The 72089-nt window shown below is 44.8% G+C and overlaps 2 protein-coding genes across 2 annotated transcripts; one reads left to right on the top strand and one right to left on the bottom strand.

Moving 5' to 3' along the window:
* Window positions 1-37678: 37678 nt before the first annotated feature.
* Window positions 37679-42265, top strand: LOC542704 (opaque2 heterodimerizing protein 1). Its single transcript, NM_001112217.1, is given in 6 exon segments — window positions 37679-38168; window positions 38928-39021; window positions 39495-39693; window positions 41233-41308; window positions 41418-41543; window positions 41732-42265. Coding segments are annotated over 6 exon segments (1218 nt in total). The 5' UTR covers window positions 37679-37808; the 3' UTR covers window positions 42095-42265.
* A 384-nt stretch (window positions 42266-42649) lies between these two features.
* Window positions 42650-46956, bottom strand: LOC109939199 (uncharacterized). Its single transcript, XM_008667378.3, has 10 exons — window positions 46921-46956; window positions 46781-46841; window positions 46131-46190; window positions 46021-46040; window positions 45863-45928; window positions 45196-45363; window positions 44852-45109; window positions 44413-44625; window positions 43293-43564; window positions 42650-43056 (listed from the first exon to the last, which is right to left on the bottom strand). The coding sequence occupies exons 1-10, from the start codon at window positions 46939-46941 to the stop codon at window positions 42912-42914; spliced, it is 1284 nt and encodes a 427-aa protein (XP_008665600.1). The 5' UTR covers window positions 46942-46956; the 3' UTR covers window positions 42650-42911.
* Window positions 46957-72089: the final 25133 nt, after the last annotated feature.

The following is a 72089-nucleotide window of genomic DNA, read 5'->3' as shown; positions in this document are numbered from 1 at the left end:
ATGGTGGGACACTTTCAGTGAAGCCGTCAGAGATGCTACCTGGGTAGAATTCGAAGCAGCTTTCCGTGAACACCACGTACCCCAGGGGATAGTTCAACTCAAGGAGGATGAATTCCAGGAGTTAACTCAAGGCGGAAGGACAGTCAGTGAGTATGTGCACAAGTTCACAGAGCTGGCCCGCTACGCGCCCGAGGATGTCAGCACCGAGGCCAAAAAAATGGCCCGTTTTCTGAAAGGATTAAGACCCGAGCTTAAGACCATCCTCGCCAGCCAAGACTTCCACAACTTCTCTCACCTCTCCAACAAAGCTATCCAAGTGGAAAGGGCAAAAGAGGAAGAAAAAGGGCACATCAAGAGGAAATTCCAAGTCCTCCGAGCGCAACAGCAAGAACGTCACCAGAGAGCTCGACCCTTTGGGCTTCCACCCAGGGGACCAAGCTTCAATAAACCATCTGGACCCACTCCATCACGCTACAGTCAACAGAGTCAGAGCTCCCTTCAGGCACCTTCCGTTGCAAGCAACCAGCCACCAGCAAACGCCTGTTGGCACTGCGGAGACCCCAGTCACTTCAAGAACAACTGCCCTCAGTTGAAGGCACCCGGACCAACCTACTCCAATTCGGTGAATGGCCCCAAGATTCCATCGGCACCTACCTCCAAGGCACTTCCTTCAAACAGCCAGCAGAGCAGGACTCAGTATCAGGGCAGAGCCTGGGTCAACCACGTCGACGCTCAAGAAGCTCAGCAAGCCCCGGGAGTAGTGCTCGGTGAGTTCCTTGTTGAATTTACTCCCGCTACTGTGCTTTTTGATTCGGGAGCATCCCATTCTTTTATAGCCGCCAAGTTTGTGGAAAATCATGACATCCCCTCTACACCCCTGGCTATCCCTTTGGTCACCCGGACCCCGGGATCAGACCTCCTGTGCAAACTCAGGTGCTCCCAAGTCAGAATTCTCTTAAGTGGGGTAGTGTTCCTGGCAGACTTAACCATCTTGCCATCCCAAGGAATTGATGTAATCCTAGGGATGGACTGGCTAGCTAAGCACAAGGGTATCATCAGTTGCGCAAGCAAGACTGTCCTCCTCACAGATCACCAAGGAAAGGCAGTTTCCTGTCAAGCCCAACCGCCCGCAAACGATCCAATGATGTTTAATCTAACAGCAGAGAGCATGTCTGTAATCAAGGAGTTTGAGGATGTATTTCCGGAAGAGTTGCCCGGGATGCCACCAGAAAGAGGAGTAGAGTTCTATATAGATCTCATTCCCGGCACTGCGCCCATCGCAAAGAGACCATACCGCATGACCCCCACTGAATTGGCAGAATTGAAACTTCAGATTTCAGAACTACAGCAAAAAGGGTACATCCGTCCCAGTTCGTCTCCCTGGGGAGCACCCGTTCTTTTCGTTACCAAAAAGGATGGAAGTATGAGGATGTGTATTGATTATCGATCCTTGAACGAAGTTACAATCAAGAATAAGTACCCTCTCCCTCGAATCGATGACCTCTTCGACCAACTACAGGGAGCCAAATACTTCTCCAAGATAGACCTCAGGTCAGGGTATCACCAACTAAGGATTAAGGAAGCAGACATTCAGAAAACTGCATTCGTCACCAGATACGGGCAATATGAATTCACAGTGATGTCATTTGGGCTAACGAACGCACCCGCCTTTTTCATGAACCTCATGAATAAGGTATTTATGGAAGAATTGGATAAGTTTGTCGTGGTCTTTATCGACGACATCCTCATATATTCCAAGAGTCGCAAGGACCATGAGCATCACCTTCAAATCGTCCTCGGAAGACTCAGAGCACATCAACTTTATGCTAAACTCAGCAAGTGTGAGTTCTGGTTAGAGAAGATAGCTTTCCTGGGGCATATCTTGACTGCAGAAGGGATAGAAGTGGACCCATCCAAGGTAGAAGCTGTTTCAAATTGGAAGCAACCATCCAACGTCAGTGAAGTACGAAGCTTTCTGGGAATGGCAGGGTATTATCGCCGCTTTATCAAGGGATTCTCCAGCATAGCAAAACCCATGACCGAACTTCTCAAAAAGGACAATAAGTTTGTGTGGACCCCCAAATGTGAGGAAAGTTTCCAAATCATCAAGGAGAAGCTTACAACCGCACCAGTTCTGACTCTGCCAGATATACACCAGGATTTTGTCATCTTCTGTGATGCTTCCAAGCAAGGCTTAGGGTGTGTCTTAATGCAAAATGAGAAAGTCATTGCTTATGCATCCCACTTACTCAAGCCGCACGAGCAGAACTACCCTACCCACAATCTGGAATTGGCAGCCATAGTGCACGCCCTAAAAATATGGAGGCATTATCTGATCGGGAACAAATGCCACATCTTCACTGATCACAAGAGTCTAAAGTATATCTTCACGCAACCGGACCTCAACCTCCGTCAAAGAAGGTGGCTTGAATTGATCAAGGATTATGACCTCGAAATCCACTACCACCCCGGAAAGGCCAACGTGGTAGCAGACGCCCTCAGCCGAAAACCTTTCGGGGTTAAAGGAACAAACTTTCTGGAAGATTGGAAGAAAGAATCAGCTCAGCTGAATGCATGTCTGGGAGACAACGATAGCCTGGAAGTCAAGCCAAATCTAGAAGATCTCATATGCAAGGCTCAACGCCTGGACGCAGAGACAGCCAGGCTTATGGGAAGAGCTCGCAAGGAGCAACTCCCGGACCTTAGGACAGACGAGCAAGGAGTCCTCTGGTTCAAGAACCGCTTGTGTGTGCCAGTGGGAGAGGCACGAGAAACCCTGCTCAATGAAGCCCACAGCTCAGCTTACTCTATCCACCCAGGGACCACCAAAATGTACCTAGACCTCAAGGCCACATACTGGTGGAAAGGGATGAAGAAGGAAATAGCACAGTATGTGGCCCGATGTGACACCTGTCAGCGAACAAAGGCCGAACATCAGAAGCCTGCAGGCCTACTTCAACCCCTCCCAATACCCGAATGGAAGTGGGAAGAAATAGGCATGGATTTCGTAACCGGACTGCCCAGATCACAGAAAGGAAATGATTCCATATGGGTAATAATCGATCGTTTCACCAAGGTGGCCCACTTCGTTCCAGTAAAGACCACTTTTGGAGGAGCCGCCCTTGCCCGAATATACCTTAAAGAGATAGTCAGGCTACATGGCATTCCACGGAAGATAGTATCAGATAGAGGAACGCAGTTCACTTCAAAATTTTGGAAGGGCCTTCAGCAAGCAATGGGCACCAAGCTAGATTTCAGCACCGCTTATCATCCCCAGTCAGATGGTCAAACCGAAAGAGTCAACAAGGTCCTCGAAGATTTACTCAGAGCCTGCGTGTTAACTTTCGACAGAGATTGGGAGTCCAGTTTGCCGTACGCCGAATTCTCGTACAACAACAGCCATCAGGCCAGCATCAAGATGTCACCATTCGAAGCACTGTACGGAAGAAAATGCCAGACTCCCCTAATGTGGTCCAATGTGGGGGAAAGGACGCTAGAAGGACCCGACTTTGTTAAAGAGGCCAAAGAGAAAGTCGCTTTAATCCACATGAGGCTACTTGAAGCTCAGAGTCGACAGAAGAGTTACGTAGACAATAGACGAAGGGAACTCAGATTTGAGGAAGGAGATTTCGTTTATCTCAAGGTCTCCCCGATGCGTGGTGTCAAAAGGTTCCAAATGAAAGGAAAACTGGCACCACGTTTCGTCGGTCCCTACCCCGTCATTTCCCGAATAGGGCCCGCGACATACCGTCTTGAGCTACCAGAATCCATGTCAGATATTCACAATGTGTTCCATATGTCTCAACTCCGGAAATGCCTAAAGGTACCAGAAACCCGCATCGAGGCAGATGCAATTCAGATTCAAAAGGATCTCCAGTACCGGGAAAAGCCAGTAAAGATTCTCGACTCAGCAGTCAGAAGGACCCGCAACTCAGAAGTGAAACTCTGTAAGGTTCAGTGGAGCAGAGATGGAGAAGAGGAAGCCACCTGGGAAAGTGAGGACTCTCTGAGGAAGGAATACCCTTACCTTTTCTCGAGCCCCATCTGAATCCTGAGGGCGAGATTCCTTTAAGTGGGGTAGGTTTGTAGCATCCCAAAAATCCTAACCCAGGTTTGAAACCCTAATCTACCCTTTCCCCTCTTTTCATCCTCTAATTCCAAGAACTCCCCTAGATTTTCTTTCATCATATGCATACACTTTGTTTGATCACAAGCACCTCACTTAGATTCTATTTTCTAACACCTAGACTATCTACAAAATAAATTGTTCAAAAGAAAAAGATGCAAAAAAGGGAAATAGGAATTAGAAAGTAAAAAGAAAAAGAGAAAACCCCTCCCCTCCCCCTGCTGGGCCGACTCCCGGCCCAAACCCGCGGCCTCTCCCCCCTCGCGCCCGCACTCCCCCTCTCTTGGCCCATCTCCGGCCTGCCTCCGCGCGCGCGCCAGCCCGCTCCGCACCCCGCCTCCCTCTCTCTGGCAAAGCGTCCCCACCCGTCAGCCGCCCTCTCTCTCGCGCGCTCGCTCCCTCTGGCAGAGTGGCCCCGCTTGTCAGCTGCTTCGTCGTCCTTCCGCCGTCCCTTCACCGCAGTCACCTCCGGCCATCGCCTCCGTCCTCCCCTCCGTCTTCTCGCCGCACAGGGAAGTTTGGCACCGCTCCGTCCCCCCCTCCCCTTGACCAGCGTCCTCGCCGGTACCGCCCCACCGTGGTGTCCCCTCGGCGGCGCTGTGCGGCATTTATGGGCGGCACTGTGTAGCTCGCCGGAGCCAAGAAGCTCCATCGCCCCCCCTTCCCTCGCGCGCCTATATAAGGCTCGCCCCGAGCTCCTTCTTCCTCGCACCAGCCTCGGCCATCCCTCTCCTCCCCTCCCCCGAGCACAATTCGCGAAGCGCCGTCGTCGTCCTCCTCTCCGGTGAGTCCTTTCCCCCTCCTCCCTCTCCCTCTCCGTTGGTCCAGCGAGAAATTAAGTGAGCCGAGCAGCTCCCTCACGAGGCCACGAACCCGAAGCACCACTTCCCAGCCCCCGTCCCCCACCCAGAGCCCACCGGCGGCGATCCCCGCCGCGGAACTCCGCCCCCTCCCCGTGGGCAGCCCCCTCCCAACCCTCTCCGGCCGAATTGAGCCTACCCTTAGAATCGCCAGCCTCCGCCCGTGCTAAACCACCCTCCCTTGGACCGAGAACCGGGCCACCGGCGGCAAGCCGCTGTCAAGCTCACCGGCGACCGACCCTTCTCCCTCGCTCGGCCGGTTCGCCACGCCGTCTGGCCGCAACGCCGTCCCCCCCCCCCCCCCGCTCTCGCTGGCAAGTGGGCCCGCAGCGACGTCGTCACCCTCGCGCGTAGCGCCGTCTCCCCCTCGCTCTTGGGCCGCCGCTGGGCCGTAAGCGCTCGCGCCCGGGGTGGGCCAAAAACCTTGTCCCCAGCCCAGGAAAGGAGAAATCCCTTTTCTTTTTCCTTTTCCACCCTTTTTCCCATTTAAGTAGTTTTCTCAATATTTTATGCACCAAAAATTATCAAAAAGGATTTCCAAGGTTACATACAATAATGATGCTAGAAAATGACACACTATAATTGGTAAACCACTGTTGATGTATTGTTTTATTGCCTGTTTCCTAGAAGAAGCGGGGACCGCAGATCCGGATCCCGTAGCTCCGGAAGAAGGGCCGGAGCCCGAACTTCCGGAAGTAGATCTTCTGTGCCAGGAGAGCTTCAACGAAGGCAAGTCCATCCTTCCCTTGATGCATAAATTACGTATTCTCTCTACCACTGCCTAGGCCGGGAACTATGGGGGAATATTGCATTGTGAGTGAGAGATGGCCCGCATTAACATATACATTCTGGATACGAAATATGGATTGGGAAGAAGGGCAATGTGTTTCTCCAAATAAAGTCTCTTTTTGAAAAGTTTTGCGATGAAGGGTACTCACCCTCATCACCCTGGGAGTGGGATGATCAGGGACTCCCTGGTTTAGGGGAGGGCCTAAGGTGTTGGCTCAGCTGGTTTAGGCGTGAGCAGAAGGATTGTCCCCTCATATAAGGACCGGCTTGTCATTTTCACTACCTTTACTCCTTTATCGTACAACCACTCGAGACTGTGTGGGCAGTCACTCAATCCGAACTCGTGCGGTCCAACCCTAGGGTTAAGAAGGCTGGGGAGCACCGGGAGGATAAGGAGGGGGAAAGTTTTGTCCGGTTTGGACATGGTGGTGGCCTGACTCCTTCCGGATAACCGTTAAGGTTAGGACGTACGAGTAAGGAAAGAGATCCGGCATTCGGGTCTCGCGACGGTGAGATCGCAGAAACCGGGCTAGTGGGTAAAGTATACCCCTCTGCGCAGAGTTGAAACCTATTCGAATAGTCCGTGTCCACTGGTATGGACGAGTCTGGTATGGTATGGCAATTAGAACTTTTTCTATGAGTTTCATGAAAAGGGGAATGTGTGAATAAATAGGTGTTAAGAAAGAAACTGAGGCCATGGGAGCGGGAAGCTCAGTGGCGGTTGAGTTTTTGGTTATTTTTAAGACTATGGGAAAAACCTTCAAGTAACTGTCTTTCTCTAAGAAAATGATGAGTGACCACAACTCCACCGAATTGAGCATGTATATCATAGGTCTCTTTCTCTCTACGGGAGCGGGCTGGGCTTGCGGAATACCTAGTGTATTCACCCAGATTTATTTATGTTTTTCAGCAGCCGAGGACTTCTTTACTGCTATGCTTGATTAAGAGGGCTGTGTCTGCACCCAGTTCTGTCTGTGGCTTGGGCTAGTATATTTTCCTACTGTGTTTCTTAATTTGGCTCTCTCGAGCTTGTACCCCGGTATTGTAATAATTTTTATCTAAACTCTGTGCTATTTGAAGTAAGGAATGTGTTTACTAGCCTCCTGGGACTAGTAATTGTATCACATTTGAGTCCCAAAGGATCGGGACGCTTCACTAGTTTGGTGGTTGGGGCTATAAATACCCCAACCACCCCCACATTCAAGTAATCTAAGTTTCCACCCTCCAACTACTTACAAGAGCTCTAGCATTCAATACAAGACACACCAAAGAGATCAAATCCTCTCCCAACTCCACACAAAACTTTAGTGATTAGAGAGTGATTTGTCGTGTTCATTTGAGCTCTTGCGCTTGAATCGCTTCTTTTCTTTCTCATTCTTTCTTGAGATCAAACTCACTTGTAATTGAGGCAAGAGACAACAATCTTGTGGTGGTCCTTGCGGGAACTTCGTGTTCCATTTGTTTGAGAAGAAGAAGCTCACTTGGTCCGAGGGACCGTTTGAGAGAGGGAAAGGGTTGAAAGAGACCCGGTCTTTGTGACCACCTCAACGGGGAGTATGTTTGCAAGAACCGAACCTCGGTAAAACAAATCCGTGTGTCACACTCTTTATTCATTTGCGATTTGTTTTACACCCTCTTTCTTGGACTCGGTTATATTTCTAACGCTAACCCGGCTTGTAGTTGTGATTAACTTTGTAAATTTCAGTTTCGCCCTATTCACCCCCCCCTCTAGGCGACTTTCAATTGGTATCAGAGCCCGGTGCTTCATTAGAGCCTAACCGCTCGAAGTGATGTCGGGAGATCACGCCAAGAAGGAGATGGAGACCGGCGACAAGCCCACTACAAGCCACGGGAAGGCTTCATCGGAAGAGTCCCGCAACAAAAAGAAAGGGAAGGAAAAGAAATCCTCTTCCCACAAATCGCATCGGAGCGACGACAAGAAAAAGAAGATGAGGAAGGTGGTCTACTACGAGACCGATACTTCATCGCTTTCCACCTCCGGCTCCGACGCGCCGTCCGTTACTTCTAAGTGCCATGAGCGCAAGAAGTTTAGTAAGATCCCCTTACACTATCCTCGCATTCCTAAACATACACCTTTACTTTCCGTCCCATTAGGCAAACCATCAACTTTTGATGGTGAAGATTATGCTAGGTGGAGTGATATGATGCGATATCACCTAACCTCACTCCACAAAAGTATATGGGATATTGTTGAGTTTGGTGTACAGGTACCATCCGTAGGGGATGAAGATTATGATGAGGATGAAGTGGCCCAAATCCAACACTTCAATTCCCAAGCCACAACTATACTCCTCGCCTCTCTAAGTCGAGAGGAGTATAATAAGGTGCAAGGGTTGAAGAGTGCTAAGGAGATTTGGGACGTGCTAAAGACCGCGCACGAAGGAGACGAGGTGACCAAGATCACCAAGCGGGAAACAATCGAGTGGGAGCTCGATCGCTTCCGTCTTCGCCAAGGGGAGGAGCCACAAGATATGTACAACCGGCTCAAAACCTTGGTGAACCAAGTGCGCAACCTCGGGAGCAAGAAGTGGGATGACCACGAAGTGGTTAAGGTTATTCTTAGATCACTTGTTTTCCTTAACCCTACTCAAGTTCAATTAATTTGTGGCAATCCTAGATATACACTAATGACTCCCGAGGAAGTAATTGGGAATTTTGTGAGCTTTGAATTGATGATCAAAGGCTCAAAGAAGATCAACGAGCTCGATGGCCCCTCCACGCCCGAAGCACAACCGGTTGCATTCAAGGCAACAGAGGAGAAGAAGGAGGAGTCTACATCAAGTAAACAACCAATCGATGCCTCCAAGCTCGACAATGAGGAGATGGCTTTAATCATCAAAAGCTTTCGCCAAATCCTCAAGCAACGGAAGGGGAAGGACTACAAATCCCGTTCCAAGAAGGTTTGCTACAAGTGTGGTAAGCCCGGTCACTTTATAGCTAAATGTCCATTATCAAGTGATAGTGACAGGGACAACGACAAGAAGGGGAGAATAAAGGAGAAGAAGAGATACTACAAGAAGAAGGGCGGCGATGCCCATGTTTGCCGGGAGTGGGACTCCGACGAGAGCTCCACCGACTCCTCCTCCAACGAGAACGCCGCCAACATCGCCTTCATTAAGGGACTCCTCTTCCCCAACGTCGGCCACAAGTGCCTCATGGCAAAGGACGGCAAAAAGAAGAAGGTTAAATCCAAATCCTCCACTAAATATGAGTCCTCTAGCGATGATAATGCTAGTGATGAGGAAGATAATTTGCGTACTCTTTTTGCCAACCTAAACATGCAACAAAAGAAGAAATTAAATGAATTAATTAGTGCTATTCATGAGAAGGATGATCTCTTGGACACCCAAGAGGACTTCCTTATTAAAGAAAACAAAAAGCATGTTAAGGTTAAAAATGCTTATGCTCTAGAAGTAGAAAAATGTGAAAAATTATCTAGTGAGCTAAGTACTTGCCATGAGACTATTGACAACCTTAGAAATGAGAATGCTAATTTGTTAGCTAAGGTTGATTCAAATGTTTATGATGTTTCAATTCCCGATCTTAGAAATGATAATAATGATTTGCTTGCTAAGATTGAAGAATTAAACATTTCTCTTGCTAGCCTTAGGATTGAGAATGAAAAATTGCTTGCTAAGGCTAAAGAACTTGATGTTTGCAATGTTACAATTTCCGATCTTAGAGATAAAAATGATATATTGCGTGCTAAGATTATTGAACTTAATTCTTGCAAACCCTCTACATCTACCACTGAGCATGTCACTATTTGCACTAGATGTAGAGATGTTGATATTGATGCTATTCATGATCATATGGTATTAATTAAGCAACAAAATGATCATGTAGCAAAATTAGATGCTAAAATTGCCGAGCATGAACTTGAAAATGAAAATTTTAAATTTGCTCGTAGTATGCTTTATAGTGGGAGACGCCCTAGCATTAAGGATGGCATTGGCTTCCAAAAGGGGGACAATGTCAAAATTAATGCCCCTTCTAAAAGATTGTCTAATTTTGTTAAGGGCAAGGCTCCCATGCCTCAGGATAACGAGGGTTACATTTTATACCCTGCCGATTATCCTGAGAGCAAAATTAGGAGAATTCATTCTAGGAAGTCTCACTCTGGCCCTAACCATGCTTTTATGTATAAGGGTGAGACATCTAGCTCTAGGCAACAAACCCATGCTAAGTTGCCTAAAAAGAAAACTCCCAATGCATCAAATGAACATAGCATCTCTTTTAAAACTTTTGATGCATCTTATGTGTTAACTAACAAATCCGGCAAGGTAGTTGCCAAATATGTTGGGGGCAAGCACAAGGGGTCAAAGACTTGTGTTTGGGTACCCAAAGTTCTTGTGTCTAATGCCAAAGGACCCAAAACCATTTGGGTACCTAAAGTCAAGAACTAAAATTGTTTTGTAGGTTTATGCATCCGGGGGCTCAAGTTGGATCATCGATAGCGGGTGCACAAACCATATGACTGGGGAGAAGAAAATGTTCTCCTCCTACGAGAAAAACCAAGATCGTCAACGAGCTATCACATTCGGGGAAGGAAATCAAGGTTTGGTCAAAGGATTGGGTAAAATTGCTATATCTCCTAACCATTCTATTTCCAATGTTTTTCTTGTAGACTCTTTAGATTACAATTTGCTTTCCGTTTCTCAATTATGTCAAATGGGCTACAACTGTCTATTTACTGATGTAGGTGTCACTGTCTTTAGAAGAAGTGATGATTCAATAGCATTTAAGGGAGTGTTAGAGGGTCAGCTATACTTGGTAGATTTTGATAGAGCTGAACTCGACACTTGCTTAATTGCTAAGACTAACATGGGTTGGCTCTGGCACCGCCGACTAGCCCATGTTGGGATGAAGAATCTTCATAAGCTTCTAAAGGGAGAGCACATTTTAGGATTAACAAATGTTCATTTTGAGAAAGACATGATTTGTAGCGCATGCCAAGCAGGGAAGCAAGTTGGTGCTCATCATCCACAAAAGAACATCATGACGACTGACAGGCCGCTGGAGCTCCTACACATGGACCTATTCGGCCTGATTGCTTACATAAGCATCGGCGGGAGTAAGTACTGTCTAGTTATTGTGGATGATTATTCTCGCTTCACTTAGGTGTTCTTTTTGCAGGAAAAATCTCATACCCAAGAGACCTTAAAGGGATTCTTGAGACGGGCTCAAAATGAGTTCGGCTTAAGGATCAAGAAAATAAGAAGCGACAACGGGATGGAGTTCAAGAACTCTCAAATTGAAGGCTTCCTTGAGGAGGAGGGCATCAAGCATGAGTTCTCTTCTCCCTACACCCCACAACAAAATGGTGTAGTGGAGAGGAAGAATGGAACTCTATTGGACATGGCAAGAACCATGCTTGATGAGTACAAGACTTCAGATAGGTTTTGGGCCGAGACGGTCAACACCGCCTGCTACGCCATCAACCGGTTGTATCTACACCGAATCCTCAAGAAGACATCATACGAACTCCTAACCGGTAAAAAGCCCAATATTTCATATTTTAGAGTCTTTGGTAGCAAATGCTTTATTCTTGTTAAAAGAGGTAGAAAATCTAAATTTGCTCCTAAGACTGTAGAAGGCTTTTTACTAGGATATGATTCAAACACAAGGGCATATAGAGTCTTTAACAAGTCCACTGGACAAGTTGAAGTTTCTTGTGACGTTGTGTTTGATGAAACTAACGGCTCTCAAGTAGAGCAAGTTGATCTTGATGAGATAGGTGATGAAGAGGCTTCGTGCATCGCGCTAAGGAACATGTCCATTGGGGATGTGTGTCCTAAGGAATCCGAAGAGCCTCCAAATGCACAAGATCAACCATCCTCCTCAACGCAAGCATCTCCACCAACTCAAAATAAGGATGAGGCTCAAGTTGATGAAGAAGAAGATCAAAGAGATGAGCCACCTCAAGATGACGGTAATGATCAAGGGGGAGATGCAAATGATCAAGACAAGGAGGATGAAGAACCAAGGCCGCCACACCCAAGAGTCCACCAAGCAATCCAACGAGATCACCCCGCCGACACCATCCTCGACGACATTCATAAGGGGGTAACCACTAGATCTCGTGTTGCACATTTTTGTGAGCATTACTCTTTTATTTCCTCTATTGAGCCACACAGGGTAGAGGAAGCACTACAGGATTCGGATTGGGTGGTGGCGATGCAAGAGGAGCTCAACAACTTCACTAGGAACGAGGTATGGCATTTAGTTCCACGTCCTAATCAAAATGTTGTAGGAACCAAGTGGGTCTTCCGCAACAAGCAAGACGAGCATGGTGTGGTGACAAGGAACAAAGCCCGACTTGTGGCCAAGGGATATTCACAAGTCGAAGGTTTGGATTTCGGTGAAACCTATGCACCTGTAGCTAGGATTGAGTCAATTCGTATATTATTAGCCTATGCTACTTACCATGACTTCAAGCTTTATCAAATGGACGTGAAGAGTGTCTTCCTCAATGGACCAATCAAGGAAGAGGTCTATGTTGAGCAACCTCCCGGCTTTGAAGACAGTGAGTATCCTAACCATGTTTATAAGCTCTCTATGGCGCTTTATGGGCTCAAGCAAGCCCCAAGAGCATGGTATGAATGCCTTAGAGATTTCCTTATCACTAATGGATTCAAAGTCGGAAAAGCCGATCCTACTCTATTTACTAAAACTCTTGACAATGATTTGTTTGTATGCCAAATTTATGTTGATGACATTATCTTTGGGTCTACTAACGAATCTACGTGTGAGGAATTTAGTAGGATCATGACACAAAAATTCGAGATGTCGATGATGGGGGAGTTGAAGTACTTCTTGGGATTTCAAGTGAAGCAACTCCAAGAGGGCACCTTCATTAGCCAAACGAAGTATACTCAAGACATTCTAAGCAAGTTTGGAATGAAGGATGCCAAGCCCATCAAGACACCCATGGGAACCAATGGGCATCTCGACCTCGACACGAAAGGTAAATCCATAGATCAAAAGGTATACCGGTCGATGATAGGTTCACTACTCTATTTATGTGCATCTCGACCAGGACATTATGCTTTCCGTATGCATGTGTGCAAGATTCCAAGCCGACCCTAAGGAAGCTCACCTTACGGCTGTAAAACGAATCTTGAGATATTTGGCTTATACTCCTAAGTTTGGTCTTTGGTATCCTAGGGGATCCACTTTTGATTTAATTGGTTATTCAGATGCCGATTGGGCGGGGTGTAAGATTAATAGAAAGAGCACATCGGGGCTTGCCAGTTCTTGGGAAGATCCTTGGTGTCTTGGGCTTCAAAGAAGCAAAATTCCGTCGCTCTTTCTACCGCCGAAGCCGAGTATATTGCCGCAGGTCATTGTTGCGCGCAATTACTTTGGATGAGGCAAACCCTTAGGGACTATGGTTACAAATTAACCAAAGTTCCTCTTCTATGTGATAATGAGAGTGCAATCCGCATGGCGGATAATCCCGTTGAGCATAGCCGCACTAAACACATAGCCATTCAGTATCATTTTCTACGGGATCACCAACAAAAGGGAGATATCGAGATTGCATATATTAACACTAAAGATCAATTAGCTGATATCTTTACCAGGCCACTAGATGAACAAACGTTTAACAAACTTAGGCATGAGCTAAATATTCTTGATTCTAGGAATTTCTTTTAATATCTTGCATACATAGCTCATAAATATACCTTTTATCATGTCTTTCATGTGTTATGCCTAATGTGTTTTCAAGTGAATTTCAAAACAAGTCATAGGTATATTGAAAGGGAATTGGAGTCTTCGGCGAAGACAAAGGCTTCCACTCCACTCCATAACTCATCCTTCGCCATCGCTCCGAGCAACTCTCCGCATTTGGTATAATCTTCACTCATATGTCTTTTACCAAAGGGGAGAAAGTAATTCAAGAGGGCTCTAATGACTCCGTTTTTGGCGATTTATGCCAAAGGGGGAGAGAGCATGAGCCCAAAGCAAAAGGACCGCACCACCACCAATTTCAAAATTTTAGTCTTTCAATTTGGTTTTAAAGAAGGATTTTCAAATTGGTATCTTATTTGTGATGTAATTTCAAATTGGTATACCCTCTTCAAAGTTAACATCAAAACCCTCTTGAACACTAAGAGGAGGATTTCATTAAGGGGGAGTTTTGTTTAGTCAAAGAAAAAGCATTTGAAACAGGGGGAGAAAATTTTCAAATCTTGTAAATGCCTCTCAAGAGCCTTATTCATTTAGCTTTGACTCTTTGCAAAAGACTTTGAAAAGAATTTACAAAACCTTTGCAAAAACAAAATATGTGGTGCAAACGTGGTCCAAAATGTTAAAATTAAAGAAACAATCCATGCGTATCTTATAAGTATTTATATTGGCTCAATTCTAAGTAACCTTTGCACTTACTTTATGCAAACTAGTTCAATTATGCACTTCTATATTTGTTTTGGTTTGTGTTGGCATCAATCACCAAAAAGGGGGAGATTGAAAGGGAATTAGGATTACACCTATTTCCTAAATGATTTTGGTGGTTGAAGTGCCCAACACAAATAATTGGACTAACTAGTTTGCTCTAGTCTATAAGTTCTACAGGTGCCAAAGGTTCACAAAAAGCCAATAAAAGGGTTCAATAAAAAGAGCAAGGGATAACCGAAGTGTGCCCTGGTCTGGCGCACCGGACTGTCCGGTGTGCCACCGGACAGTGTCCGGTGCACCAGGGGACTCCAAGCCCAACTCATCACCTTCGGGAATTCTCAGAGGCGCTTCGCTATAATTCACCGGACTGTCCGGTGCTACACCGGACAGTGTCCGGTGCCCCAGAGGAGAGCGACTCTGAACTCGCCAGCTTCGGATTTCCGCTCCGCTAAAATTCACCGGACATGTCCGGTGAGCCAGCGGAGCAACGGCTACTTCGTGCGCAACGGTCGACTGCAACGCATTAAATGCGCGCCTGTGCGCGCAGAGGTCAGAGCACGCGCGGGTGGCACACCGGACAGTCTACAGGACTTGTCCGGTGCGCCACCGGACAGCCAGGCGGGCCCACAAGACAGAGCTCCAACGGTCGAACCCTAACGGCCGGGTGACAGTGTCCGGTGCGCCATGCGACAGCAGCCTCCACCAAACGGCTAGTTTGGTGGTTGGGGCTATAAATACCCCAACCACCCCCACATTCAAGTAATCCAAGTTTCCACCCTCCAACTACTTACAAGAGCTCTAGCATTCAATACAAGACACACCAAAGAGATCAAATCCTCTCCCAACTCCACACAAAGCTTTAGTGATTAGAGAGAGTGATTTGTCGTGTTCATTTGAGCTCTTGCGCTTGAATCGCTTCTTTTCTTTCTCATTCTTTCTTGAGATCAAACTCACTTGTAATTGAGGCAAGAGACACCAATCGTGTGGTGGTCCTTGCGGGAACTTCGTGTTCCATTTGTTTGAGAAGAAGAAGCTCACTCGGTCCGAGGGACCGTTTGAGAGAGGAAAAGGGTTGAAAGAGACCCGGTCTTTGTGACCACCTCAACGGGGAGTAGGTTTGCAAGAACCGAACCTCGGTAAAACAAATCCGCGTGTCACACTCTTTATTCGTTTGCGATTTGTTTTACACCCTCTTTCTTGGACTCGGTTATATTTCTAACGCTAACCCGGCTTGTAGTTGTGATTAACTTTGTAAATTTCAGTTTCGCCCTATTCACCCCCTCTAGGCGACTTTCACTAAACATACACCGGCTAATTGTTAGCCACTAGCAAACAATTAACAGGAGGATCCAAACATAGCGTTAGAATGAAGCACATTCGAAACCTATGCTTCCAATTAAATATGAATATGAAGCGTCCCGAATCCTCTGGGACTCAAATGTGATACAATTACTAGTCCCAGGAGGCTAGTAAACACATTTATACATCAGATGATACCAAATCTGCTTAAACGAGACAAACCTACAAAGGTGGCGAACAACTTTAAGAGTTGGTCCACAACTCGGGACATATCATCAGAGTGGGGCTGAAGCAGCCCGATATACGCAGCGAAGCAATTCAGCGGTCCAACAGCCACAGGCAAGGTTGGGAACAGTCGTAACTCTTACCCGATCTCCTTTTTCTGAAAAAACAACAAATAAGCAAGGGTGAGTACAAACGTACTCAGCAGCCCACCTTCACCCGCGGAATGGGGAAATCAGATATAATGCATGGAATATGTAGAGCTCAGGATATTTGCAGAAACAACAATATTTTATGCAGGGTTGTTTTGAAAAACATTTTGTATTTTGCAAAGTGCATCCTCTCCAAAAGGAGCAGGAAGTTTTTCAGTATTATAACAAAATCCCCTAGACTAAACCATCCAGGTATCTCAGCAGTTTCCCACTGGTTTTCATTTTCAAAAACAGCTATTGGACTTCCCGTCCACCATAGCTCATGGCTCAACCGCCGGTCCTTTTAAAAACCACTTTTCTCAAACACACCCTTTTTTTGGAAAAACCAAACACTAATTGCCATACCACACCAGACTCATCCATTCCTGTGGACACAGACTATTCGAATAGGTTCTCAAACTCTGCGCAGAGGTGTACACTTTACCCACTAGTCCGGCTCTGCGATCTCATGGCCGATGAGATCTGAATCCGAATCTCTTTCTTTCCTCGCATGTCCTAACCTTAACAGTTATACCGGAAGGAGTCAGGCCACCGCCATGTCCAAACCGGACAAAACTTTCCCCCTCCTTATCCTCCCGGTGCTCCCCAGCCTTCATAACCCTGGGGTTGGACCGTACGAGTTCAGATTGAGTGACTGCCCACACAGTCTCGAGTGGTTGTACTTATCATGAGTACAGGTAGTGAAAGATGACAAACCGGTCCTTATAAGAGGGGACAATCCTTCTGCTCACGCCTAAACCAGCTGAGCCATCACCTTAGGCCCTCCCCTAAACCAGGGAGTCCTTGATCATCCCTACTCAAAGGTGATAAGGGTGAAAACCCTTCATCAAACACATTTTGAAAAGCATTTTCTTTTGAAAACTCACACCTTTCCTCAAATCATTTGTAACAATTATATCAGGGATTGATTGCGGCAAGCGGCTGGGTGGCCATAATAACTTGTCTCAAAATCATATTATGCATAAAATAACAGGCTGAGGGTTGTGGTTGTAAAACATAGGTAATTTATGCATCAAAGGGATCCAGTGAGCTTGCCGTGCTTATTCGGCGAAGGGGGAAGGGGAGCTCGCGGAACTGGCTTCTGGCTCCACCGCCTAGCGTAGACTTGCAGATCTGGCCTCCACGAGACGACACGAACGCTTCGATAACTATGCAACATGAACAAGCAAACATACAAACCAGCAAGTATACCAACAAATATTTAGTATAGTGGTCAGAATAGCGATATATGGATGGGTAGAGTCTTGAGTAGAATCTGTGTCATGTGGTGTTGTGATATTACTGGTGGTGGAGCGGAGGTGCTTACCAGGAGGGTGGACTGGAGGCGAAGCGACACTATGTGTGTAGCCGGCAGAGCAGAGTAACTGAGTGGGTGGGGTGTTTGCCTTGGCTGAGGGTGTTGAGTGTGTGTGGAGAGGGTAGCTGGGTGTATTTATAGCTGGGTGTATGTGGTGTAGCACAGTGAAGTTCACTGTTGGTGAGAATAGTGACGAATGAATCGTCTGACTTAGTATGAACAGGAGAGTTATAGGCAGAATATGGGACAAGAGTATTTTGGGAGTTTTCTGGAATATGGACCATGCTTAAGGGATGACATGGTTGGGTAGGGAATAGTTTGATAAGAATTTAGAAACGAGAATTATTGGAATCTGAGTTTGGGAGCCTGGTTCGAAGGATTCTCAAAGTTAAGCGTGCTCAACTTGGAGAAACCTAGGATGGGTGACCAGATGGGAAGTTCCCTACTGGAAGAAAAATCACAGTCACCGGAGTTCGTATGACTGGAATATGGGTCTGGCTGGTCTTAGGTGGACTGGACAACATGATGTACGAGTAGTTGAAATTTGGGATGACTAGATGACCGATGAATAGTAACGATGATCAGTAACGATGAATAGTGGCGATGGAAAAGAAATTATAGATATCATCGATGAATAGTAACGATGATGAATAGTAATGATAAATAGTAACGATGATGAATAGTGTATGTGAATAGTAACGATGAATAGTAATAGTGAATAGTAATGGTGAATAGTAATGGTGAATAGTGATAGTAAATAGTTCGTATGAACGAACGATGAACGATGAATATGAACTATGAACGAACGGACGAACGATCGAATGATCGGACGAACGAACGATCGGAATTTCGGCAGCATAACGGCAGGACAAAGATTATCTGGAAGAACGATGAATAGGGACTATGAACGAACGATGAACGATGAATAGGAACTATGAACGAACGATGAACGATCGAATGATCGAACGAACGAACGATCGGAATTTCGGCAGCATAACGGTAGGAAAAAGATTATTTGGACGAACGAACGGACGAACGATCGAACGATCGAACGAACGGACGAACGAACCATGAACGATCGGACGAACGATCGAACGATCGGACGAACGAACGAACAAACTAAGAACAGGGGGACGAACGATCGAAGAACGATCGAACGATCCTTGTGCTAGTGTGTGCTTGTGTGGAACATGGAGTGGGTGTGTGTGTGGGGGGGAGAGAGTTGCCATGAAATGGCTTGGGGTGGGATGAGAGGAGGCCCTTGCCCCTCTATTTATAGCCATGGTGGGGGGATTAGGGGGAGGGATGAGAGGATTAGTGGGAGGATGAGAGGATTAGTGGGAGATTAGCATGTATTTGTCTTGTATAAGTGAGATTTGCTTGTAGAGCTCACCGTATGACACTTGAGGCATACGTATACGTATGAGCATGAGGAAAGTTATAAAGAAAATATTTATAGGGACTTGAAAAATGATTCTGAAGGTATTTCTCAGGAGGAAAATATCTGGAGATATATCGGTGGAATATTTGGGCAGTATTTCTGGAAAGAACTTGAAGAGGATCACTAGGGAAATATCTGGGCAGTATTTCTGTAAACAATTTGAGGGGGATCACTGAGGAAATATTTGTAGGGTATTTTGAGGAGGATTTTAGAGAGAATATAGACCACTATACTTTATTTGTTGATATCAACTCGCAAACAAACATTTTGAAATGAAATTTGAAATTCATTTTGAATTTAGGGCGAGTTTGAGAAAATTTCAGAATTTGAATTTTTGGGATGCTACAAATCTACCCCACTTAAAAGGAATCTCGTCCTCGAGATTCGGTTTAGAAGGGTTATGGGTATAGCTTTACTTCAGCTACATATCTTCACTTTGCAACTCTTCGAGGAGATGAAACTTCAACAAAGTCTGGCCTTTGAGGAACATCTGGTTGCTGATTGAAAACACTGATTCTGGCTACTCAAAGATCATCTTCAGGCTTCTAGCTTTCGCTTGGCAGCTTGCTTATTGAAGGAGCATAGATGCCAACACACAAACCTTTCTCTTGCAAACTCCCACATGGATTCCTTCCTTGATTGTTCTTCTGGTGCTTCATCAACGGAACTTGGGTGACCACTTCTCATACAGAAACTTATAAGCTTTGGTGATCTGGTCCTCCACAAGCTTGCTACATGCCTTCTTATTTTTCTCCATGACAGGAACCTTATTGGAACACTACCCCACTTAAAATGAATGAGGGTAGATCTCTTGAATCTTGGGGATTTGAACTCCTTGAAGTACCTCATAACAAAGGTGTTACGGGGCCTTCTTCTCCTGTTGCTGCTTGAGCAGGCTGCGGAGAAATGACTGACACAGAGTTGATTCTGGGACAACCTTCTTCTCATCTTCTCTTCACTATCTTCTTTTCTCTTCTCACTTTTCACTTTTCACTGCCTCTTTCTTTCTCTTTGCTCTTCCCACTCGAGGATTCTATCAAAGAGTATTACCATCATACAGAGGAGGAAACCGAAGATGTTGAACCATATACAACAGTCTTCAACCCAAGAATCACCAAGCATTGTGATCTTAGGGGCGAGGGAGTGGAAAAATGGAGTTGCTTGCGATTTGGCAGAGGGGATTTATCTGGAGTGTGCTTTTGCTTTGAGCGAGATGGGAGTTGAGGGAGATGGTGGGGGGGTTTTATAGGCGAGCGGGGGTGTTCGGTTGCGGAGCAGTGGTGATGGAGTAGGTGCTACGCGACAGCGGGTGCGATAAGGGGAGGGGGCCTGGTGTTGCCGGCGATGATGGTGGCGGTGGGTGCGCTACAAAGGTGGCGTGGGCGGCGGTAGTGCGCTGCAAAGGGGGGCGTGGGGCGGTGGTAGTGCGCATGGAGGCGGGCACGCGTGGGGGGGGCACGGGTGAGTGGTGGGGTCGATGACCCTGATGTTTGTGGTCTCTGGTTCCAAGAATCTTTGCCTCTGTGTATGGTAATAACTCCTTCTGTCCTCTTTTCCTGTTTACTTTGACTCAGTGGCAGTGCTTTGATTCTCACGGTCGGTCCTTTTGACTGAGCGGCTGGACTGGCTTCTTCTGTAGCTTGTTCCAGGCTTCAAGGGTAAGCTTCCCGGTATCTTCTTGGGTAAGGCACTTTTCTCTTGAGATGGGTTAAGATGAGAATGGAAGCATAAGGTGAGGATTAGATCTAATTTGTGATCTATGTTTTTTTAGAGAAAACCTTTCTTAAAAAAAACACACAAGCTCAGCAATGATAAGCACAAACAAATCGAATGTTTTGAATAAGGGAAGAATAGAGTTTTTCCAAAGCACGGACTACTCAGATTCGGGGGCTAAGCATAACTACTATTGCTTGGCTCCTGAATTGAGAACTATGCTAAATGCAACTTATGAGCACTAACGTTAAAGCATCACATATGCACTCAAAAGGGAGGAAAACATCAAGCGAAATTCATTTTGAAATGCCCTAGAGGGCAACACAAATAGAGTTTTTCAAAGCACGGGACTACACGATTAACTCTCATACATGCAGGGCTCTAGCCAAAGTGAAGAAAAACTTCACTACCCAATGCATGCAGAGGACTGGGCATACTAACTTCAGACCAGACAACTTCTCTTCTGGCAGGGCTGGCACACAACTTCAATCTGAGACATCTCCTGGATGGGTCAAGAGGGAGCTGACGTTGATGACTTCTTCTGGCGGCGACTGAGATGGCAGGACAGGGTCGAACTCTTCTTCAAGCGGGACTGGCTCTTGTAGCTCCTCTGAGGGCGGCGGTGCTGGCGGGGTGCTTGCAGCTTCTTCCTTGACCTCAAGGGATGGTGCTGGAATCTTCTTCATGGTGAGGGGCTCACACAACTCCGGCGGGGGATCTTGGGAGGATTCAGGGTGCTCTTGCTTATCCATAGCCTGAGGGGAGACTGGAATTCCTTCCAAGACTATGGCTCCTTCCGGGAGTTCCCAAGCCTTCTTTTCTCCTCTGATAGAGACCGGGTGACCTTCAAGAATCTAGGGGTCTTCAGCTCTCCTGGGTTGAACTGGGTTGGATGGAGCAGGCTCTTGGATCCGCAGGGCTCTACGTTGGTTATGGGTTACCAAGTAGGCCTCCATCAACTTCTGGATGTGCTCATCCTTGGCTTGCTTCAGGTCTTCAACAGCAATGACTTCACGACTTTCCAAGGCAGCTACACGGGCTTGAGCTGTGGTGAGATCCACATGGAGCTTACGGTTGAGCTTCTCTGCATCTTCTGCTCGAGCAATCATCTGACGGTGGTGCCGAGCCAAGAAATCATATTGTGCATCCAGGGTGAGCAGGTATGCAGTGAGGTACACGACTGTGGGGTCATCCTCAAGCAGCTGCTGCCCTTCCAATGCACGCATCCTGGCCATCCAAGCGGGACGGTTTCTCTGAAAGGGCGGAAAGAATCTGAGCGGAGTGTCAGCCACTTCTTCTTCATAGATCTGACACAGGGCCCTCAATGCCTTGCGAGCGACGACTTGGCAGGTGTCTTTGAATCTGTGCCCACCAGCAGTGACACTCCATTCCACATGGTGTGGACTGGATCCAATGTATACAGTCACGACACACTTCTCTGTGCCATGCTCGACGAACTCACGACCATCATACTCTGGCTGGCTCCTGATTCCGAGGCGGACTGTGCATGCTCTCAGCAACTTGGGGAAACCATCTTCATTCTGGCAGAAGCTGGTTTGGCACTGAACCTCCATCTGACTTCTGAGAGAAGGAAAGGGGGAAAACATTTTTGAAATGAAGGGATGCGAGCAAGAATTTTTTTAAGAAAATAGTTTGGACTCAAAAACTTTTGGATCAGGCTAAGGGTTACGTCCTGCGGCCAACCTAACAGCTCTGATACCACCTGAAGCGTCCCGAATCCTCTGGGACTCAAATGTGATACAATTACTAGTCCCAGGAGGCTAGTAAACACATTTATACATCAGATGATACCAAATCTGCTTAAACGAGACAAACCTACAAAGGTGGCGAACAACTTTAAGAGTTGGTCCACAACTCGGGACATATCATCAGAGTGGGGCTGAAGCAGCCCGATATACGCAGCGAAGCAATTCAGCGGTCCAACAGCCACAGGCAAGGTTGGGAACAGTCGTAACTCTTACCCGATCTCCTTTTTCTGAAAAAACAACAAATAAGCAAGGGTGAGTACAAACGTACTCAGCAGCCCACCTTCACCCGCGGAATGGGGAAATCAGATATAATGCATGGAATATGTAGAGCTCAGGATATTTGCAGAAACAACAATATTTTATGCAGGGTTGTTTTGAAAAACATTTTGTATTTTGCAAAGTGCATCCTCTCCAAAAGGAGCAAGAAGTTTTTCAGTATTATAACAAAATCCCCTAGACTAAACCATCCAGGTATCTCAGCAGTTTCCCACTGGTTTTCATTTTCAAAAACAGCTATTGGACTTCCCGTCCACCATAGCTCACGGCTCAACCGCCGGTCCTTTTAAAAACCACTTTTCTCAAACACACCCTTTTTTGGAAAAACCAAACACTAATTGCCATACCACACCAGACTCATCCATTCCTGTGGACACAGACTATTCGAATAGGTTCTCAAACTCTGCGCAGAGGTGTACACTTTACCCACTAGTCTGGCTCTGCGATCTCATGGCCGATGAGATCTGAATCCGAATCTCTTTCTTTCCTCGCACATCCTAACCTTAACAGTTATACCGGAAGGAGTCAGGCCACCGCCATGTCCAAACCGGACAAAACTTTCCCCCTCCTTATCCTCCCGGTGCTCCCCAGCCTTCATAACCCTGGGGTTGGACCGTACGAGTTCAGATTGAGTGACTGCCCACACAGTCTCGAGTGGTTGTACTTATCATGAGTACAGGTAGTGAAAGATGACAAACCGGTCCTTATAAGAGGGGACAATCCTTCTGCTCACGCCTAAACCAGCTGAGCCATCACCTTAGGCCCTCCCCTAAACCAGGGAGTCCTTGATCATCCCTACTCAAAGGTGATAAGGGTGAAAACCCTTCATCAAACACATTTTGAAAAGCATTTTCTTTTGAAAACTCACACCTTTCCTCAAATCATTTGTAACAATTATATCAGGGATTGATTGCGGCAAGCGGCTGGGTGGCCATAATAACTTGTCTCAAAATCATATTATGCATAAAATAACAGGCTGAGGGTTGTGGTTGTAAAACATAGGTAATTTATGCATCAAAGGGATCCAGTGAGCTTGTCGTGCTTATTCGGCGAAGGGGGAAGGGGAGCTCGCGGAACTGGCTTCTGGCTCCACCGCCTAGCGTAGACTTGCAGATCTGGCCTCCACGAGACGGCACGAACGCTCCGATAACTATGCAACATGAACAAGCAAACATACAAACCAGCAAGTATACCAACAAATATTTAGTATAGTGGTCAGAATAGCGATATATGGATGGGTAGAGTCTTGAGTAGAATCTGTGTCATGTGGTGTTGTGATATTACTGGTGGTGGAGCGGAGGTGCTTACCAGGAGGGTGGACTGGAGGCGAAGCGACACTATGTGTGTAGCCGGCAGAGCAGAGTAACTGAGTGGGTGGGGTGTTTGCCTTGGCTGAGGGTGTTGAGTGTGTGTGGAGAGGGTAGCTGGGTGTATTTATAGCTGGGTGTATGTGGTGTAGCACAGTGAAGTTCACTGTTGGTGAGAATAGTGACGAATGAATCGTCTGACTTAGTATGAACAGGAGAGTTATAGGCAGAATATGGGACAAGAGTATTTTGGGAGTTTTCTGGAATATGGACCATGCTTAAGGGATGACATGGTTGGGTAGGGAATAGTTTGATAAGAATTTAGAAACGAGAATTATTGGAATCTGAGTTTGGGAGCCTGGTTCGAAGGATTCTCAAAGTTAAGCGTGCTCAACTTGGAGAAACCTAGGATGGGTGACCAGATGGGAAGTTCCCTACTGGAAGAAAAATCACAGTCACCGGAGTTCGTATGACTGGAATATGGGTCTGGCTGGTCTTAGGTGGACTGGACAACATGATGTACGAGTAGTTGAAATTTGGGATGACTAGATGACCGATGAATAGTAACGATGGTCAGTAACGATGAATAGTGGCGATGGAAAAGAAAATTATAGATATCATCGATGAATAGTAACGATGATGAATAGTAATGATAAATAGTAACGATGATGAATAGTGTATGTGAATAGTAACGATGAATAGTAATAGTGAATAGTAATGGTGAATAGTAATGGTGAATAGTGATAGTAAATAGTTCGTATGAACGAACGATGAACGATGAATATGAACTATGAACGAACGGACGAACGATCGAATGATCGGACGAACGAACGATCGGAATTTCGGCAGCATAACGGCAGGACAAAGATTATCTGGAAGAACGATGAATAGGGACTATGAACGAACGATGAACGATGAATAGGAACTATGAACGAACGATGAACGATCGAATGATCGAACGAACGAACGATCGGAATTTCGGCAGCATAACGGTAGGAAAAAGATTATTTGGACGAACGAACGGACGAACGATCGAACGATCGAACGATCGAACGAACGGACGAACGAACCATGAACGATCGGACGAACGATCGAACGATCGGACGAACGAACGAACAAACTAAGAACAGGGGGACGAACGATCGAAGAACGATCGAACGATCCTTGTGCTAGTGTGTGCTTGTGTGGAACATGGAGTGGGTGTGTGTGTGGGGGGGAGAGAGTTGCCATGAAATGGCTTGGGGTGGGATGAGAGGAGGCTCTTGCCCCTCTATTTATAGCCATGGTGGGGGGGATTAGGGGGAGGGATGAGAGGATTAGTGGGAGGATGAGAGGATTAGTGGGAGATTAGCATGTATTTGTCTTGTATAAGTGAGATTTGCTTGTAGAGCTCACCGTATGACACTGGAGGCATACGTATACGTATGAGCATGAGGAAAGTTATAAAGAAAATATCTATAGGGACTTGAAAAATGATTCTGAAGGTATTTCTCAGGAGGAAAATATCTGGAGATATATCGGTGGAATATTTGGGTAGTATTTCTGGAAAGAACTTGAAGAGGATCACTAGGGAAATATCTGGGCAGTATTTCTGTAAACAATTTGAGGGGGATCACTGAGGAAATATTTGTAGGGTATTTTGAGGAGGATTTTAGAGAGAATATAGACCACTATACTTTATTTGTTGATATCAACTCGCAAACAAACATTTTGAAATGAAATTTGAAATTCATTTTGAATTTAGGGCGAGTTTGAGAAAATTTCAGAATTTGAATTTTTGGGATGCTACAGAATACAAATAAAAATATCGGTTTCGCGCACTATAAAAAGGCCTTCGCGATAGGGAATTAGGGTCAGTATGCATCGTTCATTGATGATAGTTGGAGTCAGCAAGGCAGGGATGGTAATTGTATTTAAACTTTACACTATAAAATTTAAAGATTGGATGAAACTATAATCAAACTCTATTTCTACTTAATTTTAAACTAAAATTAATTATGAGTTCAAACACATTATGAAGAAACATTTGTATTATGATCCATCAACACCCTTACATAGCCTAGGCCTAGGGATCTTTAGTCTTAACTTTGAATATTATCCAAATCATTACGTTTTCCAAGCATTTTATCGCTGACTATGCCCTCACCCGAAGATGATCCCTATGCAATTCTTGCGAGAGTTATAGAAGCTAGATGTGACATGGTAACCTTGATCTCTGTTAAAGCATCATTATACCATAAAAAGTCTATTGAGAAGGCGTCATCTAAGTCCCCGTTTAGTTTAAAGTGACTAAAGTTTAATAACTAATGGGGTGTTTGATTTCTAATTACTAATTTTTAGTCCATCCATTTTATTTTATTTTAGTATCTAAATTCTTAAATATGAAAACTAAAATAGGGTTTTAATGTTCCCATTTGAAAATTTAGTAACTAAAATAAAATAAAATAAAATAGAGAGACTATAAAATTAGTATCTAGAAACCAAACACCATATAAACTTTAGTCACTTTTATTCATTAAGAACCAAGCAGCAAGACTAAAAAGAATTGACTAAAGTTTAGTCCTCTAATCAAGAAATGTTGACTAAAAGTAACTAAAAGTAGAATTTTCCATCTCTTACCCTTCCCTGGCTCAAGTACCAAGACTGACGCATGGCGGGAGCCTGTGCATTGATTAAGAGTAAGACTATCATTATACATAATAATTAATGCTCTTTACTTAGATTTAATTACTGAAATCAAACAGGATATTTCAGTGACTACTAAAGTTTAGCCGGTGACTAAAAACCAAACAGGGTTAGGGATGACAATTGGACCCGTGGGTATGGATACCCACGGGTTTCGTACCCGGTGGACATGGATTCGGGTTTGAAATTTTACCCGTGGATACTATCGGGTCGGGTACCCGAAATACGTCGGGTAGGGTACGAATATTATGTTTTACCCATGGATATCCACTGGATACCCGAATTGTGTTTTCGTGGCCCATGAAAAAGAAGCCCAAAGGTTAAATCACTGAACCGCTAACCCTAACTCCCTAAATTCCCTACTCCCTTCCCTTCCCAGCTGTCCCGGCCGCCCACCCCACTACCCCAGCCGCCACTCCCAGTCGTCCCAGCCTTCCCTGGAGGCCAGGACCCAGCGCCCCACGCGGCCACGCCGACACGCGGCACTGCGGCAATCCCAGGCCCCCAGCCGCGCGCCCCCGCCCAGGCTCCCAGGCGGCGGCCAGGCCCCAGGCCCCAGCCCCGCGCCCTCGCCCAGCAGGCAGCAGCCCGCTGCCCAGGACGGCCACCAGTCGGCCAATCCCCAGGCTTCAGCCCGCTGCCCCGCTGCGACGCTGCCCCGAGCGGTCGAGCTACGCCTGCGCGGCTGCGACCAGCGACCGTCCCCAAGCTGCGACGAGCGGTCGAGCTACACCTGTACTATGAATCTATGGTTTGTAAATTGGTGATGTTGCTTATATATTTCACATGTTGTGATGTTGTTTATTAACTCACTGAAAGGGAATTAGGCTTACACCTAGTTCCTATATAATTTTGGTGGTTGAATTGCCCAACACAAATCTTTGGACTAACTAGTTTGTTCTAGTGTATAAGTTATACAGGTGTCAAAGGTTCACAACATAGCCAATAAAATGACCAAGTGTTGGGTTCAACAAAAGGGCAAAGAGCCAACCGAAGGCCCTCTGGTCTGGGCGCACCGGACTGTCCGGTGTGCCACCGGACAGTGTCCGGTGCACCACCGGACAGTGTCCGGTGCACCAGGGGACTCCAGCTCGAACTCGCCACCTTCGGGAATTTCCAGGGGCTCTCGCACTATAATTCACCGGACTGTCCGGTGTACACCGGACAGTGTCCGGTGCGCCATGGAGAAGCGGCCTCAGGAACTCTTCAGCTTCGGGAAAAGCCAACGGCTCGTCCGCTATAATTCACCGGACATGTCCGGTGTGCACCGGACTGTCCGGTGTGACTCCAGCGCAACGGCTATCCCGCGCCAACGGCTACCTGCAGAGGCATTAAATGCGCCGCAGCGCGCGCAGACGTCAGGTTTGCCCATACTGGCGCACCGGACAATGAACAGGAGCTGTCCGGTGCGCCACCGGACATCAAGGGTGGCCCACAAGTCAGAACTCCAACGGTCAGATTCCAACGGCACTGATGACGTGGCAGGGGCACCGGACATGTCCGGTGTGCACCGGACTGTCCGGTGCGCCATCGAGCAGACTGGCTCCCCAACGGCCACATTTGGTGGTTGGGGCTATAAATACCCCAACCACCCCACATTCATTGTAATCCAAGTTTTCCCACTTCTCAACCACTTACAAGAGCTAGGCATTCAATTCTAGACACATTCAAAGAGATCAAATCCTCTCCAATTCCACACAAAACCCTAGTGACTAGAGAGAGTGATTTGCCGTGTTCTTTTGAGCTCTTGCGCTTGGATCGCATTCTTTCTTTCTCTTGTGCTCTTGTGATCAACACTCAATTGTAACCGAGGCAAGAGGCACCAATTGTGTGGTGGCCCTTGCGGGGAAGTTTTGTTCCCGGTTGATTGAGAAGAAGGAAAGCTCACTCGGTCCGAGGGACCGTTTGAGAGAGGGAAGGGTTGAAAGAGACCCGGCCTTTGTGGCCTCCTCAACGGGGAGTAGGTTTGCAAGAACCGAACCTCGGTAAAACAAATCCACGTGTCACTCTCCTTATTTGCTTGCGATTTGTTTTGCGCCCTCTCTTGCGGACTCATTTATTATTACTAACGCTAACCCCGGCTTGTAGTTGTGATTATTTTTGTAAATTTCAGTTTCGCCCTATTCACCCCCCCTCTAGGCGACTATCAATTGGTATCGGAGCCCGGTGCTTCATTAGAGCCTAACCGCTCGAAGTGATGTCGGGAGATCACGCCAAGAAGGAGATGGAGACCGGCGACGACAAGCCCACTACAAGCCAAGGGAGCACTTCATCTTCATCGGAAGAGTCCCGCACCAAGAGAAGAGAGAAGAAAAAGAAATCCTCCAAGCGGAAGGAGAAAAGATCTTCCTCTTCTCACCATAAGGAGAAGAAGGAAAAATCTTCTCACAAGCCGCATCGGAGTGGGGACAAGCACAAAAGGATGAGGAAGGTGGTCTTCTACGAGACTGACACTTCATCGACCTCCACCTCCGGCTCCGACGCGGCGTCCGTCACTTCTAAACGCCAAGAGCGTAAGAAGTATAGTAAGATCCCCCTACGCTACCCTCGCATTCCTAAACATACACCTTTACTTTCCGTCCCATTAGGCAAACCACCAACTTTTAATGGTGAAGATTATGCTATGTGGAGTAATTTGATGCGATTTCATCTAACCTCTCTCCACAAAAGATTATGGGATGTTGTTGAGTATGGTGTACAGGTACCATCCGTAGGGGATGAGGACTACGACACGGACGAAGTGACCCAAATCGAGCACTTCAACTCTCAAGCCACAACCATTCTCCTTGCCTCTTTAAGCAAGGAGGAATACAACAAAGTACAAGGGTTGAAGAACGCCAAGGAGATTTGGGACCTACTCAAGACGGCGCATGAGGGTGATGAACTCACCAAGATCACCAAGCGGGAAACGATCGAGGGGGAGCTCGGTCGCTTCCGTCTTCGCCAAGGGGAGGAGCCACAAGACATGTACAACCGGCTCAAGACCTTGGTGAACCAAGTGCGCAACCTCGGGAGCACAAAATGGGATGACCACGAAGTGGTTAAGGTTATTCTGAGAGCCCTTATTTTCCTTAACCCTACTCAAGTACAATTAATTCGTGGCAATCCTAGATATACACAAATGACCCCCGAGGAAGTCATCGGGAATTTTGTTAGTTTTGAATGCATGATTAAGGGCTCCAAGAAGATCAACGAGCTTGATGAGCCTTCCACATCCGAGGCGCAACCCGTGGCCTTCAAGGCAACGGAAGAGGAGTCTACACCAAGTAGACAACCAATTGACGCCTCCAAGCTCGACAACGAGGAGATGGCCCTAATCATCAAAAGCTTCCGGCAAATCCTCAAGCAACGGAAGGGGAAGGACTACAAATCCCGTTCCAAGAAGGTTTGCTACAAGTGTGGTAAGCCCGGTCACTTTATTGCTAAATGTCCATTATCAAGTGACAGTGACAGGGACAACGACAAGAAGGGCAAGAGGAAGGAGAAGAAGAAGTACTACAAGAAGAAGGGCGGCGATGCCCATGTTTGTCGGGAGTGGGACTCCGACGAAAGCTCAAGCGACTCCTCCGACGACGAGGACGCCGCCAACATCGCCGTCACCAAAGGCCTCCTCTTCCCAAACGTCGGCCACAAGTGCCTTATGGCCAAGGACGGCAAAAAGAAGGTAAAATCAAAGTCCCTCCACTAAATATGAAACATCTAGTGATGAGGATGATAAAAATGAGGAGGATAACTTGCGTATTCTTTTTGCCAACCTTAACATGGAACAAAAGGAAAAATTAAATGAGCTAATTAGTGCTATCCATGAAAAGGATGATCTCTTGGACTCCCAAGAGGATTTCCTAATCAAGGAAAACAAGAAACATGTTAAGGTTAAAAATGCTTATGCTCTAGAAAGAGAAAAATGTGAAAAATTATCTAGTGAGCTAAGCACTTGCCATGAGATTTTAGACAACCTTAGAAATGAAAATGCTAATTTGTTGGCTAAGGTTGATTCTCATGTTTGCATTGATCCTAGAAATGATGATGTTGATTTGCTCGCTAGGATTGATGAATTGAATGCTTCCATCGCTAGCCTTAGAAATGAGAATGAGAAATTAATTGCTAAGGCTAAGGATTTTGATATTTGCAATACTACTATTTCTGACCTTAGAACTAAGAATGATTTGTTGCATGCTAAGGTTATTGAATTAAAGTCTTGCAAACCCTCTACATCTACTATTGAGCATGTGTCCATTTGCACTAGATGTAGAGATATTAATGTTGATGCTATCCATGATCACCTTGCCTTAATTAAAAAACAAAATGATCACATAGCACAACTTAATGCTAAAATTAGAGAGCATGACTTAGAAAATGAAAAATTTAAATTTGCTAGAAGCATGCTCTATAATGGGAGACGCCCGGGCATTAAGGACGGCATTGGCTTTCAAAGGGGAGACAATGTCAAAATTAATGCCCCTCCTAAGAACTTGTCTAACTTTGTTAAGGGCAAGGCTCCCATGCCTCAGGATAACGAGGGTTACATTTTGTACCCTGCCGGGTATCCTGAGAATAAGATTAAGAAAATTCATTCTAGGAAGTCTCACTCTGGCCCTAATTATGCTTTTATGTATAAGGGTGAGACATCTAGATCTAGGCAACCAACCCATGCCAAGTTGCCTAGAAAGAAAACTATTAATGCATCAAATGATCATGCCATTTCATTTAAAACTTTTGATGCATCTTATGTGTTGACTAGCAAATCTGGCAAGGTAGTTGCCAAAATTGTTGGGGGCAAACACAAGGGCTCCAAGACTTGTGTTTGGGTACCCAAAGTTCTTGTATCTAATGCTAAAGGACCCAAAACCGTTTGGGTACCTAAAACAAAGAACTAAGCTTGTTTTGTAGGTTTATGCATCCGGGGGCACAAGTTGGATACTCGACAGCGGGTGCACAAACCACATGACCGGGGAGAAAAAGATGTTCTCCTCATATGAGAAAAACAAAGACCCCCAACGAGCTATCACATTTGGGGATGGAAATCAAGGGTTGGTCAAAGGTTTGGGTAAAATTGCTATTTCACCTGACCATTCCATTTCCAATGTTTTTCTTGTTGATTCATTAGATTACAACTTGCTTTCTGTTTCTCAATTATGTCAAATGGGCTACAACTGTCTTTTTACTGATATAGGTGTCACTGTCTTTAGAAGAAGTGATGATTCAATAGCATTTAAGGGTGTGTTGGAGGGTCAGCTATACTTAGTAGATTTTGATAGAGCTGAGCTCGACACATGTTTAATTGCTAAGACTAACATGGGTTGGCTCTGGCACCGCCGACTAGCCCATGTTGGGATGAAGAATCTTCATAAGCTTCTAAAGGGAGAGCACATTTTAGGACTAACCAATGTTCATTTTGAGAAAGACAGGATTTGTAGCGCATGCCAAGCAGGGAAGCAAGTTGGCACTCATCATCCACACAAGAACATAATGACGACTGACAGGCCACTGGAGCTCCTACACATGGATCTATTCGGCCCGATCGCTTACATAAGCATCGGCGGGAGTAAGTACTGTCTAGTTATTGTGGATGATTATTCTCGCTTCACTTGGGTATTCTTTTTACAGGAAAAATCTCAAACCCAAGAGACTTTAAAAGGATTCTTGAGACGGGCTCAAAATGAGTTCGGCTTAAGGATCAAGAAAATAAGAAGCGACAATGGAACGGAGTTCAAGAACTCTCAAATTGAGAGCTTCCTTGAGGAGGAGGGCATCAAGCATGAGTTCTCTTCTCCCTACACGCCACAACAAAATGGTGTAGTGGAGAGGAAGAATCGAACTCTTTTGGACATGGCAAGAACCATGCTTGATGAGTACAAGACGCCGGACCGGTTTTGGGCCGAAGCGGTCAACACCGCCTGCTACGCCATCAACCGGTTATATCTTCACCGAATCCTCAAGAAGACATCATATGAACTCCTAACCGGTAAAAAGCCCAATATTTCATATTTTAGAGTTTTTGGTAGCAAATGCTTCATTCTTATTAAAAGAGGTAGAAAATCAAAATTTGCTCCTAAAACTGTAGAAGGCTTTTTACTTGGTTATGACTCAAACACAAGGGCATATAGGGTCTTTAACAAGTCCACTGGACTAGTTGAAGTCTCCTGTGACGTTGTGTTTGATGAAACTAACGGCTCTCAAGTGGAGCAAGTTGATCTTGATGAGATAGGTGAAGAACAGGCTCCATGTATCGCGCTAAGGAACATGTCCATCGGGGATGTGTGTCCTAAGGAATCCGAAGAGCCTCCAAGTACACAAGATCAACCATCCTCCTCCATGCAAGCATCTCCACCAACTCAAAATGAAGATGAGGCTCAAAATGATGAAGAGCAAAATCAAGAAGTCAAGCCACCTCAAGATAAGAGCAATGATCAAGGGGGAGATACAAATGATCAAGAAAAGGAGGATGAGGAAGAACCAAGACCGCCACACCCAAGAGTCCACCAAGCAATCCAACGAGATCACCCCGTCGACACCATCCTCGGCGACATTCATAAGGGGGTAACTACACGATCTCGGGTTGCTCATTTTTGTGAACATTACTCTTTTGTTTCCTCTATTGAGCCACACAGGGTAGAGGAAGCTCTCCAAGATTCGGATTGGGTAGTGGCAATGCAAGAAGAGCTCAACAATTTCACGAGGAACGAGGTATGGCATTTAGTTCCACGTCCTAACCAAAATGTTGTAGGAACCAAATGGGTCTTCCGCAACAAGCAAGATGAACATGGTGTGGTGACAAGGAACAAAGCTCGACTCGTGGCCAAAGGGTATTCACAAGTCGAAGGTTTGGATTTCGATGAAACCTATGCACCCGTAGCTAGGCTTGAGTCAATTCGCATATTATTGGCCTATGCTACTTACCATGGCTTTAAGCTCTATCAAATGGACGTGAAAAGTGCCTTCCTCAACGGACCAATCAAGGAAGAGGTCTATGTTGAGCAACCTCCCGGCTTTGAAGACAGTGAGTACCCTAACCATGTCTATAGGCTCTCTAAGGCGCTTTATGGGCTCAAGCAAGCCCCAAGAGCATGGTATGAATGCCTAAGAGATTTCCTTATTGCTAATGGCTTCAAAGTTGGCAAGGCCGATCCTACGCTCTTTACTAAAACTCTTGAAAATGACTTGTTTGTATGCCAAATTTATGTTGATGATATTATATTTGGGTCTACTAACGAGTCTACATGTGAAGAGTTTAGTAGGATCATGACACAGAAATTCGAGATGTCGATGATGGGGGAGTTGAAGTATTTTCTAGGATTCCAAGTCAAGCAACTCCGAGAGGGCACCTTCATTAGCCAAACGAAGTACACTCAAGACATTCTTGCTAAGTTTGGGATGAAGGATGCCAAACCCATCAAGACACCCATGGGAACTAATGGGCATCTCGACCTCGACACGGGAGGTAAGTCCGTGGATCAAAAGGTATACCGGTCGATGATTGGTTCATTGCTTTATTTATGTGCATCTCGACCGGACATTATGCTTTCCGTTTGCATGTGTGCAAGATTCCAATCCGACCCTAAGGAATCACACCTTACGGCCGTAAAAAGAATCTTGAGATATTTGGCTTATACTCCTAAGTTTGGGCTTTGGTACCCTAGGGGATCCACATTTGATTTAATTGGTTATTCGGATGCCGACTGGGCGGGGTGCAAAATCAATAGGAAGAGCACATCGGGGACTTGCCAGTTCTTGGGAAGATCCTTGGTGTCTTGGGCTTCAAAGAAGCAAAATTCGGTCGCTCTTTCCACCGCCGAAGCCGAGTACATTGCCGCAGGACATTGTTGCGCGCAATTGCTTTGGATGAGGCAAACCCTGCGGGACTACGGTTACAAATTAACCAAAGTCCCTTTGCTATGTGATAATGAGAGTGCAATCAAAATGGCCGACAATCCCGTCGAGCATAGCCGCACTAAGCACATAGCCATTCGATATCATTTTCTTAGGGATCACCAACAAAAGGGGGATATCGAGATTTCTTACATTAATACTAAAGATCAATTAGCCGATATCTTTACCAAGCCACTTGATGAACAATCTTTTACCAGACTTAGGCATGAGCTCAATATTCTTGATTCTAGAAATTTCTTTTGCTAAGCTTGCACACATAGCTCATTTGAATACCTTTGATCATATCTCCTTTATATGCTATGACTAATGTGTTTTCAAGTCGATTTCAAACCAAGTCATAGGTATATTGAAAGGGAATTGGAGTATTCGGCGAAGACAAAGGCTTCCACTCCGTAACTCATGCTTCGCCATCACTCCGAGCAACTCTCTCTTCTTTGGGGGAGAAATGAGCATCAAGGAAAAGGACTTCATCCTTGGGGGAGAGAGTAAAAGCTCAAACGCAACAGGACTTCGTCTTTGGTATAATCTTAACTCATTTATTTATGACCAAAGAGGAAGATTGCACTTCGAGGGCTCTATTGACTCCGTTTTTGGCGATTTATGCCAAAAAGGGGGAGAAATGAGCCCAAAGCAAAAGGACCGCACCACCACCACCAAATTCAAAAACTTAGTGCTTTCCAAAAGTCTTTATCATTTGGTATCCTATTGTGTTCAAAAGGGGGAGAAAGTAGTATTTCAAAAATGGTATATCAAAACCCTCTTGAACACTAAGAGGTGGATCTCTTTTAGGGAGAGTTTTGTTTAGTCAAAGGAAAAGCATTTGAAACAGGGGGAGGAAATTTCAAATCTTGAAAATGCTTTGCAAACTCTTATTCATGTACCTTTGACTATTTGCAAAAGATCTTTGAAATGGATTTACAAAAAGAATTTGCAAAAACAAAACATGTGGTGCAAACGTGGTCCAAAATGTTATATAAGAAAGAAACATTCCTTGCATATCTTGTAAGTAGTTATATTGGCTAAATTCCAAGCAACCTTTGCACTTATTTTATGCAAACTAGTTCAATTATGCACTTCTATATTTGCTTTGGTTTGTGTTGGCATCAATCACCAAAAAGGGGGAGATTGAAAGGGAATTAGGCTTACACCTAGTTCCTATATAATTTTGGTGGTTGAATTGCCCAACACAAATCTTTGGACTAACTAGTTTGTTCTAGTGTATAAGTTATACAGGTGTCAAAGGTTCACAACATAGCCAATAAAATGACCAAGTGTTGGGTTCAACAAAAGGGCAAAGAGCCAACCGAAGGCCCTCTGGTCTGGGCGCACCGGACTGTCCGGTGTGCCACCGGACAGTGTCCGGTGCACCACCGGACAGTGTCCGGTGCACCAGGGGACTCCAGCTCGAACTCGCCACCTTCGGGAATTTCCAGGGGCTCTCGCACTATAATTCACCGGACTGTCCGGTGTACACCGGACAGTGTCCGGTGCGCCATGGAGAAGCGGCCTCAGGAACTCTTCAGCTTCGGGAAAAGCCAACGGCTCGTCCGCTATAATTCACCGGACATGTCCGGTGTGCACCGGACTGTCCGGTGTGACTCCAGCGCAACGGCTATCCCGCGCCAACGGCTACCTGCAGAGGCATTAAATGCGCCGCAGCGCGCGCAGACGTCAGGTTTGCCCATACTGGCGCACCGGACAATGAACAGGAGCTGTCCGGTGCGCCACCGGACATCAAGGGTGGCCCACAAGTCAGAACTCCAACGGTCAGATTCCAACGGCACTGATGACGTGGCAGGGGCACCGGACATGTCCGGTGTGCACCGGACTGTCCGGTGCGCCATCGAGCAGACTGGCTCCCCAACGGCCACATTTGGTGGTTGGGGCTATAAATACCCCAACCACCCCACATTCATTGTAATCCAAGTTTTCCCACTTCTCAACCACTTACAAGAGCTAGGCATTCAATTCTAGACACATTCAAAGAGATCAAATCCTCTCCAATTCCACACAAAACCCTAGTGACTAGAGAGAGTGATTTGCCGTGTTCTTTTGAGCTCTTGCGCTTGGATCGCATTCTTTCTTTCTCTTGTGCTCTTGTGATCAACACTCAATTGTAACCGAGGCAAGAGGCACCAATTGTGTGGTGGCCCTTGCGGGGAAGTTTTGTTCCCGGTTGATTGAGAAGAAGGAAAGCTCACTCGGTCTGAGGGACCGTTTGAGAGAGGGAAGGGTTGAAAGAGACCCGACCTTTGTGGCCTCCTCAACGGGGAGTAGGTTTGCAAGAACCGAACCTCGGTAAAACAAATCCACGTGTCACTCTCCTTATTTGCTTGCGATTTGTTTTGCGCCCTCTCTTGCGGACTCATTTATTATTACTAACGCTAACCCCGGCTTGTAGTTGTGATTATTTTTGTAAATTTCAGTTTCGCCCTATTCACCCCCCCTCTAGGCGACTATCACTCACATCTGTCATAAACTGTGTTGTTCATCAATTTGCATGCAGATTTATATTTTGCAGTACCATATCCACAGGATACCCGATACCCGACGGATACCCGGTGGGTACGGGTACGGGTCCAATTTTTTACCCGATTGACTTGGTGGGTATGGATATTTGTATAAGGGTCGGGTATGATATCGGGTCGGGTATTATCAGACCCGAATACAACCCGACCCGCTGCCATCCCTAAACAGGGTATAAGTCTCCTACCGTTCGAGTTGAGTAAGTAGTGCCTTTTTCGGGCTTGGTGTTCTGTTAAGAAGAATGGTCTATCAGAATTGGTGAACCTAGAGATCTTGATAATAGGGTCTCCTAAACCTGGAAGTGTTAGGGGAACAAAAAATTGTATACTTCATCCGTCCTAAAATAATTATGTATCTCATAATAAGTTAAACTTTTAAGTTTAATTAAATTTATAAAAAATCTTCTAAAATTTATCTCCCTTAACATATTTATTATAAAAATGTCACTTTGTCCGTGATACCTAGAATCAACCCTCAACGTGGCATCGATTATGTGTGTATAGATAAAGAGGCACCTTTCGTGACCATGGAAAACGAGGCGTGTATATAAAGGGGAAAATTCACGTCTAAATAAAAGGACAAACAAAACCCATGTTTTTTTATCTTTGGCCCTGGATTAAAATTTTGTTCAGATTTAAAATACCGATTAAGAGGATTAAAGATAAGTTAATTACAAAACTATTTATATAAACCATGGCTGATTCTTCAGATAAATTTAATCCTCAGAAAATACTGGCGTCCGCGTAGAGCCGTGAAAGCCGTCCGTGCCGACTTTATTATTATTTATTGCAGCCACCGTGCACACCTCATCTTCTCTTCTTCCTCTCTTCCCTTCCATTTTTTCTCTTCTCTTCCACCAAACCAAGTGCGGCCAGAGAAATTTCTCCCAAATTTCAGATCAAATCCTCGAAATCTCCGACACCTAGCCCACCGGAGACTTCTCCCCAACAGTGTCGCGATCCGTCTCGATCCGGCATGGAGCGCGTCTTCTCCGTGGAGGAGATCCCCAACCCCTACTGGGTTCCGCCGCACCCTCAATCGGCGGCCGCCGGCGCTGTTGCTGCACCAGCGGGGGAGGCGGCGGGGCTGATGAACCGGTGCCCGTCGGAATGGTACTTCCAGAAGTTCCTGGAGGAGGCCGTGCTCGACAGCCCGGTTCCCGTAGCCGGCGTCAGTAGGGGCAGCGTTGGAGCTGGAGTTGAGGCTGCGGAGAGGAAGACACCGGGGACCGCGGCGGCGGCGGCTGCCTCGAGCTCGGTTGTTGACCCCGTGGAGTACAACGCGATGCTCAAGCAGAAGCTGGAGAAGGACCTCGCTGCCGTTGCCTTGTGGAGGGTATGTCCACTTGCCTTTAGCTGCAGCTCACCTGCAATGCTGTTTGGTTTTCGAATGGTCAAGGCTTATAGTAGCTTGTTTGCGTTCTTACGTGGTCAGTCTGTGAGACTGTGACATACATGATGCTGCGCTTGCTGCTCCACAACCGCATAGTTAAGATTTCTAGAGAAGACGAAACAGCCATCAGTTCAGCACAGTACATCATAGCAATTAGATGTCGGTGCTAGTGATCATGTGCTTTTAGGACTAGGGATGCGTGGAATTCGTGGAGACTTCGTGTGTTTATGGCATTAGGTTTAGGTTATTGCAGAGATCCTATATTTTGTTGTAAGTTCATGATTCCTGTCATTTCACGTGTGGGTGGTTAATTGCGACTTCTCTGTGTAGCGATTCTTATGCGATTATCCGCTATTTGAGGATGTGAGTAGTATCAATATCACCTTGATTTGTCTCCTATATGTTTTTTTCTGTGATAAGTGAATTAGCTTGTTTGGTATATACTCTTAGGAACTGTCGGAGCCTGGTATATCAGAATATTGTAGATATTTGATATGTTTATCAAAACTTCATAGTTCAAGCATCGAGTTGCCTTTCCTCAATGTCTGTAATCGAGTGATTTTTTTTTTTTGCCAAGCATCAAGTACTACAGTAATATGAGTGGGAGCCCAATATGCATGGTTTCATTTTTCTCCTAGCACTCTTTCTGTATTTTCATTTATATAATTATATCGAATATTTCTGATACCATTTTATCCACAGGCTTCTGGTGCAGCACCTCCAGATAATTCTCCAGCTGGTTCATCCTTGCCAAGTGTGGATGTTCCACATGCAGGCCCTCTTAAACCCATGGGAGGTAATCATCCACAGCATCATTTGCTGCATTTCAAACTGGTTTTGAAGCTTGGCTCAAATGATCTTATGTTTCAGTGCTCAATACTCATGCAATAGATATTAGACCTTCAGTTCCTCTCTGTCCTTGTAAGCATCATTTTGTTGAGGTTGCTTGCTAGGATCCACTTGTGGTTGATTTAGTAAACCATGGGGAACTTGATATTCTGTTGTTGAGTTTTCAAAACAAAACACCTTGTGATTATGAAGCCTTTATGGTTGTATCTTTATGGTGTGTCGTCCATTACTATGCAAGGTATGCACATGCACTTAGCTTCACAATTGGACCAAGTAGCTTAATCGTGATTTCACTGACATGTTGCTATTTTATTTGGGTAAACATGCACACACTGTAAATGCTAGCCTTCTAACTTATATGTATGACATCTTGTTGAATGACTGAAGTATGGTCTGGATTGGATATTGGGCACGTATCAGGTACTGGAAGTCTAGTTCAAAACAAGCTAGCTGGTGCTCCAGGCGGGGGATCAAGTCCACATGTAGTACAAAATGCCGATATTCCTGTTAAGCAAACCACTAGCTCTTCCTCACGTGAGCAGTCAGACGATGATGATATGGAAGGAGATGCTGAGACTACTGGAAACGGAAACCCTGTTCAACAAAGATTACAGAGAAGGTGATCTTTTTATCTGTTTGTGAAATGTGTGTGCATCATGACTTTATGGCCAACATTGTATATTGAGTTAAATGCATGAGCAGCCCCTGAACTTGTCAAGGGGTGCCCACTTAGGTCCAGAAACTTTAAAATGCATTTTTTATCACTAAACTTGTTAAGTGGTGCACCACATGTCCATACTAGCAATGTTGGCATTTTATCTGACGTGGAGCGCCACTGTAAGGCTGAGGCTAACTATGTTGCCACTTTGCATTTAACTCATCTTAGGCCATGTTTGGTTGAGCTGTGGCTTCTGGAAAAGTAGTAGTGGAAAATCTGTTAATGAGTGTGGGCTGTGAGAAAGCCAAAAGCCGTTTGGTTGAGCAGTTGTGTTTTCTGGAAAAACTGTGGAGCATGTTAGAATATAGTATAAGTGAATTGTCCACCTCTTTTTATTAGATTAAGTTTTTGGGTTGAACTGTTTGTGCATACAACTTAATATATTGTTAGAGCCAAGAATTATTGTTGCTCGCTCCTATTCCACATCGAGAGCTAAGAGAGCCTCGACGTGAGGGAGAGTGTTGGATTATTATATAAGTATATTGTCCACATGTCATCCACATTCCTCTCCACTCGACTCTCTCCCTCTCTCACCAAGCAGACCTCTCTCGTCAACACCTTCTTCCTCCTGTAGATTGTGTAGGTCGCTGGGGCTGGCTGCTTCAGCTGGGAAAAATAAATTGTTATCTTCATAACTAGTGCAGGTGGGTAATTTCGTGGACTTCCTAACTCTATGGCCAGTGAAAGCAGGGGGGACCGGGGAAGGCTGCTATGAAATTTGTACTAGGCAAAAGTTTCTTTTGGCTGTTGCTTTGGGTGGGAGCCAATCTCTTTGGTTGGCTTTTTGAGGGCAAAAGCTACTGCCAAAAGCCAAACCAAATATGGTTTTAGCCTCACCTATTTGCATTAAAAAAGGCCGCACTTGAAGGCGCTGCTCCTCCATTGACCTTGTGAGCGGGTGATCGTGGCCTCGCAGCCAACGCCGACCATGCTGCCCCCGCTAACAACTAACATCGCTCGAGTGTCCACAGCCCTTCACAGGCAGCTTGGGGCTGGGACAGGTTCTTGAAGCGTCGAAGCTCAGGGAGACACGAAGGCTCACCTGTAGATGAACACACGCTAACACTACAGTGTGTATTGTGTCTGCAGTATCTCGGGCTGGATCTGGATCAGTTAATAATAATACGCACCAGCCTGATGCATGTCATGTCAGATAAAATGCCAACATGTTTGGTATGGACCTGCAGTGCACCACTTAACAAGTTTAGTGACTCAGAAACACATTTTTAAAGTTTGTGGACCTAAATGACATTCCTTGACAAGTCCGTGGACGCTCTTGTATATTGTATGCCATAATAATTGTAATTTGTATTGCCATTGTTTTCTTATAAAGGCACTAGTACTATTTAGTGGACCAATTCTCATTTAGAGTGGTCCGTTTGTTTGCTTGATGCCACAACCGAATAGATGAGTTGAGCCAGTCTTCCTGACTGTTTCCAGGAAGCAATCCAACCGAGAATCAGCCAGGCGTTCGAGAAGCAGAAAGGCAGCTCACTTGAATGAACTGGAGGCACAGGTCCGATGGGTTATGCTATCATTTTTATGTGTTGACACTTGACAGATCCAAAATGTTCTTGGGCCCCTGGCTTGGCTAACGAGCTAGAGTTGTGCATGTCTTGTTACAGGTAGCACAGTTAAGAGTTGAGAACTCTTCGCTGCTAAGGCGACTTGCTGACGTTAATCAGAAGTTCAATGAGGCTGCTGTTGACAATAGGGTGCTAAAGGCAGATGTCGAAACCTTAAGAGCAAAGGTACACTGCTTTGCCTGTGCTGTGTGAGCCCTGCATCTGTTGAATTAGGCACTTTGGGTTGTTTCAACTGCTAGCACTAGGTGAATCAACTCCCACCCCTAGATTTCAGAGATAATCCATGGCCTTCCATACGTAACTGGGTGTTCTTGGCCATTCTGATGGAACGTGGGAATGCATCATGTTTTCAGGTGAAGATGGCAGAGGACTCAGTGAAGCGGGTAACTGGCATGAACACATTGTTCCCTGCCGTGTCTGATATGTCGTCCCTCAGCATGCCATTCAATGGCTCCCCATCCGACTCCGCCTCTGATGCCGCCGTACCCATCCAAGATGACCTGAACAGTTACTTCGCCAATCCAAGCGAGATCGGAGGCAGCAACGGTTACATGCCAGATATAGCTTCCTCGGCTCAAGAGGACGACGATTTCGTCAACGGGGCTCAGGTCGCCGGCAAGATGGGCAGCACTGACTCGCTGCAGCGGGTGGCGAGCCTGGAGCACCTCCAGAAGAGGATGTGCGGAGGCCCGGCTTCATCGGGGTCGACCTCCTAGGTTCCTACTCCATCGGATATGATAAAGGCCCTGATGCAGTGATGCCCACGGCAAAGAATATGATAAATTAACAGTTTCACATACTTTGTAGTGGACATTGCTAATGCTGCGATGCGCATTCGTTCGTTGTGGACTTACGGGTCTACTGCTATTGATTTATTGTTCGTTCTCCATGTGGATCTCTGGTGTCCATGTGACGTGTACTATGCCAACTGCTGTCTGCTACACATTGCAGTGGACACAGCAAGTTCGGTTTCCATCGAAGAGCACGCTCTGCCTCTCGCTAGTTCTGAGTGCCACTGGCTTAATGCAAAACATAAACACAACACAGCTCCTAGCCAGAGTATAGCATATATGTGGATATAAACTGTATAACAACAGTATAAACAAGGAACGTTTCCAAATTCCACCACCAGATTATAACTTTGAGCATATGATTGACACGGTACACGCTCTAACAGCTACCTTCTATCTATGACGTTAAAAAACAAAATTCTTGCCAAAAAAATTTGCAGTGGACGTAAACAATAATCAATCAATTGGGACCGTGACATGTAAGGATAATCTAGCTACGGAAAAAGTACCCTGGTATGAATTACAACAGAGGCTTTGTGCAGGTGCCCCGCCCCATACTAGCAGCTTCACCGCCTCTCTTCATCCACCAAAAAGAATTGGAGATACATTGGCAGGGCACCATCAAAACATGCCCATCCAAAAGCACTTACAGATGATCCACATTCGGCAGTTTAGCCTCTTCTACAGGCAGATATTTTGTACCATTCTTTAAAAGAAAAAAACTTGAGCATTGCGTGTATAACTAGTCTGATCTCGAGCGACGACTCGAGTTATAAGAATTCTTGTACAATGGGAGGAGCGAACCCCTTCCCCGCTTCCTTCTACCACCGAAGCATCTCCAGTAAAGAACCCCAAATAATAGCATTATGACAATTGGGACGGCCCATCTGTGCAAAGAATTACATGTTAGACCCAGTTTTTATCTTTTAGTTAGGAGATGCTAGCTTCTTGGTTTTTAAAAAACTGAGAATCTAATTTCTATAAACTGGGTTATAAACTGGTATGTTTAGAACCACCCCAATTTATATATAAACCAGTTTCTTAAAATCCGGATGCTTCTAAACAGGGCTTTAGTCAGACAGAGTAGCATGCCAATATATACAGTTAGGAGCAAGGAGACTACCTGTCCAGATCAAGAATTGGGCTGTACACGATGGTTTCCCAGGAAGAAACAATGATGTGCCAAGCTGGATTATAGTACAGCGATTCCGCTGACCAGAACATTCTCGTGTACGTCTCTAGGAAGATGAACATCACCCAGGCGGCGATTTCAAGTAGGAAGAACTTGATGACAAAGCGCCCGATGACCACCATGACCAAAGAGAAGGTCACCAACCAATTGAAAAGCTTGTTATTGTACTCCTTGATGAAAAGAGCACGAGACTTGGCAAGCATCTAAACACAGCATCAAACTGGAGCTTAGTCCATGGCTCCATGCAAACCACAACAAGTTTTAAAGAGTAAAAGCAACCAAACAGAGCACATACTTGAGTAGAAATCGCAATACCATAGAAGATATCAATGCACAGGATAACTACAGCACGGGTTCCCTCCTTCCACACTAAAGTCTAAACGTGGTTATTTATGTTACTGCTTGTGCATCTTTTACTAGCTTATATGTTTATTTTGATAATTACAGGTAAAAAATATCTTAGTGTGTTATGGGCTGTTATGGGCCTTAAGCCCATTAGCTAGATCACTAGGGTTAGGTTAGCCGTGAACACTGTTCACGTGCGGTTCTGTAGGGTTACGTTGCTTAGCGCGTGAACAGTACTGTAGCTGTGTGAAACTAGTCCATTAGCGCGTGAACAGTGCTAGCCAAATAAGGTTTGTTATGTTGCTTAGCTATTAAGTTAGGGCTACCTCTCTACATAAGGAGGGGCAGGGTGTTAGTAGGGATAGGCAAGAAGAATAGATCTGGTTTACTCTTAGGGCCTCCTACGGGAGGGCTGAGTACCAGGACTATCTTGCGAGTGCATCGCAGTTCACAACATAAGTGTCATCAGGTACCAAAACAAATCTATCAATCTACAGGGGAAAATTTGATACCAATATAGAAGTAACTGAATTTCATCATGTGGAGTTGTAGACAGATGAAATGAAACGAAATTTAAGATGACAGCAACCAAAAATAAGAATAAAAGAAGGCTGGTTTGTCGTTGGAAACTAGGCTGCAAATGCATAATAACAGGCAAACCTTTGGTAACTGACATGACAACTGTATTCAGAATTAACAGGCAAACCTTTGACATTCTACGTTCATAGCTTTCTTTTGAAGGTCCAACACATTCCTTTACGAAACTTTGGTTGCAGTGAGTAAAGCCTGCATTGAATTTTGCCATCGAAGGAAGTTTCAAGACTTGAAGGTGATCCATCTTATCTTCACACTCAGAAAAGCGAGCTTCACACAGCTTTGACGATTGATATTCATTAGCTAGAAGTAAGTTTCTGTACACCTACAAAGTACATCCTGTAAGTATGTAAAACTTATTATCTTCTACAGGTATAAGTTGAGTTGAAGGCATGTAAGAGATGACACAGAGTTTCAGTGGCGTTCCAAAACCAACGGAAAGAAAGACAGGAGCTACAGCAAGGATATAGGATACCAAAACATTATTCACAACATGCGACAAAAATTCAACTTGTAGTAGTGACCATTCAAAAAGAGTAAAAAATATTAACCTTTTTAATATCATCTTCAAGCTTGAGTGCTGACTGAGCAGCATGATGTTTGCCAAAGTGCTGCTTATCAAAGAGAATTCTAGCATCACCATTTGCCATCTCATGAAGTTTCTGCAGTTTGTCTACCGGTACTGGTAGGCCTAAGCCATCCATTTTCTCCCTGTACACCTTCAGACAGCGATCAAGAATGGCTTTGTTAAAAATTTCAACTAGAGACCCTGTTGATGGAATTTCGCCTTTATTCAAAGCCTCAAGAATCTGAAACAGAGGAGACAGGAGGAAAAGTTACTGATAATTCTAACTGATCAGATACATATCAGCAACCACATCATTAAGTATTTTACCTGCTGCAAGAAAGACACAAAGTCCTTCCCATTTAGAGTTCTGCCCTGCACAATTTTTGGTTTTACAATAGACGAAACAAGCTGCTTTAATTGCTCCCGCCGTTTTACATATAAGGGTTCAAGTTCTTTGTCCTCCATATCACATAATTTTGTTCTTTGAAGATGCGGCTGTATAAACAAAATCAGTGTTCATATGGTTTGCAGGTTACAAAGCACAACGCAGAAGCATGAACATTGATCGGTACAGTACAAGATAAATTGTAGCAATTACATAACTACATATAAAAAAAACTCGACCTGCGGGGGTAAGACAGCCCACAGGCATTATATTAAACCTTCTCACGCAGATCGAGAAAACCCCCCGAACCCCTGCCCCACCCATACACAGCGGCACCGTAGCCCATGTGAGAAACGACCACGATCGGGACCAGGCCGTAGACCTGTGCTTTGGCGTGGTACAAACAATGTGATTTTTTAACCACAACCTAAAATTCGCTCTCACGGGGAGTCGAACTCATAACCTAAGCAATGCTACTCAGACCACCTAACCAACTCGGCTAGAGGCTCTTTCACAATTACATAACAACATATAATGTTCTGTTGAGCAGTCAAAGATAAATTAAATAACTGCAAGTTAGACGTTGCAAGCAAATTATCAGAGATGCACCTGAGGCAAGCTAAAAGCAGTGCTGTTGTTCCCCATAACTGCCAACGAATCTCGTATTTGATTGACCTAAAAATACAGAAAGAATTTGTAACTGAGCTTAGAACTAACAACTTTTGGTTCAAAAGTGTATATTACTAGATTTCATACACAAACTACACCTCATCAATATATTTGTCACCTGCAGAAATAAATACAAAAAAGAGTGAGGCCTTTCTAATAGATGCTCAAATAACACAAAGTTAGAAATAGTCATGTTGTTTGAGCTGACCATTATCATTAGGCACCCGTTGAAGGGCTTCATTGACCATTTGTTGAACAGATTTTCCTTCTGTTTCCAATGTCAAAGTGACCACTCTTAGTGATTTTTTTTGTATTAAGCACAGGTAAATATAGCTCACCAATTATAAGAGAATGATAGGGAATAAGGGCACAACTCCAATGAAATAAGAACTTATATTTTGAACAAAAACATCATGTTATGATGTATTTAATCTACACATAATTAAACACTATAATACGGTAGAAACTACAAATAACAAGTATTAATATAGTGTAACAAGCAGCAGTTATTGACTAATAAGCCCATTGATTTAGCAAGCCACTGTGGGTTAAGTTAGTGCAACATAGTCTAACAAGTAACAAATAGTTAAACACTAGAAGTACATCAAAGTTTGGAGATAGTAGCAAGAGCTTTCACAAGTCTTTTCCAACAGACACCTAGGACAAGTAAACGCATATTGATGCCCAAATGAATTGATTACATGCTATTCTATGTGGTTAAGATTACATGTTGTGCAGATTGCAGAAAAAATCAAAATTCATAAAGGATGTCAGTCCAAAGGTTGACATGTTGCATTCTCAAACAAAATGGAACTGTTTAAAATCATAATATGGAGAACCATTCTTGAAGCAACTTACGGAGGAAATCCCTCTGGATAAGCCAGAGAAGCTTTGCTGGCTCAAAAGCAACATCTTGCCCCTGAAGAAACAAGCATTTCCATTAAAAAACTATCCATGTTCCTATTGCAGGCTTATAAGTCACGCAAATGCAGTGTTACCTTCACTCTGCTCACAAACATGCGGCATATAACAAAATAAGAATAAATGTTAGTTTTCCAGATCAAAATGATTATAACCAAACAGCAAGGCGCCAAACTGAGCTGGTGAACGCGATAATGGCGAGGCGACAGGGCGGGCAGTGGCCGGCGGCGATCACGTCGCTAGCCCCGGTCACGGACGCGAGGAGGGCGCTGACGGGCGGGGCCCGCTCGCCAGAGAGAGATCGCGAGAGAGCGAGGGGGTGCGGGCTGACGGGTGGGGCCGACCGGTCAACGGGGGAGTGGCACGGCGCGCGGGAGGGAGCTGGGCCGCGTGGGCCAGGGAAGGGGGGGCGAGGCGCGCGGGAGGGAGCTGGGCCAGAAATGGCCCAATCGAGGGGAGAAGGTTTTTCCTTTTTCTTTTCTATTTTCTATTTCTATTTCTCTTATCTCCTTTTCTTTTGAACAAATAATTAGCTAAATAATCTTAGGTGCTAAAAAGAAAAATGATCATCTATGTGAGGTGCTTCTAACAATCAAAGTGTATGCATATGATGAGATGTCCTATGAGGTGGAATTTAGAGAGAGATAAAAAGGGGGGTTAGGAGATTTGGGTTCCAAACCTTGGGTTGGAATTTTGGAATGTTACACCATGTCACTATTTTGTCCACTTGGACTTTCGAGTGTTGGTTTTTTGAGTTTGTGCATGCTTCAAAAACTTTTCCAAAACATCCAATCACTGGTTGGTTGAGGTGTTCTTGTTTGAGCATCTTATTTATTTTCACTAAAGTAATAAGCTCAATTTCTCGATTTTGGAGTGTTTCCCCGCATACTCATTCCTAGCCGTTTTGAGTGCTTCGTTGTGTTTATTGGTCAACACCAAGAATATCTAGCGACCAATTGACTCTTAAGTATCTCTATTAACTATTTTGGTGTCTTGGATGATTAGGCCAAGATTACCTTTGATCAAAGATTTTTATTAGTTCTCATTCACCCCTCTAGTTGCCTGATTTGATCCTTCAGCGTCCATCTCTGACATCTCTTATCGAATCTTCTTGCTTACTGGCACCCTCATTAGCATCTCCATGTGGGCTTCAAGAGTGATAATGATGTACATCCTTGTCTCGAGTGCCCCCACTTATCGCCGAGGTCGAGCAAGTTGTTAGGCATTTGGGGCTTTGGGCTTGAGTGGAACTACAAGTAGTATCCCTTACCCAATAGACAAACAAGTGTTAACACAACACCATGGAAAGCCTCATCCCCATGAACGCATCTCACATATATGCAAAGGTCGATAGGGCGAAGATGGAGTTAGGGTGAGGTGCTCGATCTAGAGGCTATATAACTCTAGGACATGGAGGAAGAATCATGACAAGGGGAAGCTCATCCCCACTATCATGAAGGAGTAGAAGATGTACCCTCTTGCACTCTCTCATGGAATGCACGGTGGAATGATATCACTCACACATTGTAAATTCTAGTGGTGAGGTCCACTTGAGGAACCGACACACCATGTACATCCCCTCCTAGTTCAGGATTCATGTGCTCAGGGAGGTAGCTGCCATGACATCATAATGAATCTGGGGGATGGGATGATTATGATAAGTTGGAGGCATCTATGGGAAAGAGGGAGAGTGATTGATAGCAAGTGAGGTGGATTGTGTGGAGTAGTGAAGGAAAAAGAAGATGAAACCACACACATAAGATTCAAGGCGCCCTTCTCTCCCCTCTTACAACTACTAGGCACAACACCAGAAGTGTCACACGACCATTGCCGTTTGGGAGTCATGCAACATGACTACTGTTTGATGCATTGACCATAGGTTGAGATGGTTGAAGCATACATTCTTCTATGCATGCACGATAGACCCATTCTATTATGTGTATGTAGGAAGAATGGTCCCACCTATAGGCTTCCTTTGGTCTGCGGTGGGCCCTAGGGCCATTTTTAGTGTCTAGGGCTAGACATACCCTTGGATGCTAGCAAAATGCTCTTTAGGACTTCATCATCAGAAGAAACACCCATAGAGGGCCTAACTTGGCACAATCCTGGTATTCTAAGGGCCCTACATCTACGGTGTCAAGCCCTATGCCGGTCAAGCCTAGGGTTCCCTATGAGCTAAGGGCTTTATACATGCCCATCTAGCACTTTCGAAGATACCCGTAGGTGGCATGACCCTGGCACCACATGTGCTCTAGACTAGGTCGGCTAAGCCCAAGATACTAAGATAATTAAGGCTATTGTCCTTGACATTTTTTGTAAGAGGCAATGTAGCACTCAAAAGTTTTACTAAAGCTATTGTAGTGGTGAAAAGAAGTCATTGTAGCCACACATAAGGCTGCAAGTGTATTCACTAGCATTACGTTGAATCTGTGCCTGTAGATACCAACTACAACACGGGCACCTATACCTGCCACTATGGTGTGTAATACTCACCAGTGTAGCTTGTTAGACACTTGATACATATATGGTATAATAACTATAACAAGATAGGAGTAGTTGGACTTCTGTTGAGCATGACCCCCACCTATGTAGGAGTGTACTCCCTTCTCGCTTGTGATGTAAAATAAAGATATAGAGGAACATAAAAATGTATTGGTTGATGTTGATTCTCCTTTCTCAACTCCAAGGCTGGTTAGACAGACATCATACGAGCTTGTAGGCTCTACCAATACTTGCATCTAATCATTTATCGCATAGAACATGTAGGATATTACATTCAAGGTGTTCGGATATGTTTACATCGTGTGTGTGTGTGTGTGCATACAACCAAGTCGACGCCTTGATCCAGTGGTCCCAAGTCTACACCCTCTCTCTTTACCTTTGATTTTCTCTGGTATCTTCGGTACCATGGTGTCGCACACCGATGACACGATCAAAATCCATTTTAAAGAGGTTCAAAATCTCTACAATTCCAATAATTATAGGAATGAGGCATTTGCATTTGTCTTTGAAAATTTCATGTCAACCGCCTATTGAACATTTAAAAACAAATATTAATTTGTGCCAAAAAGTAGAAAAAATGTGTGTCACAAGCAAGAACCTTCTTTTTTGTTTACAACAATATTGTATCCACAAGGATTTGAGTCCATGATCTCTTGCTTGGCAGAGTCCATCCCACAACCACACTATAGCCACTTCTTGTAAATATAAGTATAAGATGCTATTCTTCATTATTTTGTTATAAATTTTATTTGAATATTTTGGTGACTAACTAATCACATACTACCTTCGTTCTTGAATATTTATCGCCCGCTGGTTCATTTTTGAACTAAACCGTGACAAATAAAAAATAACGCTGGTAGTATGAAAAAAATCCAAATTTAAAATGTTTTAGATCATAACTTTAATATTTGAGGGCATGCATTTAAAAAAACTTAGATTTTAAAATACGAGAACTTTAAATAAAAATATAAGTTTTTAAACAATCTATAATGAAAAAAAAACTCGTGAACTATAAAGTTTTAGATCTCGCCATCCTCTACAATTAGACATAAAATTTGTCTTTATCTGATCTCATTTGAAAAATATATGGATTTAAACATCCAGATGCTATTTTTAATGCAAATTTGTTCGGAAACTAGGGACAGCTTGTAAGCTCGTGCAGCACATTAGTATTTACAAAGGAGGTATACTGCATTGACGGCTCTCCGGGAAAAAAAATGGAAACTACTGTGAAAATCATGTGTAGCAGTCACGCGTAGCAGGCTAGCAGCAGGCCAGCAGCGACACTGATGTCTGATGGGCAAGTGTGTTGCACAAGACTGCAGGGCTCGCACCATCACATAATATACGTTTTTCGCGCATATATTGCACGCGCATGCATCTGGCTGTCCTGCCCGGCTGCTCCTGCCGCCATCCCTCCCGGTGGTGGGCGGTGTCCATTCCGGAGACGGAGTACAGCAACTGCTGCTGCTGGCACAGCCGCATAGCTCTAGCAGTAGAAGCAAGCTTTTAGAGAAGTCTTCTAGAAGCAATTATCTCCGGAAACCAAGGTTCGTATTTGAAGGGCTAATTTATTGATTTTTAGAGACCTTGTTTCTTACTTCCTGCTGCTCTAGATTATAAGACCTTTTAGTTTTTAAAATATATTATTTCTTATCATGTATAATATATATATTTCTATCTATTTTCGACACTCATTTCAAAGTACAGTAGAGTAGTTAATACAAGCCGTCCAAATTAAAAGACCACAGACAAAAAAAAATGATATAAAATGCTATCCGAAGACAGATAAAAAGCCCCACCGCAACCATATTTTAAAGATAAAGTTCACCACATCAATACAAACAAGATATAGCTTTGAATAGACCAAAGATGCTCGTCAAAATCCTCTAGAAGGCTTCCATCATATATCTCACGACCAGATGCTTTATCGAGTGCCGGAAAATACTCGGCGAACTCTTTGCCGAGTGTGACTCTCGGTAAAGAAGTCTCGATAAACTGTACATCGACAACGACTTATTTGTCGAGTACTTTTTGTCGGACCGAGTGTCTTTCTATGTCGAGTGTTCCGCCCTCAGTAAATGAGGTCTATGTCGAGAGTCTTAGTTCAACGAGAGTGACACTCGGTAAATAATTCTTTGACGAGTGTCCGATAAACTGCACTCGGCAAAGAGCTGAACATTCGGCAAAAAAATCGGATTCCGGCTCGGTCAGTCTTCTTATAGCCATAGCCCCTACCATCTACCACTGTCTTGCTCATTCTCAATACCAACACATGTTTACGTACCAGAGGATCGATTTCCACGTTTCAAAGTCCAGCAGGATTCCTTGACCTAGCTAGCTAGTATAAATCGATCTTTGCAAAATTCCAAATGTTTCCCTCTACACCCTTCCTCACAATCACAGCTTTTGAGATAGTGTGAAACGAGAGTTCTTGTTCCTTTTGATATAGGCATATGGCTTGTCACACATGCTTCCCAAAAAGGGTAGTTCCCATCTGCCAGATAGTATAGTACCCATGTGATGTACTTTGTTATATTCACCATGTGTTCAATGTTCTTACACATGTGTACTCCATTGTAGGTGAAGACCCAGAAGCTAACCGCTGAAAAGGGATCTATAGAATGTTGATATGTCATTCGATGGGCTAGGTAAACCAAATAAAGTAATTCTAAATCTGTAAATCCTTACATGCAACAGTTTCTTATATATATATATATATATATAGGGAAGAGGTAATGGAAGCCCTGGGCTTCCGTTAGTGGGCGAAGCCCCAGCCAGGAGGCCGATCAGGTCACGTTCAGCCCACTGGACGTCAGCTTGCGTCAGTCATGCATAGGATAGCCACGTATCCCGGCTGAGACGCGACATACGATATACGCACGCATAAATATATGTACAAATGTGCATAACTCATGCATAAATGGAATCTTTTATGCCACGAATCACGGGAACGAATATTTGCATGTGCTTGCCGGTTACGACTGCATAACGCTGTGATACATGATAGCGTAAACCATGCAAACATTTAAAATCTCCCACCGGTTTTGAGATAAGGAAAGACGTGCTCTTCGTGCGCGTAAATAAAGGCGCAGTTACGGGAGAAAACAAATACGCACACATAAATATATGTAGTAATGTGCATAAATCATGCATAGAAGGGATATTTTGTACCTTGACTCACGGAAACGAATATTACCATGTGCACACCGTTTACGACTGCATAACGATGTGTAACATGATAGCATAAACCATGCATTATATAAATCTTGACCAGTTTGATATAAGGAAATACGTGCTGCATAATCGCGTAAATAAAGGGACAGTTACGGTTCGAGGAGCATTAGTAGAAGGAAATAAATTTTAATTTACAGCCGCAGTTCGCGGGTTCTGCTCGGGCGGATTCCAGCGTAAAACGTGAGCTCAAACATCGTAAATGAGTATGAAATTTAGCGTAAATCATATATCTGTTTTGTAACAGCAAACGAAGCCCAAAATTACGGCGTGAAAATCGCGTGCACCCAATCGTGCGCGGGTTCTGGCTAGGGCAGATTCCGGCGTAAAACATGAGCTAAAACATCGTAAATGAATACGAAATTTAGCGTAAATCCTATATTAGCTAAAACAACGTAGATTGATCACGTTCGATCGTGCACGGATTTTGGTTTGGTCAAATTTTAGCGTAAAACGTGAACCAAACAGCGTAAATGGGTATAAATTTTATCGCACATCATCAATCTATTTCGTAACAACGAATGTGGCCTAAATTACGACGTCAAAATCGTGCTCCGATCGTGCTCGGGTTCTAGGTCAGGTGGATTTAAGCGTAAGACGTGATCCGAAACAGCGTAAATGGATACGAATTTTAGCGTAAATCAATGATCTGTTTTAAAACAACGAATGTGGAACTTGCTTTTTAGTGGAAGCGTAAAATGCAATAAGAAAGAACCCAAGACAAAATCTTTTTTTGCCGACCTATACATGCGACATGGGGGTGAATTAATAACTGAACGAATCCAAGACAAGAAAGAAAATGATGAAGCCATTTGCTGTTCCTAAATCTTGATCCGTCACGCTCACGCTCGGCCATGGAATTGAGGTCAGAAGAGTAGCCACTAGACAATACAGAGGGCACGGCGGTCAGAAGAACAAGAACTTGGACTTGGAGATGCATCTGAAGGGGAGTACGGTGCCGTTGGGCCAGAAGAAGCGGAGCTGGCACGTCAGGCGCGTCCACTGGTCGACGCCGATGATCCCCGCGACCTTCCATCGTGTCCGGGCCTCCCCATCCACCCGGAACGGCACCACGCCGTCGTGGAGCGCGGCCTCCATGGCGGCGCTGCCGGCGTCGCCCAGCGGGGCGCCCTGCGCGCGCGCCACGTACGCCAGCGGGAGGACGCCCCTGGCGGGCACACGGAACGGGTAGGCGCAGAGCACCGCCAGCCCGCCCGCATCGCCACGTACGACACGCGGGGCTGCAGCAGCACCACCACCACAAGGACGGCCACGGCGCCCAGCAGCACCACGACCGCAAGCGCCATGAACAGCACCACCACCGCCCACTCCGCCGCGCCCGACCGGTGCCTCCTGAAGCTGTACCGCCGCGGACGTTGAGGCTCCTCCTCGCGCCCCCTCCACGACCGCCAATCCGCCGGCTGGAGAGCGCCGCGGCGGCCGGGGCTCTCCTGCTCACGGGCGCCTCCTCGCACGCCCGAGGGAACCGCCGCCGCCGCTAAAACCTAATCTCTGGCGGCGTGGGGGTGTTTTTATAGTGACGGCGTGGGCCCGATTCACGTAATATGCGCAGACTATATTTGCATAAACTGATACACACATCAGCATAACTCGTATTATAATTTAACGTAAGCACAGGTAGGTACAATAAGCCCAGGGCTCCGGTGCGGTCTGCACACCTGGTCAGGGCTTCCTGTAGTTAAATAGAGCCCAGGGCTCTAAATACTATATATATATATATATATATATTGTATATTAGGAGCCCTGGGCTTCCAATAACTAAAGGAAGCCCGGGCTAGACAGTGCAATCCGGTCGAGCCGGACCACATCCGGACGTCTATAAAACAGGACCCGGAGTGCTAGGGTTCAGTTTTTCACGCCCCATCTCGATTCATTAGCGACGACGGTTGCCCGATAGCGCGCGCGGCGGTGGCCGTGGTTCCCTGACCTCGACATGCGGTGGCGGCGGTTCCCAGGCCGGCGGTAGCGGCCCCCGATCCAGAGGGCGAGCGGCGGCGGATCCCAGGCCGGTGGCCGCAACTCCATTACCTCGACGCGCGGTGGCGGAGGTTTCTCGATCCGCAGCGAGGCCCTTGTGCAGGCAAGCGGCGGCGTCCCCGAAGCCCCGAGGAGGCGGCACTTCCAAGGCCGGCGAGCAAGCGACGCCCGTCGACGTGCGAGTAGCGACGGCGACGCATGAGGCGCGATGTTCGAGCGAGCGACGTCACGGAAGGGGCGAGATGCGCGCAACGATGATCGCGCGTGACATCCTCTGATCCGGCGCATTTTTTGTTTTCGTTTATTGTGTTTTATGCCTACCACATGTATTATTTACGCTAAAAACTGTATGATTTTATGCTTTAACACAGATTTCGTATATCAGTTTACTGCATGCACATTGGAAAGGCAATTTCTTGATTTATGTTGTTCTTAATTTGCGCGCATGCAATGGAAACTCCCACGATTTTGCCATAATTTTTGGATCTGTATAAAAATAGAAACCGCATGCGGCTGCCATATTTTTCGGATCTGTCATAAAAATAGGATCGTAATAACAACCTACTAAAGCTATCAACCTCTAATTGACTCGGTATTTACGCTTATAATTGAGGGATTTTATGCTCAAAACTTAAGTTTTTTACGCTCCACCTGGAGATGCGTCCACCAGTGAACAACATGCCAGATTTTTTACGCAGTGTAAGGAATTGCATAAATACCTACACCGTGTAGTATAATTTGTTTCAGTATACATCATAAACTAGTTCTAATGCGTTTAGTTGCATGGCTGTTGGAGGGATCCTATATTTATGAAGGAAATAAAACATTAAATGTGATTTTTTGTTTCTATGCACGCAATTCATTTCCTTTCATTGCACATTCTTTCCATCATAAATTCGTGTGCATGCAGCCTGTAGCAGATTTTTACGCAGTATACCGAATTGCATAATTATCTACACAGTGTAGCATATTTAGTATCAGTATATAGCATAAGATGGTCATTACGAGTTTTAGTTGCATGTCTGTTGCAGCGATCCTAAATTTATGGAGGAAATAAAGCATTTAAAATAGAAACTGTCACACATATCTTTCCTAAATTTACGCGCATGCAAGGGAACGTGTTTGACTCATGCATGCATTTTGCCATAATTTTAGGATATGTATAACCGCATGCATGCGACTGCCATGTTTTTCGGATCTGCCATAAAAATAGGATCGTAATAACAACCTACTAGAGCTATCAACCTCTTACATTGGCTCGGTATATACGCTTATAATTGAGGGATTTTATGCTCAAAACTTAAGGTTATTACGCTCCAACCCGGAGGTGCGTCCACCAGTGAACAACATGCCAGATTTTTTATGCAGTGTAACGAATTGCATAAATACCTACACCATGTAGTATAATTTGTATCAGTATATATCATAAACTAGATTTAATGTGTTTTAGCTGCATGGCTGTTGGAGGGATCTTATATTTATGAAGGAAATAAAACATTAAATACGATTTTTTGTTTCTATGCGTGTAATTCATTTCCTTTCATTGCACATTATTTTTATCATAAATTCGTGTGCATGCAGCTGGTAACAGATTTTTACGCAGTATATCGAATTGCATAATTATTAACACAGTGTAGCATATTTAGTCTCAGTATATATCATAAAATAGTCCTTACGCGTCTAGCTGCATGGCTGTTGCAGCGATCCTAAATTTATGGAGGAAATAAAGGATTTTAAAAACAGGAACTGCCGCACATATCTTTCCTAAATTTATGCGCATGCATTGGATCGTGTTTGACTCATGCATGCATTCCTTTTTTTGCGCTAACAGACGTGGGGCAGGTGGCGCACCCGACAGCCTGTTTGGGCGCGCTGGTTAAACCAGTTTGCAGGGGTGGTCGGCCTGGGCTTCCTTTAACTATTGGAAGCCCAGGGCTCCCGTTATACCAGCCCTATATATATATATATATATATATATATATATATATATATATATATATATATATATATATATATATATATATATATATATATATATATATATATATATATATTGTATATTAGGAGCCCTGGGCTTCCAATAACTAAAGGAAGCCCGGGCCAGACAGTGCAATCCGGTCGAGCCGGACCACATCCGGACGTCTACAAAACAGGACCCGGAGTGCTAGGGTTCAGTTTTTCACGCCCCATCTCGATTCATTAGCGACGACGGTTGCCCGATAGCGCGCGCGGCGGTGGCCGTGGTTCCCCGACCTCGACATGCGGTGGCGGCGGTTCCTAGGCCGGCGGTAGCGGCCCCCGATCCAGAGGGCGAGCGGCGGCGGATCCCAGGCCGGTGGCCGCAACTCCATTACCTCGACGCGCGGTGGCGGAGGTTTCTCGATCCGCAGCGAGGCCCTTGTGCAGGCAAGCGGCGGCGTCCCCGAAGCCCCGAGGAGGCGGCACTTCCAAGGCCGGCGAGCAAGCGACGCCCGTCGACATGCGAGTAGCGACGGCGACGCATGAGGCGCGATGTTCGAGCGAGCGACGTCACGGAAGGGGCGAGATGCGCGCAGCGATGATCGCGCGTGACATCCTCTGATCCGGCGTATTTTTTCTTTTCGTTTATTGTGTTTTATGCCTACCACATGTATTATTTACGCTAAAAACTGTATGATTTTATGCTTTAACACAGATTTCGTATATCAGTTTACTGCATGCACATTGGAAAGGCAATTCCTTGATTTATGTTGTTCTTAATTTGCGCGCATGCAATGGAAACTCCCACGATTTTGCCATATTTTTTGGATCTGTATAAAAATAGAAACCGCATGCATGCGGCTGCCATATTTTTCGGATCTGTCATAAAAATAGGATCGTAATAACAACCTACTAAAGCTATCAACCTCTAATTGACTCGGTATTTACGCTTATAATTGAGGGATTTTATGCTCAAAACTTAAGTTTTTTACGCTCCACCCGGAGATGCGTCCACCAGTGAACAACATGCCAGATTTTTTACGCAGTGTAAGGAATTGCATAAATACCTACACCGTGTAGTATAATTTGTTTCAGTATACATCATAAACTAGTTCTAATGCGTTTAGTTGCATGGCTGTTGGAGGGATCCAATATTTATGAAGGAAATAAAACATTAAATGTGATTTTTTGTTTCTATACATGCAATTCATTTCCTTTCATTGCACATTCTTTCCATCATAAATTCGTGTGCATGCAGCCTGTAACAGATTTTTACGCAGTATACCGAATTGCATAATTATCTACACAGTGTAGCATATTTAGTATCAGTATATAGCATAAAATGGTCATTACGAGTTTTAGTTGCATGTCTGTTGCAGCGATCCTAAATTTATGGAGGAAATAAAGCATTTAAAATAGAAACCGCCACACATATCTTTTCTAAATTTACGCGCATGCAAGGGAACGTGTTTGACTCATGCATGCATTTTGCCATAATTTTAGGATATGTATAACCGCATGCATGCGACTGCCATGTTTTTCGGATCTGCCATAAAAATAGGATCGTAATAACAACCTACTAGAGCTATCAACCTCTCACATTGGCTCGGTATATACGCTTATAATTGAGGGATTTTATGCTCAAAACTTAAAGTTATTACGCTCCAACCCGGAGGTGCGTCCACCAGTGAACAACATGCCAGATTTTTTATGCAGTGTAACGAATTGCATAAATACCTACACCATGTAGTATAATTTGTATCAGTATATATCATAAACTAGATTTAATGTGTTTTAGCTGCATGACCGTTGGAGGGATCTTATATTTATGAAGGAAATAAAACATTAAATACGATTTTTTGTTTCTATGCGTGTAATTCATTTCCTTTCATTGCACATTATTTTTATCATAAATTCTTGTGCATGCAGCTGGTAACAGATTTTTATGCAGTATATCGAATTGCATAATTATTAACACAGTGTAGCATATTTAGTCTCAGTATATATCATAAAATGATCCTTACGCGTCTAGCTGCATGGCTGTTGCAGCGATCCTAAATTTATGGAGGAAATAAAGGATTTTAAAAACAGGAACTGCCGCACATATCTTTCCTAAATTTATGCGCATGCATTGGATCGTGTTTGACTCATGCATGCATTCCTTTTTTTGCGCTAACAGACGTGGGGCAGGTGGCGCACCCGACAGCCTGTTTGGGCGCGCTGGTTGAACCAGTTTGCAGGGGTGGTCGGCCTGGGCTTCCTTTAACTATTGGAAGCCCAGGGCTCCCGTTATACCTGCCCTATATATATATATATATATATATATATATATATATATATATATATATATATATATATATATATTCACCTTTAATAACGTACTCGCTCGGTGCACATGTTTTAGTCGTTTTGAATTTGTCCTAAGTCAATCACTATCAACTTTGATCGATTATACCGGATATTTCATAAGGTTTTACAACATAAAAATAAAATTACTAGATCCATCATGACTTGAACTGACGTAATATATAATTCTTTTAGTTTAAAGTAATTTAATTATATATATTGTTAGTCAAAGTTTAAATAGTTTGACTTAAGATAAACCTAAAACAACTAATTGATGTGGACAACCTAGTAGAAAAGAGCTCAAAGCCTGCGACACCCATAAATTATCACTGGCGGTTTCATTTACCGCGCGTCAGTAAAAAAACCAGGTGGACCCGGCTTGGGAACCGCCAGTGGAAACCTATTTCCACTGGCGGTTATCTTAACACAACCGCCAGTGTAAATATCCTATTTCCACTGGCAGTTGTGTTAAGATAACCGCCAGTGGAAATAGGTTTTCACTGGCGATTTTTCAAGCCAACCGTCAATGAGCTATGTGTTATAAATACCCCTCTTCTTCCCCCCGACAGGAGCTGTATGCTCGCAGCAAACTTCCATTGGAGGCGATTTTGGAGGTCCAGATTTCACAAAATACAAGGGGGGAGGTTTTGGTCTTCATTTTTTGGAAGAAGGTGGATAAGAAAGGTTGGTTTATGTTTCTTTGTCAATTTTTGTTCATTCTTGCTCAATTTTAGCCACATTTTGAATCTAGGGTTTTACATGTGAGAGAGAAGAGTATAGCTAGGTTATTTTCTCTATTTCCTCAAATGAGGTTGCTTAAGATGGTTAGATTTTGTCTATTCCCTCTCCTTTTTCATGTTTAGTTCTCAAATCAGTTTATCCATGATATATATTTAGTTGCTTAATAAATGGTGAATGTGTTGTATGGAGAGGGAGGATGATAAGTTTGGTAATTAAGATTGTTTTTATTAATTGTTATGAAAGGTTGGTTTAATTATATTTCAATTGCCAATTATTGTTCATTTTTGCTCAATTTTAACTACATTTTGAAACTAGGCTTTCACCATGTGTTACAGATAGGTTTGGGTATTAAGATTTTTGTTTATTAGTTGCTAGGAAAGTTTGGCTTATGTTTTTTTTGCCAAATTTTCTTCATTTTTCCTCCATTTTAGCCACATTTTGGATCTAGGGTTTCACCATGTGTTAGAGATAAAGTAGTTAGGTTGCCTAATCGATCCAACCGCCTATGACCTTTGTTGTATAAATACCCCTTCATCCTTCCCGACAAAAACTGTGTAGCTCGCGCGCAGCCCAACTTTTATTGGAAGGCCAGATTTCACAAAATACAAGGGGGAGGTTTTGATCTTTATTTTTTGGAAGAAGGTCGCTAAGAAAGGTTGTTCATGTTTCTTTTGCCAATTTTCTTTATCCATGATATATTTAGTTGTTAGGAAATATTGGTATATGTTTCTCTTGCCAATTTGTGTTCTTGTGTGTTTTATGTTACTTTTTTTACAAGTGATGATGGATAGGATATCCTGGATGTATAACTTATCAAGGCTAGATCCATCATACATATCTGAGGTTCATAAGTTTATTGTTGTCGCTACAAACCATGCTTGGAGAACAAAGACAAAGCACATATATTGTCCATGCATGGACTGCAAAAATGTTGTTGTATTTGATGACACAGAACAAATCATATCTCATCTGGTATGCCGAGGATTTGTGAAGGATTACATAATTTAGACAAAGCATGGAGAGGGTAGCTCTTCACCTTATACAGCTGGAAACCCTGCGAACATCGACGACAGCTTTTAGTTCGTTCATGAGACACAACAACCTCTTCCACAGAGCGAACATGTAGTGCCAAATGTTACTGATTATGGTTACGCTAGAGGAAATGAACATGAAAGAAGCAGAAGAGCCTTTGTACGACGAGTCTAAGGGTTGTACCAAAGAGTTCACGACGCTCTGGTCTGTGTTAAAGCTGTTGATGTTAAAAGCTAGATATGGTTTGTCTGATGCTAGCTTCGATGCGTTCTTGAGTATTGTCGCAGACATGCTTCCAAAGGAGAACAAAGTGCCTGCTAACACGTACTATGCAAAGAAACTAATCAGTCCACTCACTATGGGCGTGGAGAAGATCCACACGTGTAGAAATCACTATATCCTTTATCGAGGTGATGATTATAAAGACTTGGAGAGCTGCCCAAAGTGTGGTGCAAGTAGGTACAAGACGAATAAAGACTATTGAGAGGAAGAGTGTGTTGCATCTGTGTCTAAAGGGAAGAAGCGAAAGAAAGCCAAAAAGAAGACTTCAAAATCCACGAGCAAAGAAAAAGAAGAAGTAGACTATTATGCGCTCAAAAAGATTCCTGCTTTGGTGATGTGGTACCTCCCCGTCGTCGATCGATTGAGGTGTTTGTTTGCTAACCCTGAGGATGCCAAACTTATGAGCTGGCATGCTTCTGATGAGCACAAAAATGATGGGAAGCTTCGACATCCAGCCGATGGGAAGCAGTGGCAAGATTTCAATGAGAACCACCGAGACTTTGCCGATGAACTAAGAAATGTTAGGTTCGCACTGAGTACTGATGGAATGAATCCATTTGCTGAAAGGAGCAGCAAGCATAGCACATGGCCAGTGATCCTCACCATATACAACCTTCCTTCATGGTTGATGCAGAAACGGAAGTACATTTTGCTAACCATCCTTATTTCTGGACCTACACAACCTGGAGTTGATATGGATGTATTTTTAGAGCCCTTAATGGAGGATATGAAAATATTGTGGGTGACGGGTGTTCAAATGTTGGATGAGTATCGTAAAGATTCATTCACGCTAAGAGCAATTATTTTTGTTACGATCAATGATTACCCTGCACTCTTCACATTATCAGGCCAGTTTAAGGGAAAGGTTGGCTGCACAGTATGCATTGATGGAACTGCTTACGTGTCCCTTACTGCATCTAAGAAGATAGTGTACATGAGGCACAGACGCTTTTTATTGGAAGGACACAGGTACCGCATGCGAAAGATGGATAAGTACTTTGACAATAATGGTGAACTACGTTCTACTGCTCCATCGGGTAACAATAGAGGTCATAGAGTTTTTGAAATAGTCAGGAATATCAAGTTTGTTTTCGGGAAGAAGACAAAAGACGGAAAAACAAGGAAGGATGCCAAACCAGCTCCGGGGGCTATATTCAAGAAAAAGTCTATTTTCTTCGAGTACTTGCCTTACTGGAAAGAGTTAGATGTGCGACATGTGATCGATGGTATGCATGTTCAGAAGAACGTGTTTGAAAGCATAATTGGCACCTTGCTAGACATAAAGGGCAAAACAAAAGAAGGGCTCAATTCACGCATGGACTTGGTAAATTTAGGCATAAAAAGGAACTACATCCTGTTCTTCAAGAAAATGGGAAGTACCATCTCCCAGCAACAAGCTACAATCTCAATGTAGATGAGAAACATGTGATGTGTGTTTGGCTTAAGAATTTGAAAGTCCCATCCGGATTCTGCTCTAGCATACAGAGTATTGTATCAATGAAAGACCTTATAGTCACCAACTACAACTCACATGATTGTCATATCATGCTGACTACATTCCTACCTATTGCCATCAGGGCTATAAATCCTTTGTTTTTAAAGATGGCAATCACACGGTTGTGCTACTTTTTCAACAGAATTTCACAAAAGGTAATTGACCGTGATGAGTTGGCATCTCTTCAGGAATTCGCAGTGGAGACAATATCACAGTTTGAGATGTGTTTCCCTCCATCGTTCTTTGATATTATGGTGCACCTTGTGGTGCACTTGGTGCCACAAATAGAGGCATTGGGTCCTATGTACTTGCATGAAATGTGGACGTACGAGCTTTTCATGTCAATACTGAATGGCTATGTATCAACCTATGCTCGTCCCGAGGCATCCATGATAGAGGGGTACTGTACCGAAGAGGCCATTGAGTCCAGAGGTCCATTTTGCAATAGTATCCTAAAAGACCAGGTTGCAATAGGTCTACCTCTGTCACGACACGAGGGTAGATTGTATGGAAGCGGGAGGATGGGACGGAAATCTTTCATCCCACTAGATTACAATACAGTACTTGAGGCACATCACAGCATCCTACATCAGCTAGCGATAATAGAGCCATTTATCCAACAACACATCAATGAGCTTCACGAGCAAAATCCTGGGCATACGGCTGATTGGGTAATGAAGCAACATAAGCAGCGGTTCAACACATGGCTAATGGTGAAGGACATTTGAGAGCACCTAGAGGGGGGTGAATAGGTGATCCTGTAACACTTCAAAAACTTAAGCCACAAAACTTGGTTACTTGTTAGCACAGTAATATGCCAAGTGGCTAGAGAAGGATCTCAACACAACACAATAACCAAGAGATATCAATCATAGAGATGGCATAGTGGTTATCCCGTGGTTTGGCCAGGACCAACGCTTGCCTACTCCACGTTGTGGCGTCCCAACGGACGAGGGTTGCAATCAACCCCTCTCAAGTGGTCCAAAGACCAACTTGAATACCACGGTGTTGCTTTGCTTCTCTTAATCCCGTTTGCGAGGAATCTCCACAGCTTGGAGCCTCTCGCCCTTACACAAGATGTTCACGAAGAATCACAGAGCAAGGGAGGGATTAGCAACTCACACACGACACAAAGATCACAGCGAATACGCACACGCAAAACCCAGACTTGAGCTCAAGAGACTAGCACACTAGAACGGAGCTCAAATCACTAAAATGTCGAACAAGTGTGCGAGAATGAAGTGTGAGTGATCAATGATGCTCAAAGGATGCTTCGTGTACTCCTCCATGCGCCTAGGGGTCCCTTTTATAGCCCCAAGGCAGCTAGGAGCCGTTGGGAGCAATCTTGGAAGGCAGATCTTGCCTTCTGTCGACTGGCGCACCGGACAGTCCGGTGCACACCGGACACTGTCCGGTGCCCGATTTCCTTCCTTAAATAACAAAGCCGACCGTTGGCAGCCTGAGAGCCGTTGGCGCACCGGACATGTCCGGTGCACACCGGACAGTCCGGTGCCGTCTTCTAGCCGTTGGCTCGGCCACGTGTCCCGCGCAGATTGCGCGGCCGACCGTTGGCCCGGCCGACCGTTGGCTCACCGGACAGTCCGGTGCGCACCGGACAGTCCGGTGAATTTTAGCCGTACATCGCCGGTGAATTCCCGAGAGCAGCCACTTCGCTCGAGCCAGCCTGACGCACCGGACACTGTCCGGTGCTTGCAGACTCAGCAGATTCTTGGCTGCTCGAGCCAAGATATTTCCAATTGGATTTTTCCTGTTTCCAGCACTTAGACACAATACATTAGTCCATAAAACAATGTACTAAGTCTGAGAAACATACCTTAATTCTTGATTTGTACCTTGTCCACCTTTTTACACTTAGGCACTTGTGTTGGACACTAAATCACCAAAATACTTAGAAATGGCCCAAGGGCACATTTCCCTTTCAATCTCCCCCTTTTTGGTGATTTATGCCAACACAACATAAAGCAAGTAGAACAAGTACAAAATCAAATCAAATAAGAACTCAAAATTGTTTTGATTCAATTTTGACATATATGGATCACTCTATGCCACCACTTGGTTTGTTTTTGCAAATCAAACTCAAATTTCTATCTCTAAGTCAAACACACATGTTAAGACATAAAGAGAGTCATTCTAAGAGAAATTGACTTAAGATTTCAAAAACTCCCCCTTGTTCCCATAATCAATACTTCTCCCCACAAGAAGCCAACTTTTGACAAGAGAGACAACAAAAGAGTTTTGACAAACCAAAAGCTCTATTCTACTATTTTCAAAATCTCTCAAGTGGTAGCTGATCCATTTATCGCTTTGGCCTTTATTTTCTCCCCCTTTGGCATCAAGCACCAAAACGGGATCAATCTTGGCCCTTTAACCCCATTGCCTCACCAAAATCTTCAAATAAGAACACAAAGGCAATAAGAGTATGAAGATGAACTTGGAAAAGTTACTCTTTTCATCGGAGTGCAGTGGAAGTCTTGCATGGTCCAAGTCCACCTTTTCCCTTTCAATTTTCCTTGGAGACTAAAACAACGAAACTCAAGTACATGGTTAGTCTCAAAGGGTCAAGTTGTAGCACAGCTCCCCCTAAATATGTGCATTACTTGCAAACAGGACTTGTGAGGTCCAGGGAGTGTTTGTACAACTTGAGCACCACAATAAGCAACAAAATGCAGAATGAATATGATCAAAGGCATAAACACATGTATGCTACATTTCAATCCAAGTTCCGCGAATCTAAGATATTGAGCTCACTACGCAGCCTGCAAAAGGTCTTCTCATCTAGAGGCTTGGTAAAGATATCGGCTAGCTGGTTCTCGGTGCTAACATGAAACACTTCGATATCTCCCTTTTGCAGGTGGTCTCTCAAAAAGTGATGCCGGATGTCAATGTGCTTTGTGCGGCTGTGCTCAACAGGATTTTCCGCTATTCGGATAGCACTCTCATTGTCACATAGGAGTGGGACTTTGCTCAGATTGTAGCCAAAGTCCCTGAGGGTTTGCCTCATCCAAAGTAGTTGCGCACAACATTGTCCTACGGCAACGTACTCGGCCTCAGCGGTGGATAGGGCAACGGAGGTTTGTTTCTTAGAGTTCCATGACACCAGGGACCTTCCTAAGAATTGGCATGTCCCCGATGTACTCTTCTTATCGACCTTACATCCAGCATAGTCGGAATCTGAGTACCCAATCAAGTCAAAGTTAGACCCCTTTGGATACCAGATCCCAAAGCAAGGCGTAGCGACTAAATATCGAAGAATTTGCTTCACAGCCACTAAGTGACACTCCTTCGGATCGAATTGAAATCTAGCACACATGCATACGCTAAGCACAATATCCGGTCTACTAGCACATAAATAAAGCAAAGAACCTATCATGGACCGGTATGCTTTTTGATCAACGGACTTACCTCCTTTGTTGAGGTCGGTGTGTCCGTCGATTCCCATTGGCGTCTTTGCGGGCTTGGCGTCCTTCATCCCAAACCTCTTTAGCAAATCTTGTGTGTACTTCGTTTGGGAGATGAAGGTGTCGTCCTTGAGTTGCTTCACTTGGAACCCAAGAAAGTAGGTCAACTCGCCCATCATCGACATCTCGAATTTCTGCGTCATCACCCTGCTAAACTCTTCACAAGACTTTTGGTTAGTAGAACCAAATATTATGTCGTCGACATAAATTTGGCACACAAAAAGATCACCATCGCAAGTCTTAGTAAAAAGAGTTGGATCGGCTTTCCCAACCATGAAAGCATTAGCAATTAAAAAGTCTCTAAGGCATTCATACCATGCTCTTGGGGCTTGCTTAAGTCCATAGAGCGCCTTAGAGAGCTTACACACGTGGTCGGGGTACCGTTCATCCTCAAAGCCAGGGGGCTGCTCCACGTACACCTCCTCCTTGATCGGCCCGTTGAGGAAAGCGCTCTTCACATCCATTTGGTACAACCTGAAAGAATGGTGAGCGGCATATGCTAGCAAGATACGAATTGATTCTAGCCTAGCCACAGGAGCAAAAGTCTCCTCAAAGTCCAAACCTGCGACTTGGGCATAACCTTTTGCCACAAGTCGAGCCTTGTTCCTCGTCACCACCCCGTGCTCGTCCTGTTTGTTGCGAAACACCCACTTGGTTCCCACAACATTTTGCTTGGGACGAGGCACCAGTGTCCAAACTTCGTTGCGCTTGAAGTTTTTGAGTTCCTCCTGCATGGCCAACACCCAGTCCGGATCTAGCAAGGCCTCTTCTACCCTGAAAGGCTCAATAGAAGAGACAAAAGAGTAATGCTCACAAAAATTAACTAATCTTGAGCGAGTAGTTACTCCCTTGCTAATATCACCCAATATCTGGTCGACGGGATGATCCCTTTGAATCGTCGCTCGAACTTGGGTTGGAGGTGCCTGAGATGCTTCTTCCTCTTGAACTTCCTGTGCTCCCCCTTGATCATGTGCCTCCACTTGAGGTACCTGTTCGTCATCTTGGGTTGGGGGATGCATCATAGTTGAGGAAGACGGTTGATCTTGCTCCAAATGTTCCTGAGGCCGTACATCTCCAATCGCCATGGTGCGCATCGCGGCCGTTGGAACGTCTTCTTCATCTACATCATCAAGATCAACAACTTGCTCTCTTGGAGAGCCATTAGTCTCATCAAATACAACGTCGCTAGAGACTTCAACCAAACCCGATGATTTGTTGAAGACCCTATACGCCTTTGTATTTGAATCATAACCTAATAGAAACCCTTCTACGGCTTTGGGAGCAAATTTGGAATTCCTACCCTTCTTCACTAGAATGTAGCATTTACTCCCAAAAACACGAAAATACGATACATTAGGTTTGTTACCGGTTAGCAGCTCATACGACGTCTTCTTGAGGAGGCGGTGAAGGTAGACCCTGTTGATGGCGTGGCAAGCCGTGTTCACGGCTTCCGACCAAAAGCACTCGGGGGTCTTGAATTCTCCAAGCATAGTCCTCGCCATATCTATGAGCGTCCTGTTCTTCCTCTCTACCACACCATTTTGCTGAGGTGTGTAGGGAGCGGAGAACTCGTGCTTGATCCCCTCCTCCTCAAGAAACTCCTCCACTTGAAGGTTCTTGAATTCGGACCCGTTGTCGCTCCTTATCTTCTTCACCTTGAGCTCAAACTCATTTTGAGCTCTCCTTAGGAAGCGCTTAAGGGTTCCTTGGGTTTCAGACTTATCCTGCAAAAAGAACACCCAAGTGAAACGGGAAAAGTCATCAATGATAACTAGACCATACTTACTTCCTCCTATGCTCAGATAGGCGACGGGTCCGAAGAGGTCCATATGTAGCAGCTCCAGGGGTCTTGATGTTGTCATCACATTTTTGGTGTGATGAGAGCCTCCCACCTGTTTCCCTGCTTGACAAGCTGCACAAGGTCTATCTTTTTTGAAATGAACATTGGTTAGACCTATCACGTGTTCTCCCTTTAGAAGCTTGTGGAGGTTCTTCATCCCCACATGTGCTAAGCGGCGATGCCACAGCCAGCCCATGCAAGTCTTAGCCATTAAGCATGCATCTAGACCAGCCTCTTCTTTTGCAAAATCAACTAAGTAAAGCTTGCCGTCTAGTACACCCTTAAAAGCTAGTGAACCATCACATCTTCTAAAGACAGACACATCTACATTTGTAAACAAACAGTTATATCCCATATTGCATAATTGACTAACAGATAGCAAATTATATCCCAGAGACTCTACTAAAAACACATTAGAGATAGAGTGCTCATTTGAGATTGCAATTTTACCTAACCCTTTTACCTTGCCTTGATTCCCATCACCGAATATTATTGAATCTTGGGAATCTTTATTCTTGACGTAGGAGGTGAACATCTTCTTCTCCCCCGTCATATGGTTTGTGTATCCGCTGTCAATAATCTAGCTTGAACCCCCGGATGCATAAACCTGCAAGGCAAATTTAGGCTTGGGTCTTAGGTACCCAACTCATGTTGGGTCCTGCAAGGTTAGCACAAATATCCTTAGGGACCCAAATGCAAGTTTTGTCTCCCTTGCATCTTGCCCCTAATTTTCTAGCAACTATCTTCCTATCCTTTCTACAAATAGCAAAAGAAGCATTTAAAGCATGATATATTGTAGAAGGTTCATTAACTTTCCTAGGAACATTAACGACATTTCTCCTAGGCATATTATGAATAACATTTCTCCTACCAACATTTCTATCATGCACATAAGAAGAACTAGAAGCAACCATGGCATGAGAATCAAAGGCATTATATACATTACAACTCCTATAAGCATTTCTAGGTTGTCTTCTATCATAGTACATAAAGGCATGGTTCTTTTGCACACTACTAGCCATAGGGGCCTTCCCTTTCTCCTTGGCGGAGATGGGAACCTTATGGCTTGTCAAGTTCTTGGCTTCCCTCTTGTAGCCAAGTCCATCCTTAATTGAGGGGTGTCTACCAATCGTGTAGGTATCCCTTGCAAATTTTAGCTTGTCAAATTCATTCTTGCTAGTCTTAAGTTGGGCATTAAGACTAGCTAATTCATCATTTAATTTGGAAATTGAAACTAAATGATCACTACAAGCATCAATGTCAAAATCTTTACACCTATTACAAGTTTCAACAATTTCTACACAAGAATTAGATTTACTAGCTACTTCTAGTTTAGCATTTAAATCATCATTAAAACTTTTTAACTTAGCAATAGTTTCATGACAAGAAGATAATTCACTAGAGAGCATTTCATTCCTCTTAACTTCTAGAGCAAGAGATTTCTGTGCTTCTACAAATTTGTCATGTTCTTCGTACAACAAATCCTCTTGTTTTTCTAAAAGCATATTCTTGTCATTCAAGGCATCAATTAATTCATTAATTTTGTCTACCTTGGTTCTATCTAATCCCTTGAATAAGCATGAGTAATCTATCTCATCATCATCACTAGACCCATCTTCACTCGAAGAAGCATAAGTACTAGTATGAGTGCTTACTTTCTTCTCTCTTGCCATGAGGCAAGTGTGACGCTCGTTGGGGAAGAGGGATGACTTGTTGAAGGCGGTGGCGGCGAGTCCTTCATTGTCAGAGTCGGAGGAGGAACAATTCGAATCCCACTCCTTTCTGATATGTGCCTCGCCCTTGGCCTTCTTGTAATGCTTCCTTTTCTCCCTCTTGTTCCCTTGGTCCTGATCACTATCATTGTCGGGACAGTTAGCAATAAAATGACCAAGCTTACCGCATTTGAAGCATGAGCGCTTCCCCTTGGCTTTGGTCTTGCTTGGCTGCCCCTTGCGACCTTTAAGCGCCGTCTTGAAGCGCTTAATGATGAGGGCCATCTCCTCATCATTGAGTCCGGCCGCCTCAACTTGTGCCACCTTGCTTGGTAGCGCCTCCTTGCTCCTTGTTGCCTTGAGAGCAATGGGTTGAGGCTCATGACTAGGACCGTTCAATGCGTCGTCCACGTATCTTGCCTCCTTGATCATCATTCGCCCGCTTACGAACTTCCCAAGAACTTCTTCGGGCGACATCTTGGTGTACCTGGGATTTTCACGTATATTGTTCACCAAATGAGGATCAAGAACGGTAAATGACCTTAGCATTAGGCGGACGACGTCGTGGTCCGTCCATCGCGTGCTCCCGTAGCTCCTTATTTTGTTGATAAGGGTCTTGAGCCGGTTGTATGTTTGTGTCGGCTCCTCGCCCCTTATCATCGCGAACCGTCCAAGCTCGCCCTCCACCAACTCCATTTTGGTGAGCAAGGTGACGTCGTTTCCCTCATGAGAGATCTTGAGGGTGTCCCAGATCTGCTTGGCATTGTCCAAGCCGCTCACCTTGTGATACTCGTCCCTGCACAAAGAGGCTAGCAACACAGTAGTAGCTTGTGCATTTTTATGAATCTGTTCATTAATAAACACAGGGCTATCCGAGCTATCAAATTTCATTCCACTTTCCACAATCTCCCAAATGCTTGGATGGAGAGAAAACAGGTGAGTACGCATTTTGTGGCTCCAAAATCCGTAATCCTCTCCATCAAAGTGAGGGGGCTTGCCAAGTGGAATGAGGAGCAATTGAGCATTTGAACTATGCGGGATGCGTGAATAATCGAAAGAAAAGTTTGAGTTAACCGTCTTTCGTCTATCGTAGTCATCGTCGTCCTTTTGGGAGGAGGAAGATTCGTCGCTGTCGTAGTAGACAATTTCCTTGATGCGCCTTGTCTTCTTCTTCCTCCCGTCTTTTCTTTTGTGGCCCGAGCCTGAGTCGGTGGGCCTGTCATCATTGAGCTCGTTGACGAAGGACTCCTTCTCCTTGTCGTTGATCACCATCCCCTTGCCTTTAGGATCCATCTCTTCAGGCGGTTAGTCCCTTTCTTGAAGAGAACGGCTCCAATACCAATTGAGAGCACCTAGAGGGGGGGTGAATAGGTGATCCTGTAACACTTCAAAAACTTAAGCCACAAAACTTGGTTACTTGTTAGCACAGTAATATGCCAAGTGGCTAGAGAAGGATCTCAACACAACACAATAACCAAGAGATATCAATCACAGAGATGGCACAGTGGTTATCCCGTGGTTCGGCCAGGACCAACGCTTGCCTACTCCACGTTGTGGCGTCCCAACGGACGAGGGTTGCAATCAACCCCTCTCAAGTGGTCCAAAGACCAACTTGAATACCACGGTGTTGCTTTGCTTCTCTTAATCCCGTTTGCGAGGAATCTCCACAGCTTGGAGCCTCTCGCCCTTACACAAGATGTTCACGAAGAATCACAGAGCAAGGGAGGGATTAGCAACTCACACACGACACAAAGATCACAGCGAATACGCACACGCAAAACCCAGACTTGAGCTCAAGAGACTAGCACACTAGAACGGAGCTCAAATCACTAAAATGTCGAACAAGTGTGCGAGAATGAAGTGTGAGTGATCAATGATGCTCAAAGGATGCTTCGTGTACTCCTCCATGCGCCTAGGGGTCCCTTTTATAGCCCCAAGGCAGCTAGGAGCCGTTGGGAGCAATCTTGGAAGGCAGATCTTGCCTTCTGTCGACTGGCGCACCGGACAGTCCGGTGCACACCGGACACTGTCCGGTGCCCAATTTCCTTCCTTAAATAACAAAGCCGACCGTTGGCAGCCTGAGAGCCGTTGGCGCACCGGACATGTCTGGTGCACACCGGACAGTCCGGTGCCGTCTTCTAGCCGTTGGCTCGGCCACGTGTCCCGCGCAGATTGCGCGGCCGACCGTTGGCCCGGCCGACCGTTGGCTCACCGGACAGTCCGGTGCGCACCGGACAGTCCGGTGAATTTTAGTCGTACGTCGTCGGTGAATTCCCGAGAGCAGCCACTTCGCTCGAGCCAGCCTGACGCACCGGACACTGTCCGGTGCACCACCGGACAGTCTGGTGCTTGCAGACTCAGCAGATTCTTGGCTGCTCGAGCCAAGATATTTCCAATTGGATTTTTCCTGTTTCCAGCACTTAGACACAATACATTAGTCCATAAAACAATGTACTAAGTCTGAGAAACATACCTTAATTCTTGATTTGTACCTTGTCCACCTTTTTACACTTAGGCACTTGTGTTGGACACTAAATCACCAAAATACTTAGAAATGGCCCAAGGGCACATTTCCCTTTCAACATTCCACGTGGAGAAACAATAGAAGAACAAACCATCAAGGGGT

Source organism: Zea mays, chromosome 1 (assembly GCF_902167145.1).
Source record: "Zea mays cultivar B73 chromosome 1, Zm-B73-REFERENCE-NAM-5.0, whole genome shotgun sequence".
Lineage (NCBI taxonomy): Eukaryota > Viridiplantae > Streptophyta > Magnoliopsida > Poales > Poaceae > Zea > Zea mays.
Note: the sequence above shows the minus strand (reverse complement) of the source record. Positions and strands in the feature narration are given on the sequence as shown.

What these genes read in the sequence shown, in the direction of transcription:
- LOC109939199 (XM_008667378.3), bottom strand. Translation starts at nt 46,941, where the DNA reads ATGTTTGTGAGCAGAGTGAAG. An exon ending in TTGAAGATGATATTAAAAAG is followed by an intron (nt 44,626 to 44,851) that starts GTTAATATTTTT and finishes TGTACTTTGTAG; the next exon opens with GTGTACAGAAACTTACTTCT. An exon ending in ATGAACGTAGAATGTCAAAG is followed by an intron (nt 43,565 to 44,412) that starts GTTTGCCTGTTA and finishes TGCTGTGTTTAG; the next exon opens with ATGCTTGCCAAGTCTCGTGC.